The sequence below is a fragment of the Pteropus medius genome, unplaced genomic scaffold (genome assembly GCF_902729225.1).
Source record: "Pteropus medius unplaced genomic scaffold, Ma_sr-lr_union100, whole genome shotgun sequence".
NCBI lineage: Eukaryota > Metazoa > Chordata > Mammalia > Chiroptera > Pteropodidae > Pteropus > Pteropus medius.
Window position 1 is genome coordinate 1,873,786 of NW_024344378.1, and position 71,868 is coordinate 1,945,653.

Genomic DNA, 71,868 nt, shown 5'->3' on the forward strand with positions numbered 1-71,868 from the left:
AAGATTAAACTCTGTCCTTGTAAATCAAATGAGTTATGATTATGTTTGCCAGTGAATACCTTTAACCTTATTCTGCTCTACTATGTTCTAAATTAAAAGGACTACTAATAACACTTTCTAAAAACTTAGCGATTGCTAAGAACAAAATGATTAAGCCCGAAACACTCCAAACACTCATGATTTTTCTTCGTCTCCTCTGACGGCAATTGACATTTAGCCCAATGCCTGGAAGTCAGCTGCCGCTCGACAAATGCTTTTTGAAAGAGCGAGTCCCTGCGAGACTGTGCAGGGGTAAGGGAAGACAGGGGTCGACGGTGTCACCTCACGGTCTTCTCTGATTTTAGTGAGTGACAAGGAAATCGGCCCTTTCATTTAATTCATGAACGATTTTGCTCACTTTCCCCGCCTTCTCTTTCCCCATCTAGAAGGAGAGAGAAAGAATGACTCCGCGTCACCCCAAATGGGTCATCGTTTATTTTACTTTGCATCCTGAGTTGCTTTGTGCTCAGGAACCAACCGTCTGGGTTGTTGTCCTGAGTCGGTGAACGTCTGTGGGATAAATCACAGGTTAACTCAGAAATGTATGAAGAATGACACTTTTGCGTTCGCCAGAGAAACTGAAGGGAGAAAAAACGTCGTGAGCTGTTGGATGGGATGATGACGCCCGAGGTCACAAACGGCCCGACTCGGCGGCGGAACGCGCGGCTGTTCCCGGCCTGCATCACTCTGCGGATGCTGTTTTCCCCTGTTTTCTGCATTTACTCCTTTGTTGTTCTGGAGCACGTCCTTCAGGAACTTCCTGAGAAAAGTGTGGAAGGTCACCTTTCTGAGTCTTCGTCTGGATTTTTTTCCTCTGCTCACACAGTCAGTTAATAATTTCACTGAGTGGGACTCGCTTTCGGAACTTTGAAGACATCGCTCCACGAGTCCCACATGCAGTTATCTCTTTAATCGGCTTTTCTAGATTTTTGGTCTTCTCGTGCGCCAGGTGACACCTGAGTGCTTGTGGTTTTCTAGGACTTTATGTTGCTGGGGGTGTCTCCAGGTAGCTCTCCTGGTGGGAATTCTACTCCAGGCTCCGTAAGGGGAGGGGTATTTAGGATAAGTGGGCTGGGAGCCCCCACAGGCAGCATACTGACCCAACGCCAGACACGGTCTCAGACATTTTCCCCAGCGTCTTTGGGTGAGAGTTGTTCAGTGTTTGCTGCAGCATAAATGCCCAAGCCGTGTGCACATGGGCGGAAAGGGGGCATAGCTTAGCAACCCACAGAGATGATCTCATTACACCGGTGTTCATGGTTATGTTTCTTTCTTACTCTGCCAATGATAAACATCTGTTTTCTTTCCATTTTCGTGTACTGGGTTTCATAAATGCCTGAGAAGCCTAAGATATAAGAAAAACAAAAACAAAAAAAAACACAAAAAACAAAAAACTGGAGAGGGACGGGAGGGGCAAAGAGAAACGTCCATGGAGAAAGGGAACTTTCCCTAGGAAGTTCCCGTTTCTTTCAGGAGGAAGCACAAATGACTTTCTTGTAACCAGGGGACCACGCTGAGAACGTGGCAAATGCACACATCCAGGTTTTTGTGACATTTTTCTCTGAAAAGAGGAGTGTCCTGAGTACAGGTGACCTCAGGCAGCTCAGTCCAGAGGGCCACGTGCCCTCCACGCAGCTTCTCATCTCCGCGAAGCACTGGCGTTTTCAGGTGAGCCGGAGGTCCGTGCCATCCACCTGGGAGTCCCGTCCCCCTGGCACAGGAATGTCTCCCGTGTCACAGAGGAGCTGCTTGTGTCCGGGTGCCTGCTCTGCTGAACAGTGTCCCGTGTCTTCAGGAAGCAGCAGGACCAAAGGTGCTGGTCCCATACACCTCGCGTTTTAGCGGAGGGACAAGCAGGTGTCAAAGAATGCCACAGGGGACGACAGGTGCCGTGCAGGGTGCGGGCTGCAGGGAATGGGCAGGGGGCTGTCGGGGGCTGTCTCATAGGGGGTGGCGTGCCTTTGTGCAGTGGGAGGCGCGGGAGGGTGCAGCCCAGGCACAGTGACACCTGGGGGAAGTGCACGCAGACCACAGTTGTCGAGTGACTCCGTAATTTAAAAAGATGTTTTAGGGTTTCTTATCCCTTTAGGAAATTCTTTATGTATAAATTGCATTTTTTAAATTAGATAACGTTTGTTCTGAGGTGACCTCAAATGTTGAACTTCTAGGAGATTGTGAGGACCTAACTTCTTGGGGCACATGAGTAGTTTAGGACTTCTGGGGCATGGAAGGGCCTCCTGTCTGCACACGTGGTAAGAGCGTTTGAATCCTGTGTCGCTCACCTGGCCGGCTGCCGCCCAGGGAGGACCAGGCATTTCACATCCCGTGTTTCATGATCCCACTCCGGTTTACGGTTTTGTTGCTCTGACACAGAGCCTGCGACCCGCCTTGCGCACGGGGCTCTTCAGTTTTGATTTCTTGTGGGGCCAACGCTGAGAGTTGAGGGGCGAGCACGTACTACCCCAGGTGACGATACGCTGAGTGGTAAAGTCACGGACGCACGAGCTGGCTCGAGGGCCAGTGTTCGCCCGGGCCGACCGCGCCATCGGGCACCTGGTGGGCCTTCCCCCGAGTTCCGTGAGCGACTTCTTGGTGTCGCCGACGTGAGCAGGAAACCGCTCCGGGCCGTGCCACGCGCGAGTCCCGGCCCCAGTCCACAGGTGACATGTGGGCCCCAAGCACGACCCTGGGCAGGAAGCGCTCATCCACGCCATGCTTCGGGGACATCACACAAGAGAGAGGCTCTGCGAAGGGTCACCGGAGACGGGAGAGTTCGGTCCGAACCCAGAGGTGGAATTTTGACAGCGAAGGGCACGGTGACTTCTGCCGGTCCCCACTGACTATTAAAGAGCTCAGAAGGCAGACTGGGTGACCCCGGGGGTCGAACGCGGTAACAAGGTGTCCTTCTGTCCTCGGAGTTTAAACCCGGGGCCTGTGAGCACGTCATCGGCCAGCCTCTCCCGGAGCTGTAGAAGCGGGTCCCCTCTCGAGACAAGGCTGGATTCGAACCTCACCGCTGATGTCCAGCCAGCGGCCTGACTGCAGACACATTTCTCAGCTCCCCTGAATTTTAGTTAAAAACACGCTTTCTTAACAGGAGCGGTTGGGATTAGATGCTTAGCACAAAAAAGAAGCTCTGCTGATTATAAATACGACTCTGTTGAAGACACTGACAAATCCAGCCTTACTCCTGGCGAGATGCCCCAGATCCAGATGGCGGGGTGCAGCCAGCCAGTGACTGCAGAGGCGCGTCCCCCGCCGCTGGAGCCCGGGGTGTGGACAGCCTGGGGATCTTGGAGGAAGAGTGCAGCTTCATTTTCTCTTTCTGCGTGTCTGTCTCTTCTTGGTCACACAGCCCTCTGGTCACAGACTGCCCTTTCAACAGCCTCAGAGGCCAGGAATGTCCCTGTAAAGTCACCGTGGTCCTCGGTGGCCGGCGGGTAGCAGGGCGATGCTGGCGGCAGCTCCACGCAGCTCGTCTTTGTGACCCCGGTCCAGATGCCCACCGTCTTGGTTTCTTGGTTTGCTTGGCTTTTAGTCCCCCAGGGAAAGGCCTGGTGGGAAGCGGGCACACACTCAGACACACACAGACACGCACTCGTATACACACACTTGCAGAGACACACAGACACACATGCACACAAGGGTCTCCTGCCATGTCATGGCTAATCCCTGTACCTGGCTTTGGGCAAGGTACAGCCTGAATGAGTATCTTAAGACTTACTTTAGAATAAAGTGCATATTGTCATGACAAACGGATTCATAAGCACTCGACAGCTTTTAGGAGTGTTTCGGTGGTTCATTTCAGGGCCCGGGTAGGTAGTGAATATTTGGCTAGGATCCCCTATCCTCAGACACCTGCAGTTGAGAGAAAGCCCTCTGGCCGATGGGCTGTTTGCGACACTATTTTCAAAGGCTGCCTTGTGGAAACGCAACATCCCGTTGGGAGTTAAACCCTGGAACCGCCTGGCAAACAACGCAGCACTTTAAAATACCGTATTGTCAGGGCAGTGTGAGCATGCCACGCGGGCCCGTCCATGCGTGACCTGAGTGGCCGACCCCAGGAGCTCGATGGCTGTGCGGGAACCGCGCCCCGCCACTCGGAGCCCCACGGAGGGCAGGGCAACACCACTCAGCTTCGTCTCTAAGGTGAAACGCCGCAGGACAGCGCCAGACACACTGACAGAGCCTGTCGCTTTCCAGACCTAAAATTATCAAGGACTTTTCGTACCTCGAGGAAGATAATGGAGACGTGTTGGGCACTGTGGGTCCTTGAGCGGGTTTTAGCTCAAACGCAGCACCAGTCATTTTCGGGAGAAAGTTGATTTTTTCACACATTTACAGAAATAATTTGCTTTTGATTTGTAATGAAGGCTTGAAACCATGTATGTTTTCGAAACTGTCAATCTAGGATAATGTCTGGGGTATCTTTAAAAAAAAAAAAACTTAAATGAGATCTAGGCAGAGGCAGATAACTTGGCCCTACAGAGCCAGTAAAAAAAAAAAAAAAAAAGGCGACTTTCTTTAAGAATCTCCCTCCCTCCAGACAAAGCGATATACCGCTACTGTGCGTTATCAACACAGTTGCGTGCAGCAAATGTGTGAATCACTTCAGAGACGAGACAGGAACTTTTTTCGGCCAGCAGCAGAGGCATTGTTCTCGGCAGCCCACGGACTGTAAACACATGCTCCATATTCAATGAGCAGAGATCTTCAGTGGTGTGTGTGGAAGTGTGTTTAGATGTTGTGAGCAATTGTCCTGAAATTCACTTTTTTTTATATTATCGGTTTGTACTGTGTACATGCAAAGATTTAATGGACAACGATAAACTTCATCCCAGCTCTGGTCCCAATGAACAAAAATTCTGAAATTAAAATTCTGGTCTAAAAATTCAGTACCTTTTAATGTCTTTAAAAGTTCCCCTCATCAAATGCAAGGTTTTACAACTGTACACCAAATACTAGAATCCTTGCCCTTAAAAATATTTAAACATGCATTTTCTTTCATTAAAAAATAATTATCCGATTCTATCATAATACTTGTGAAACCTATTTTGCAGTATTTTAATTGTTATTCATTAACTGAGGGTGTCTCCCCTAATTTCCTAGAAAACACTAAAATTTCAAAGCATTGATCTCTATGTTACATTTTTCTCCAAAGAAACTGTATTATTTAAAAAACAAAGGCTGTTGCCTTGTGTTAGGTTATTTTTTTTCAAATGAGTCAACACAACGGAATAAAATATATGCTCTGTCGTGGCTGAGTCACTTCCTGTTTCAATAACAAGAATGTCATCAGCTAAACGCTAACCAGCACAGTTTGTCACAGTGTGTATGGCTTTATTTGTACACGTTTCCAGAGCATTCTTAGGGAAAATACACTCATCGTTCTAATGCCCAAAAAGAAACTTTCGATGGGCAGTTTGGGCTGGGGCTGTGGCCTTGTTTGTTATTGATGCTGTAACCAAAGCTCCTCTAATGGGGGTGGGGAAGTGGGGTGCTGGCCTGGCCGCAGAAAACGGGGCTGTGAGTCTGCCCAGGGAAGTCGTAATTTACTCCTCTCACCAAGCTCTAACGCAAACGTCCAGTGGTTCCCCAAAGATGGACAGGTGTGCTCCAGAGATGCGAAAGAGAGAGAAGTCAGAAGCCTGCACGCTAGCCTGGCCTGGCCGCTAAGTGGCCGTTTGATCTTGGACTCCTGCGTCCACGGCTAGAAAATGCCGGCCTCTGATCTTTCTTCCAGGGACGAATGCTGTGGCCCTCCTCCTGCAACCCTGACCCTGGACTGGCAGTCTCCGCAGGGTCCGTGCTTGCTGCTCCCTGAATTTCGAACCTGCCCCTCCCCCCCCACCCGGGTCCCATGGGGCAGATTTTAAATGACTCATCCTTGGTGATTTACTGCCACACTGCCTTCCAGGCAAGATAGCTATTGCCCGGGTACTATCGTTTTTTTGCAAATCGCTGGAACTCAGTAGCCGAAGGACCCCAGACAGAGCCCCTGGTCTGCTCGGCTGCGGGACATCGCCCGGACCTCTGAGGACATGATGCAGATGGGGGTGGGGAGAATTCTGGCCTCTCGCCTGACCACTTCTGAAGTCGTCTCCGAGGTTGGCATGATGGGGCTCCCGTGGTCAGTGCACCGAGACGCACCGCGAGGCTTTACCTGCAGGAAGCCACCTGGGTGACGGGCTGGCGCGACGTTCCCCTCAGAGTCAGAATGAGACATCGTCGTTTCGGAGGGGAGGGGGACTTCCTGGGTTGAAAAGGAATCTTGGACAACACCCAAGTCATGGTTTGGCCAGATTTTAAAATCTGTTCCTTTTGTGGAAGCACCAGACACGAACCATTCCTAAGAGCCCACTGAGAGTTACATCAGAGCCCGATTCTGTCTCGAGTGTACCATAAACATCCATCCCGCTCTCCCTGGAAAGGCCCGGAGAGGCTGTAATCATTAACATCAGACCTGCGCCCAGCAGAATCGTACACAAGTGTCTGATCTAGCAACAGGCGCCTGTAATTGCTAAGTAAATATTTGCTCGCAGGTATAAAGAATGAATGAAATGGGCACGACCCTGCCTTCCTGTCACTGATAGCCCAGGGTGGCCTTGGGCGTGTGGTGTATGAGTCCAGCTGAGTCAGGTCGGACTGGACCGTCAGCCTGGTGCCTGACACACTGCCCTGCGAGTCTGCGACTGGTGTCCGATCCCCTCACTGTTTCTGCTGTCCACCTGACCGTCACATAGACGCCATCAAAGATGCCGAATGGGTGTCGGTGCTGTTTTCTGCTGAAACCTGGGATTCCTGGGGGAAGGGCTATAGATATTGGAAATGCGTCATCCCAGGAAGGGGGCCCGTAATCACGGAATGGGCTGCAGGCACAGGTTTGAGTCCCCAAGTCCCCCACAGTCTCCACAGCGACAAGGCAGAATAAAGCAGCGGCGGCCGGCCCTGCTGCCGCCATCACAGACCTCGTGCTCCCTCTGGGCTGGGGCGCGTCAGGCGGGCTCCGTCCCCTCCGCCACCCGTCTCGGCCCTGCAGCACTCGGAAAGGGCGGGCTGTGCCACGGCCGGGGCCCTCGTCACCTCTGTCCAGGCTCGCGCGGCGAGATGGTGTCCACGGAAGCAATGTGGGGTGGGAGGACTTAAAAGACAGTCTTCCCTCCAGCATTGTTCGTGAACAGAAGCGATGTCTTAGACCATTTCTGAATTTGTTTTTATGAGTAAAGTTAAAGGAAACCGGGTTGAGCCTGTGATGTGGACTTCGGTGGAAGGGAGGCCTCGTGGAGGAGCGTCTACAGTGCTCCGTGTGCACAGCCGTGTGTGCGTGTGCGTGTGCGTGTGTGTGCAGGGGCGTCCTCGTCTGCACGTCCGTTTTCTGGACGGGGCAGTTCTAGACGTTAGCGTGTGACGATGTTAGCGCAGGGACCGGCGTAGGGGCTTCGGTGGCGGGCGTCATACACACTTGACAGCCCACACCGAGACTACACCACTCGCACCACGCTCACGAGTGTCACAGCATTTTCCTTTGTTCATTCAGCATCATTCTGGTGGCCGGGGGACTGGGTAGCCGAGGGAGGACGGTGGCAGGCTGGTGACCGTGGCCGTTCTTCCTGGAATTGGCCAGAGTCTAGAGGTGACTGAGGAATTGGTCTCGGCAATGAAGCAGTGAGAGCCGGAGAGGCCTGCTTCGCGGGTGACTCTGTCAGCTCCCAGGCAGAGGGAACCGGAGGACGGGAAATGCTCTCACAGGTGACACAACCCTTGGCACCGCTCCTGGCTTTCGGTTCAGAGAACGCGGAGTTCCCGGCACAGGGAGTGGAAGCTGATGTCATCGGGAAAGTATCAACTTGCTTTGAAATCAGCAAGTGTGTTCAAAGTTCTCCAACCAAAACAAAAAACAAATAAACAAAACAACCAAAAAACAGAGTAAACAAAAACACTTATGTGGTCACTGCTGGAAAGCACCCCACAGACTACCCGGCTGTCACAGTCCTGCTCTCGCTTGTCACTCTCCTGGCAGATATTAGGAGCGAACATCCAGAATTAGCTCCAGGCCAGAAGTGAAAACTTCTGACAGCCACTCTGAAACCGTTTATAGGTTTGGAGCCATATATGGGTGAAAGAAACAATTTCAACAGGAAGCAAAAAAAAAAAAAACCTTAACACACCAGAAAAATACTTAAACTTTTATCCGTGAAAGAGTTCACATTGCCAAGCTTTGCTGAATGAAACTCCAAGTAGCTTATGCATTTGCTTTCGTAAAACGTATTTGAAATGTTTCACCGACTTCCAGAGCCACGCCAGGCCAGACGGCTCCCACTGGCTACTGTTTAACCGTTGGCTGGCATGTCACGTCTGTGTGTGTTCTCTTTTCCATAACTAAAAACCAGTGAACATTTAATTGAATTTTGATGATAATCTTAATAGCATCATTGTACATTTACTCGTTAAATCGATTCCGTGTTTGCGAATTGCTTTTGCATTCCTTTTAGCCAGTTACACAACATAACTTTGCTCGGAGAGTAAAATTAAATCGTTAGCGAGATAACGTGTTCCTGCCTTTCTGGTGTAAACACAAACATGTCAAGAAGTGCTGAGAAAATGACCTCGCTTGTCGGTGCTGAGTGACTCGTCGGTGCTGAGTCCCCAGAGCACTTCCGTGGGACCGCGCACGGCCCCCTCATAGCTGGGGTGGGGGGGTGGCACTGAAATGCGCTTTAAAAGGCAGCGTTTCCTAGCGTGCCGTCAGGGGACTTCATTACCCAAACTCTCGTGGGCGGAGACCCTTGGCGGCCCGTCCGGCACTGGCCAGAATCCAGAACGTGTTCCAAATTTGGTGTTTTGAGGGAGCTTGCAGGCGTCTCGAGCGAGTAATGATCACCCCGAAGGTCTCGTCGACATAGAAAGAGCGTCCCACCGAGGAGAGCAGCCAGGAGAAGCAACCTCCAGCGTCTTTTTGGGAAATCGAGGCCCCGGCAGGACTATCCCGCGCATACTGCGAACCGAGCGGGCTCCAAACGCAAACCCGTGCAGGGGGCGACGCGGAGCGGGTCGTAGTCTTCGTTAAGAAACAAGGCACAGTCTCCCTGAAGCTCTGACACAGACAGGCTCAGCCCCCCAGGGGGGCGAGTGCGGGGCTGGGCGGGGAGTCCAGGGTCTGGGAGGCCCAGAGGCAGCCCGAGCGCGGGGTAGACCCACGGTTCGGGGGCAGAGGGATTACAGTGAGGTGCAGAGTTGTGGGGTGCAGCTCTTGTCTCTCTGGCCATCAATTTGTCAAAATTTTCAGACATCCTCTATGTGGAGAGATCCATGCGGAAGAGAGGTGGGCCTGGGTGGCTGGGCGCACGCTGCCACCGCGCCTGCGTGCCCTTGGGGGAGGCCTCGGCGCCGCGCGGGGCTTAAGCTCGAACTGGGCCCATCCCAGTCTCCACCTCGGTCCGCCGAGGCGTCTGAGGCCGTCTTCCCTGCAGCTGCCCCCGCTGCCCAGTGGTTCTCCATGCGGGGACCGTGACTTGTCTCTGCTGACATTTCCCCCGCATCGTGGTGACTGGGCCAGCCAGGAAGGCAGCGCCTCTAACGTCCATGCTCCCTCCTGAGTCCGCCACACGGTCCCTGCACCAAGCCATGTCTTCCGCTGGGCTATCGGACACGGTGGCATAGCAAGTGGCCGGTGGAGCCCAAGTCCCGAACAACTTACAGCACACAAACTTCCTCGTGAAAAAAATAAAAGAAATTCCCCTTGGAGTCTTTGAATTTTATGACGAGACAGAACTTAAAAAAAATAAAAAATTCCTGGGAATTTAGTCTTTCTCTTTCCCCCTCCTATTTTAAATCGAGATATAACTGACATATAACATTATATCATATATTAATTTCAGGTGTTCCACATGATTCGATATATGTGTATATTGCAAACTAAGCACTACTATAAGTCAGCTTCCCTTCCCATATATAGTTACACATTTTTTTTTTATGTGATGAGAACTTTAAGGTCTACTCTCAGCAATTTTCGAATGTGCAATACGGTATTATTAGGTGTAGTCGCGATGCTGTACATTACCTGAGTGATGCATTAAGGAGTTTTTCTGTTTAATGTACAAATAATGAGTTTTGAAATGTGCATCACACAGGCGATTACTTTGGACCTTCTCTGTAGACCCGTATTATATACACTTTCAAAAGCAGGCTCCGCTTGTTTGAGACCGTGGTAATGTCAGAAGGCGGGAGAAGCCAGTTTCTCCCACCTGGAGAGGAAAGGAAACTCCATCCCACGGACTCATCAGCAAATTCGTCCTGGGCATTTAGAGTCAGTGAACACTGTAGACCCCCAAGGGTCCCAGAGGACACATGACCTCGGCTGGCTCGCGGTTCTGCCGATAAACACCCCCATCGTCTTGTGTTGGTCACTTGGCCGGTTTGCCAATGATCACCAAGAGACCTCAAGTACGGCCTTCCTCTACATCGTGGTCTTGTATCCGTCTTATTCACGTGTGCCCCGTGTCGCCACAGGGGCACTTGTCATCCCTGCAGTAACTCTCCTCCAAGGTGGGGGGCACTTCAGGCAGGCTGGACAGAGTCGCCTGGGCGCCAGGGCTGTGCCGGGAGAGAGCAGCCCCTCCCCAAGCTGTCATGGCCGAGACAACTGTGAGGCTTGTGTTTTGTCTCCCCCAGCCACAGCGTCCTGTGACACTCATGAGAAACATATTTGTGGACATGAATTTAAAAAAAAAAAAACAAAAAAAACCCGTCCCCATAAATCTAAACCTTACAGGTGTAGGAACTGGCATTCCTTCCCATTTCAAAAAGGTCTGAAGACGCGAGGCCTTCATTGGCAGAAGGGCCGAGGATGACTCGTGAGCCAGGGTGGGGTCCCCGGCCTTGCGGAGAGGGGCGGACACACTACCCGCCGTCGGGGTCGGCACCTACGTTGTCCGGGCGACAGTTTCTTAATCCGCCGTGCTGGGTTGCTCTCCTCGCCAGCTGCACTCAGCATCCTTCTGGGATTGGAATGCGTTGCCAACGCGCGCCCACGACGCCGCCGACTGTCCCCCGCCGCCTGCTGTCATTCACTGAGCGCACCGCCGTGTCGCGTGCAGGTGGCTACGGACGACAGTGGCGTCACAGAGCCCTCCACGGGCCGAGGGCGACTTTCCGGTGTGCGCTTCTGACTTCTCCTCTCTCAGGGGGCCTGCTGCTCCTGGACGCCACAGGCCATCGACTGCGTTTAGGCGCGCGCCGCTTTAAGACAGCGGAGAGGGAGGAAACCATTGGGAGCCGAGCCACCCACCCCTCCCGGCCCTCGCGTACCCGCCCTTCCGACCCGGTACAGAACTAACTGTCCAGCGCGGGGACTCGACTGTCCTAGATAACCGACCGCGGGAGCAGCAGACTCAGCCACGGCCGAGGTTCGGATCTATGACCCAACTTGACTGGTTTTGCGTTTTCTAGACAGCGATGAAAATTTACTCGCCTCCTAGAAAGGTCTGAGGTTTAGACAGTTTAAGCTGATGTGCTTAAATTGTTTAGGTGTCTGGGAAAAATCTGCACTCTGTTGAATTAAGTCAGAAAATAATATGTCGTGATGTGATTCTAAGTCAGAAATAAGGGATCCGTGTTCTGGCTTTGGCGAGGTCCAGGGGCGCTTCGGAACACAGCCACAAGTCCCTCAGTAGGCCTGCCCTTGAAGAGTCGGCCTCTCTCCCCAAATCGGGTGGGGCTGGACTCGGTGACTCGCCCGTGGTGGAGACAGTGTGGCACAGGTGGCCATGCGGGACGCCCACACCAGGTCTTAGAAGCGCCATAGTTTCTTCCGTTCGCACGGAGAGGCCAGCCGCCATGTGCTGAGGATGCTCGAGCCGCCCTAGGGAGAGGCCGTGCCCTGAGGAGCTGAGGCCTTTGGCCAAGAACCACGTGACACATGATCTTGGCAGCGGGGTCCCCAGCCCCAGGCAAGCCCGGCCCCGGGACACGGCGGAACCGCGTGGGGATCGCTCTGCTCTGCCAGCCGGGGTCAGCCGGGGTCGTGGCGCAGCGTCCCGCGCTCAGGGCCGTCTCCCCTTCCCTGCAGGGCAGGTGCACACGGAGCGAGTGGGCGGGGCCATCTGCTTTCTTTTCCTTCCTGGCTATGCAGATGCGCGCAGGGAAAAAGAGACTAAAAGAGACTATTTTATTTTATTATTATTTTTATTATTAAGTTTATTGGGGTAACATTGGTTCATGCAATTATATAATTTTCAGGTGTACATTATAATTTGATATCTGTATATTCTATTGTGTGATTACCACCCAAAGTCCAGTTTCCTTTAGCTACCATATATTTGATCCCCTTTGCCCACTTTGCCCTCCCCCTACACCCCTATATTTGACCCCCTTTATCCCGCCTACCTCTCCACTCCTCCCCCACCCACTACCCTCTGGTGACCACTAGTCCATTGTCCATGTCCCTGAGTCTCTGTTTGTCCTGTTCATTTGTTACTTTTAGGTTTATATCCCAATATAAGTGATATCGTGCGATTTTCTACTTTTTCAGTCTGGCTTATTTCGCTTAGCATGATTATCTCGAGGTCCATCCATGTTGTAAAAAAAAAAAGACACTATTTTAAAAGAACCAAGGATCTGGTTTTTAATGCATGCAATGCCAGTCACATGGTGAAAAGGCACATCTGTGTCAGTTTCATGAACACTTGCCGGGGAAGGCGCTTGGCCGATTTGAATGACCTCGTGTGATTACACCTCCGGACGGACTCAGCTCCAGACTGTGCCCATGGGAACAAAAGGGAGAACCCCGCCCTGCACGGACCCCTTTGACACTGACGCCGCCCGGCATGCGGCTGTAGATTAAAGCCGGGGTAAAGTGACACTTTCTAGGAACAGCGACTCATCTGCTCCTTGATTGTTCCACCCCCCCCCAGATTCCCAAGTGTCTTTAACAGAGATCCGGGGGGTGGGACGCCCCTCTGGAGTCACCTCCGTGAAGGGGCCTTGCTTGCTGCACTCCCGTGTCCTCCTCTGTGTTTGTACATTGGGCCTGCAGTCACTGTGGCTATGTGACAAGTTACTCCCACGTTTAGCAACTCGAAAAAACAGGGTTGTTTTTCGTTGTTGTTTGTTTGTTTGTTTTGCGTGTGCCTTTGTGGGCCAGGGGTTTGGGAAATCTTCGCGGGTGCCGTTCCACTGGGGGTCCCCCACGCAGACCTGTGACAGTTATTTCCTCTCTCTGAGTTTGATGCCGATCATTCCACATAAACGGATTTCTAAAAAGCATATGTTTTAATTTTAGGTTTTCTTTGAACTTAATAACAAATGTACTCCAGCTGTGTATGATTGGAAACTTATGTTTTTCAGTAAATATTATAGGTGATAACAGACATGGTGATTTTTGACACTGAGGCTACACACTCATCATAATTGCTGGTTGATTGCCCAGTGACAGCTTTTAGTTAAACTGAAGTTTTTTGTTTTGTTTTGTTTTTCCTGTTGTCTACTATGATAAATCATTTTGTTTTCTTAGCTCTTGAATGGAATTTTAATTTTAGTAAAGTTTTTAGAATTTGATGGAGCAGAAATATCTGGAGGGGAAATTGTCCCTGACATGGCGTGTAAGTGGAGCGGACCCACCAGTCGGGTTCAGAGCTGGGGAAAGCACCCGCAGAAGCGGTCTCCGGCACGGTTCCCTTTACGAAGCCCCAGAGCCGGCCACAGGAATCCTTCTGCAGAGGAGGGGGTGGAGGGAGACGCAGCTGCGGGAACAGAAATGTCCTGTGCTGCTTTGGGGATGGTCACGCGGTCACACGCTGCATGCAGTCGTTCAGACTCACCAGACGTGACCCTGAGAGCGGGCGGCGGCGTGTGTGCGGGTTACACTTCCCCGCGACGCCAGCCGCTCACGTCCGTCGTGACGGGGCGCGGCGAGGCGCGCCCAGTGGCGGCGGAGGGCAGAGCGCGGACTCGCTGGGCGTCCGTCCGGCAGATGTTCCCATCGGCATCGCTGCCTCTGCTCGTTCACACGACTACATTCGGCAGGGCTTGCTTTGGAGCGAGGCGGATGCCAAGGGCCTGGGGCAGGGCTGTCCAGCGGCGAGGCCATGGGCAGCTGGACGGGACATTCCTTAGCCTTCAGGGGCGCTGGAACCCCCAGGCCCAGCGTCCTTCTTCCTGTACTCCGGTCCTGCGTCCACGTGGAGGGTCAGACGGCTCAAACCCATCTCTTAAAATGCAGGTCCACAAGACTTGTCTGGTACCCTCAGGGTTTGGGGGCATCACTGGAGCTTCCAGCTGGGGAGTGGGACCCCCCAGACCCCAGTTCTAGTTCCATGTCCGCGGGGGGCAGTGTGTAGCCTGCTTGCTGAAGTAATCAATGACTGAGCACAAACTTCACCTATTTAAAACCTTCCTAGTTCATGCCTCCGCAGGGTGGTGAAGGGTCCTCCACCCCCGCCCCCGGCTAAGCACATGCGCTCTCACGGCATTTTATCCTGGGACACTGCATCTCCAGCATAGGCCGTTCAGATTTTTTTCTAGCTTTGTTGAGCTGTAATTGACAAAAAGAGATTGTGTGTGTTTATGGTGCACCCTGTGCCTTTCTGATGTTCATTGTGACAGCGGCACCTCCGTCGAAGTAACCAGCACGTCTGTCACCTCACGGTTACCATCCTTTGTGTGTGGGTGGTGAGAACTCTCCCGTTTTCTCCCAAAGCCACCCCCAAGCCAGCGGTCTGGTTTGATGACACTAGTCACCGTGCTGCTCACGGGGCCCAGAACTCATGCGCGTTGTCACGGAAAGTTTGTGACAGACCCTTTGACAGATGGGTCCCCTCTCTGCTTCTGTGAGTTTGACCTTTTTCGGTCCCGCATGTAAGTGGGACCGTGCAGTCTTCGTCTTTCTGTGTCCGGTTTTTCGGTGAGCATACTGTCCTCCAGGTCCATCCACGTTGTTGCAAAAGGCAGGATTTCCTTCTTTTCTGTGGCTGAGCAATGTTTCATTGTATATGCCATTTTGATTCGTATTACTCATAGATGTGGGCGCTTAGTATTTCCAGGTAAATAACCGTTAATCCTTAAGCCATGCCTACGAACTTAACTCATGGCAGCAAAGTTTTCTTTTTAAGAGAAGGATCACTGGAAAGAACTGGATTCCAGCCTAAGGCGCTGATCATTCTACTTCGATCCCTCCCCCGACCCCCGCAGAGGGGAGTCCAGTGGGGGCTGGTTTGGGGTCACGCTCTGTAGATCCTGGGTCAACCCCAAAATCCACTTCCCATGAACTGCTCTGGTGAGTCCTTCTGGAACAGATTATCTTAAATGCCACTGTGGGGAATCTGTTAAACAAAGACTTCACAATATACATTCCATAAATAAAACGAAGATGTTTTTCTCATGACTGATCTTTGGACACTCCCCAGCGACACATTCACATAGTAGAAAGCACGGATGCTGACATGATGTTTTTGTAAACCGACTTCCTTTTTGAAGGCTCCCCACAAAACGCGTTTGAATCCTTGGCGTCGGGAAGCACGCAGAGGTGCATTAGTCACAGGACAGAGGAGCTAACACTCACAGCGATAGCACTGCAGTGCTATTTATTCTAAAGCATGATATTACTTTATAATCTTTAGAAAGTTGGCCAGTTCTGCAATTAGCTGGTATCCTCAGCATTTTTCGTACTTTGCAAAAAGTATGCATTTATTTTACGAATTCCACTAAAGGTATCTAGTGACGATGACCCTTCCAGAAGAACTCACATTTGTCATCCAGTTGTTAGCCGCGGGGGACAGCTTTTCTGTTTCTAGGACTTGCAGTCAGATGGTAGAAATGAAACTATTAAAATTAACTGAAAATAATGTGGGTTCCCCCCACTCAGGAAAAAAAATCAAACAACAAAAAAACAGCATTATGTTTCTCTAAACACATCAGATATTCTCTGCCAATGATGTGACATTATCTGTGTGCATCATGCTTCTGGAGTGATGTTTTCTGAATTTTTTGTTTCTCTCTCTCTCTCTCTCTCTCTCTCTCTCTCTCTCAAGTAGCAGCACAGTTCCTTGATCTTCATTTGGCCAATTAAAATAGACACAGTGTTCAGTGCGAACTAGAAACTACAAGACCCTTCATTATGGCATTGTCAAGACACCATCGAAAAATTCACATTTCAATCAAGAGTGACGCTGAGCACCCTGGGAAGCACACTGGGCACGTGACTCCTTTTCCCTGTAGCCCGGTGCAGTGGATGGCACTGCTCTTCCTGACACTCTTCTTCCACGGGGTCCTCCGTTCGGAGGGGAGGAACGCTGAGCGCATTTATGCTAATCAGACTCCGCTTCTGTGGGTTTCATCTCTTCTTCCCTTCTGTTTATCAGGGCAATGATGTAAGCACTATCAGCTACACTGATTAGATAGTTGCTCAGACGTGCTCGAGATCAAGGAGAGCTACTCTCTCTGATCTTCAAAGAGAAAGACAGTCTCGATGAAAAGCAAGGTGGCCTGTTGATAGAAGACCGTCACGGAACTGAGGGAGAATCTGGGTCGCAGCGGAGAGTCCTAGCAGATGCTGAGAGCTACTTTTGTCTGTAACCCGTTCGATGTCCATCGATACTAACTTAGGTTAGAAAAGTCTTGACATCTCAATGGGAATGACTGCGGTTCATCTTTTCAATACCGATTTCCTTTTTCTAGGTGTGACGTGAAGATTTTTAGGAAGGAGTGTGAAATGTTAGACTACAATTAATTATCAAAGCGCTTTCGAACTCTGTCTCACTGATGTTCCCAAGAGCAGTGTAGACGTTTAAGAGACGTTGATGCCTCGTACGACAGCAGAGGATGCAGAATTTGGTAAAATTTAGTGACTTTCTTGGGGCCACTTGGCTAAGGAAGTGCAGGATTTGGAGTGAGAGCTGTTCCATCTTCTCTGAGTGGCACGTAGCATGAATATTTTTAAAACTTACATTCTACCGGTTGCTATGCATTATCTGAAGAAAAAGCAATTTCTTTTTCACTTTAGTTATATTAAGAAAGAAACTTTCTGAACTAGATGCTTGATATTATTGTTTCGCGCAGTGGTTTCTGAAGACTTTATAAATCTCCCTGGTAGCCTGGGATCCACGTCACCATTTTGTATGTTTAAATATTCTACATAAGGACAATATCCAAAACAGTCCTCTAGTATACTCAGAGTTTCCGGGGTCAGTTTTACAACAACCTGAACACTATTACAAAGAAAAAGAAAATTATTCAACTAAGGTGACAGTATTTCGAGAAAGTATCTGAAATTCATCTCTGCAATTGCCGGGCCCTTCCCAACAAGCCTGTTTTCACCAGATTAATCTCCCTGAAAACGGTTTTGGCTAAAAGCTCGGATCCTTTTTGTTTATGACTTCTTTTCGTTTTGTTTAGGTACAAATTAAATATTTAGTCTATGTGACAGCAGTCTAGTAGATACGGAGGCCACATCTTCTTTAAAGAAAAAAGCTTTAGTTAAGAAACAATATTAGGTGAACGGCACACGTGTGCCGCATAGATAAACAAGTGAGCTGTAGAATAATTTAAATGCACTGCGACTGTACATCGTCGCCGTGGCCAGATGCTGGTGCCACGGTGGCGTTCCGTCCCCAGCAACAAAAAAACAACCTGGGAAAGGAAGTGTGACTGAGCACACCTCTGTGGAGGCTCGAGGCGAAGGCTGGCAGAGGTGCCACCTGCAGCTGGCACGGTGTGCCCCGAGCCCCGGGGGCAGACAGCACTGGCCAGGAAGCAGTAGGGGTGGCCTCCGCTCTGAAGATGAGGTGTCTGCTGCTTGAGAGAGAGATAAGGCTGCAGAGTGGGCGGCACAGGACTGTGGAAAATCTTGGAATTTAGCCCGAGTGCTTTGAATTCGGGCAGACATCTAGCCTCAGGTTACATGGGGACAGTGCAATTTACCTAAAATGAAGTGTTTGAATAATGGAGAGTGGGTGGTGCAGGCGACGCACACACCCCAGCGGCCGCTGGACAGGAAGGGAGCCACTGCGTCACCTCACTGCTCTTCCAGAGTGGAGAGTGTTTAAGTGCATGTGGGGGGACTTAAAATCTTATAACGTAACATAACAGCATAACATAGGGAAATGCGATGCGTCAACTGCATCCGAAGTATGTAGATTTATACAATGGCCTCGAGATGAACAGGGAGTTTCAGAGAGGGCCGAGGTCCCAGGCTGTCACCAGATGTCAGCCCGGTGCTCGCGACGAGGCGTGTTCCCGCACCGTGCAGACTGTGCGTGTCCTGGGTCACCTTGACTTTTCAGAGCAAGGCGATTCGCACACGGCAGCCTGGCTTCTGTCTCTCTCACAGCCGAACGGTACCCACAGGGACACGTGATGCGTGGAGGGGCCGTGAGACTCGGCCTGGCTGTCACCGTTGCCCCTTCCATGACTTGGTGGTCACTAATGCACCTGAGCTGACCGTCGACCAACGGGACCAGCTCGAGGCCTCAGCTCTGGCTGTGAAGCGCCTCCCACATTCCCAGCAGGTCCCACTGGGCTGCCTGGTGGGCTTTGGCGGCTTCCAGTTTTCAAGTTTAAGCGTGGACAGAGACAGGGCCGGACGGAGGGTGGCACATTTAGATGGCATCCTAGGAGTCAGGCGGTAGGCGGGAATTTAAATGCCTCTCAGTGGTCTCAGCCTGGGAATCTCTGTGATAGTCAGTGGGACTGAAGAGACGCCTGGTGACCTGGACTATTTTGGTGGGCAGCTGACTTTCTCCAGGGCCCGGGCCCAAGTCCTGTGTGACAGACTCGCTGTCAATGTGTTTCTGAGGATGGTTCCAGCGGCGCCTGGGAGAGTGGCCTCAGCCCCGGTCCCCGCCGGCTGTGGCCGCGGTTAGCATACCCCTGGGGCTCAAAACCTACCGAAAATCAGACAGAACCCGTAGGCCCCATGGCGACAGCTCCCACCTACCAGGACCCTGAAAAGGAAATCTTTCGGTGTCAGCCTTGCGAGCCCTTCAGAAATACAACCAAACGCCAAATACTGTCGTCAGGACACAAAGACACTGCTAAGAAAAACTTATGTTTGCAAAACCTGGCATCAAACACCATTTTTGTTTCCTTTTGTAAAATCCAAAGATCAATTTGTATAGGTCGTTAAAGGGGGAGGGGCTCACATTTACTGCAGGCCTGAAGACGGTGATCGTGTTTGGATAGAAAGCCACAGTGGCTTCCGTGTGACAGACACAGCCCTTCACATGGTCACAGCTCCCAACACATCACACGGAGAAAGTAATTTAATTCCGCAGCACCGGGCTGAGCACCCAAACAAAACAATAGTCTCTCCTCGAAAAACAAAGCAAAAAAAAAAAATTTAGGCAGCCTCCCATGTGGCCCTTTGTCTGAGCAGGCAATGCCCACGTGGAAGTTTCTGGAAGGTCTGTCATCGTGCCTACTGCTCGCAGCACTTGTCATCAGTGCTTGGTCTCCCTGCCCGAGTGCCCCCTGGACTGAGCACTCAGAGGAAGATGGAATTTGGATAAAGCTTTGGCTGGCTTGCTGCCTGTGCTTCTGGCACACACATTTTCCCCCACCTGGTGTTTGGGAACAGGGGCTTTCTCTACCCCCGTCCTCCCTTATGGGGGCCGTCACCCTCCTGATGCCACCACAGAACACCCACTCTAACACAGGACTTGCCACGTCAGGCTGACAGCCTCCTCTCCTAGCTCTGGTCCCCAGTGCCTACGACAGGGCTTGCCTCCATGGATGCCCTCGAGGGCTATAATTAATCAGCGCTGCTGGGATTAATCGAGCCACCGGAGTTAGGCCGCGGGGTCTCTGTGACAGGGTGGACGTGCTCAGGGCTTCTCGGGCATTGTGCTTCTACAGAGACCGTCCGCCCGAGGGCATCTTGGAGTCAGCCCCTCGGCAGGAAGATGATTGGGAAGCCCCGTCTGTGCTGCACCCTCTGGGAAACCCACGGAGCACTAGCACGTTCAGGCCTCCTAGGGCTTTCGCCGTTGACAAAGTCCGCAAAACATTGTTTGAGTTCGTGTTTCCCAGGCTTGGTTGACCAAGGATGTTTAAAAAAAAATTAAAAAATAACGTCCCTCAACATCCCCTGGCATTGGCTCCATGGAAATGACAGGAAGCGATGACACGCTTGCATCTCTGAAGGCGTCGCACCGAGACCTGGTCTGAGCCCAGGTCTGAGCCCCTCGTGTGCCGGGGGCCCTTTGTCATGCCTCAGCACGTCTCCAAGCCCGTTTCCTTTGAATAACGTGTGGGTAAAATCCAAAGGTAGACACAACACAGGGGAAATGGCAGCACGAGGCCTAAACGCAGACGCCATCCGTGCAGTGATTGACGGCGCAGAAAGGGGCTGCGGAAAAGGCTGTATTTTATGGGATATAAAAGGCAAATAGCTCGCTCTGTAAGTTATAGAAATATCTAATCACTAAGCTATTCACTTGAAACTAATGTAATATGTTATGTCCACTGCAATTGAAAAATAAAAAGTTATTTTTAAAATGGCAAGTAGCTTTTTTTTTTTAACCAATTATATTAATGCCTTCAGACCGGCTGCCCAAACAATATCTCTAAATCTCTCTGGCCTTAATTGGAATTCTAATATCAGCTATTTTGAAAATTTTTAATATGTCAATTATTGAGTTTTCTCTTATCGATTCAAATGGCCGTCTGAGCCAGGTAACAGAAGGTTCCAGAAAACAGGTCCTGACATACTTGTAAAGCCAACAGCATATTTGTTCGAAACTCTATACTTTGGACAGAACTCAGAAGATACCGACAGCAGAATTCAAAAAAAGAAACTGACTGACAATAATAGTCTATGAGCCAAACAAAGATGGCGAGATGTGCCAGTCAAGTCACCGGCTTCTCCTCGAGGGAGATCAGACTTCAGTCTGTTTTCAAGACGACTGAAGAACGCTTGAACTTGTACCATGCAAATAACTCTCTCCCCACAAAAGCAAAGCTTCTTTCCCCGAACATCACACTTATAAGCAATTCCTATTTGAAATCGTGTCTGTAGAGACTTTATTTGCATCTTACGTAAGGATGTGAAGATGGCCATCGATACGATTCTGCCCGTGGGACTCCAGCTGATGTCCACGCCACACTTGGGCTTTCATGACGGGACACGAAGGGGTAAAAACAACCTTTAGGGGAAAAAATGTACAGCTTTATGTTCCCCCTTCATTTGGGATGATCAGCTCTAGAATGCGAAACTGATCATTCTGCTTGCGATGGCTTTCCTTTGGGAAGTTAAATCAAATTTACCTCTGTCATATTTGCAGCCGCATGATTTAGAATATGGCATCAGACTTGGATGACAGAGGGAAGATAATGTCCCATTTTCTAACGAAACATCCCCATCGACGTTATCTGAATAGCACTAAATCAACAAAGAACCTTCAACTTATTGTTTTTATGTGGAGAAATGACACTGGCTATAAAAAAGCCATTTCTTTGGATTCATAAAATAATAGGGACATGGGCAATTCTGTCGTTTTTACAGCTTAGAGCTGCACCTTTCCATTTCAGAATGCGTAATTTGACACCTTGTTTTGGTGGCCTCGTGGTACTGCCACGGATTTATGTAACCGCGGAAAGAATTCTGAGTATGAAAAGTCATGTCTCGTATTTGCTCTTATATTCTCTTTAACCCAATTGACCGTATGCTTTGGGAAGCATTGCGGTTGGCATAGCCAGACTTCCTGTGTGCGTTTGAAAAATCATGGTATGCCATGGAAACGAAGCAGCTTATGTTCTGTTGGGCAAATGCATGCTGAATACACACTTAATAAATGTCGAAGGCCATGGGAAAATGAGAATGAATCTTTAATTATAGCAAAATGACCACATAGCCATTTCCTCAAAAACGAGGGGAGGAACCTTTATTTGTGACAGTTTGGTGATAGAGCTTACATTTTCATAACTTTTATATAAACTAATCATTCTCCAGACAATTGCTGTGTGAGGATGTATCTGTGTTATGATTTCTTTCATGGACGAAGAGATATAAACTCTTAGATTTTAAAGGTTCCTATGTTTAGACAAAGTCTTCAGGTTGAAACAAGAACCAAAGTATCGTGTCTTCCCATTCAAGCCTTTCACTTGATTAAATGTTGGTTATCTCATGAAATGAAAAAGATAATTGTTTTACTGGTCTCCACGTGGGCTGACCACCACTGAAATATAAAACTCTCTCCCGGCTTCTTTCCTCCCAAAGCAGATATTGTAAAGCCTGGAGGCTAGTTTACATCTTTTATAGGTACAGTCTCTAAAGCCAGGTCTGGTCGTCCCTTGACCACGGCCAAAAAACGTAAGCTTGGAACTAACGGCACACTTCGGCACAGAATGACATCCTGTAGAGCTTGCCGTAAAATGGACTTCACATCGAGGCCACCCATCTCTGCAAGACCAGCTCATAATCTCTTGGAGGGAAGTGGCCGGGTCTATCTACCAGTCTCATCAAATGTGCATGTGACACACAGCGCTTGTCCACGTGGGCCCTCAAACATTCTTCCTGTTATCAGATTTAATTTAATCCATTGAAAAGAATCAGAAGTGATGGCCTTTGACAAGAAATGAAGAAGACCAGAAATTCAAGAGGGCCTGACTGAGGTGCAGAATGACAAAATAAATGGTCTATTTAGTCAAAAGCAACATGTGAACAAAACAGTAAACATTTCTTTAATTCTGCGTGGAGTTTGTTGAATAAATCATGGCATTAAGCATTAAATGCGCTATTTTTTCAAATTCTAATGAATGAAACTTTAATGAGCTAAACCTTTCGTAAATATCTATATGTAGCCGAAAATTACCCATGATATGAATATAACACTTCCTGTCTCTTTTTCTCTCGTGACTATTTTATATATTTAATAAAATTTTATGGTATAAAATTTCCATAACCGAATCTCTATAAGTTATTCTAAGTTATACATCTGTAAAAGTGAATTTAAAAATTTGTTCGAATTAAAAATTAAGAAGTCTCCGATTATTTATTAAATCTCTTAATAAATGTACTAATTCATTAACTCTGTTAATAAGTATTAATAGCTCTCTAAACACACTGACCTGATGAGTAATGTTAAACCATTTGTCAGGTTTTTTTCTCTATGAGGAATTTGAAAAGTACATCGACTCAACTGTGACTGTTTAAATTCCGAGAATCAAATTTAAGTAAGTAATTTCCTCTTCTTTCCTCCAGTACATAAAATATAGAGTTATTTTTTAAACCAAACCGATTTCTGATTTTTCAAGTCATTGTTTAAGATCGTTTGGTTATTGAATCATAGCTTTTAACTAACATGAAACCGTGGTGGACCCCCCTCATCTGCCAGCTCGTGTTCTGTGGTTTCAGTCACCTGCAGACAACTGCAGTCTGCAAACATTAAATGGAAGATTCCATAAGTAAATGACGCGTAAGTTTTCATCGTGTGCCATTCTGAGTTGTGTGATCTGTCATTGTCTCGCTCTGCCCCCCACCAGGGACATGCATCACCCCTTTGCCCAACGTCTCTGTGTTGCATACACAGTACGGTAAGATGTTTTGAGAGAGACTGAGTCCACATTTGCATAACTCTTATTACAGTCTAGTGTTATAATTGTTCTCTTGCATTATTAGTTATTATTAATCTCTTACAGCGCCTAATAACCGTCCGTGGTTTCAAGCATCCACTGGAGGTCTTGGAATGTGTCCCCCGCGGGTCAGGGGGGGATGCTGTGATCATTTAGCTGCTCATAAAAGGCAGGCAGGAGTTGTATCTACCGTTGGAAGCAAGAAATGATTTTATAGACAACTACAGTTAGCAAACGCCAGCTGGCAAGTTTTTGACCCAAGACCTTGGGGCAGAGACCAGCTGCGGTGTTACCAATCTCTGTTTTCTTCACAGGACCTTCCAGCAGGAAGCTGCTGAGGCCTGGTTCAGTTTTACTGAGTTCCCGCTTTGTATTCTAGTGTGCTTTAACGAGTCGGTGATGTTGGTTAGAACGGAAGAGGGCCTGAGTGGCCGTTGGGGCCAGACAGCATCCCAGTGGGTTTAGTGAACATGGCAGACCTCGCTAGGTCCCCAAAAGGACATCACCTACAGACTTTTACATACCTCTGCGTCACAGACTTCCAGCATACCAGCTATGAGCCTCATCAATTTATGTAGGTTATAACTGGTACTCGTTCTTATCAATTATGTAGGCTATAGTGTGCCATTCATTTTTGCTCTTGTATTTCTTCTATCCCTAAATACCTTCTAGAAAATTCATCTATTTCTTAAGGCATCTATGTGTATATTTATCTATTTGTATCTATATCTATATTTTATTGCAAAGCATTCACAACTAGGGATAGATTAAAATGGAAATTAGCCCACATTTTTAGTGTGTTTTAATTGTGTATATAGAAATATCTTCAAACTCAGCTCCTTGTAAAAGAGCATTTCCACATTTTCTGGATTTGATCCAAGTCTATGAAACTGAAAATCAAAGCTGCCCACGCCGTCGAGTTTTCTGAGCCCTTACAGTGGGGTGACAGTTTAGGAATTACAGAATGCGACGCTCACAGGGCCCCTCAGTCTTACTGGGCCCGAGTCAGGCCTTCGCGACGGCCCAGTTCCATAATACGTACGCAGACGTGGAAATTAAACTCCCGTTTGACTGTGATCTTACCCGCATACTCAGACAGGTCCATTTGTCTCTGGAACGAAATCCAGCTGTAAATAGCTAAGGCTGTTTCCCCGAAGCCCGTGGAGATTTCGGTCCAGTTCTATCAACGTGAAAGGGCTGCTGTGAGCTGCTTGTTATCGCTGGTATTTTTTAATGGTCGACCTAAATAATTTGATATTCTCTTCTTCTCCCGACAAGGTAACCCACGTACAGACACGTCATCACAAATCTACCGTGGGACTGAACATTTCGACCAGATTTTCTTTGATCGGATTCACCGTATGGTTGACAGGTCACTAGTCCCGCTTCAGCCAGGTGGGGTTAAATGAGCAAACTTCCGGACCCAACGATTTCTCCCATTTGCCGAGAGCCACCCTTCCCCAGAGCAGGAAAGGACTCTCGGGCCAGGAAGTTTGCTTCTGATTCCTACTTAGTCTCTCCGTGCCTCAGTTTACTCATCCAAGATACAGTGTCTACCTCACAGGGTTCGTGCAAGGATAAAGTGAGTTAATATATTTAAAATGATTAGAACAGTGCCTCTCGTACAGTGATTCTTGTATTTGTGGTGGCCATGCATCCTCCAAATAATATTAATAATAATCAACTCACCATGTCAAAACTATCCAGGAGGGTTTAAAAATTAACTGTAAATCCTATCGCTTGAACGAGTTTTATAGTTCTGGGGTGCCTTCTCTCCTGGAAGGGCTCCTTTGTCCTCTTGGGTCAGAGGCATTCCTGCATTTTGCCCTGCTTTAGAAATGATTCCTTCTGAATCCAATGCGTCACACATTCCCCACGCTGACGATCAGGTCCCTCAGAAAAGCGAGAGGCCACACAGCATGCAGTGGTGACATGGGGCCCTAGTGTATTCAAAATGCTCAGACCTTAAAATGCATCATGGCAGCTTCGTCAGCATTTACCCTCACGGAGAGAATGAAAATGCTGCCGACATACCTTTCAGTGGAGTCTTCGTTCACGCGGCTGTGCGAGCCGATTAAGGCCTGAGTGTTTGAAGTACGAAAAAGAAGATCAGTCGGGGCAGGCGGGACCGAAATCATCAGCGTTAGCATGTGTTCAGAGGGCTGGCTGACGCTGGGGTCAGCCGAGCAGCGGGTCACCGCCTCTGCTGGGTGGGGGCACCAGGGTGCGGCGTTCCGTGATGCTGAGGCCACTGAGGATGGGGGGGACCGTGTGAGGAGCTGGTGAGCAGCAGATGGTCGGGTCATGCGGCTGCCGATAGTGGTGGTCCCCAGGCAGGTGGACGGGAGGCGGCCCAGGATGGGACTGGAGGGGGACAGGGGGCCGATCCACTGAGAAAGGTCTGTCTGTACCTCAGAGGTGATGGGGCGGGAGGATCGTAAACAGAGGGCGGCCTAACCAGACTGGCAGTTTATAACGGGGCGTGTGTGGATGGTGTGTGTGTGTGTGTGTGTGTGTGTGTGTGCGTCGCGTGTAATTTCTACCTGATATTACAAAGGCAACACTAGCGAAGAATCTCCCATGCCTAAAAAGTGAGACGCTTCTTGGAAGGTGCAGCCGCCCACCGCCCGCCCTCTCGCGATGCATGCGTTTACGTTAGCATGCGTTTGCTTGCTTTAACTGCGTCGTTACCTTGGCGCATTATACACTTTTGTAAGGTTTCAAACGTCACCTGAATGGAATCGTGTGCTTGGGCCCTTCCGGCCTCCGCTTCGTCTGCTCCGCGTTGCGCTCGGTCCTCAGCCGCGTGGCGGGTGCTGTTGCAGCCGGTGCCGTATTTCACTGCATTAACGGGCCACGTTTTGCTTCCATTGTCCCGTCCATCACCAGTAGGTTCTATCCATGTAGACGAAGAAATGATATCGAGTAATGCAGTGAAAGCTTAAAAATGATATTGCCCAAATGCATGGTTTTCTAATCGTCTTTATCCTGACTATAATTTAGAATATGTAGGGATTAAAATGACCCCGTATCCTTCTGGACTTCCCCGTACCTTTTGATAACGACCAACGGAAAACTAGCAATTGTGTGATCTGGTAATAATCCGCGTGCACAAACTCTCTTTTGCACATTGGAACTCTTTTTACTTTTCTATTAATCAAAATGTGGGGCGAGGATGATGTTTTTGTTTGACAATTAAGATACCAAGTAGGACGTATATGCCTGAATAGAAGGCCTTCGATTGCTTGAATGGAGCAAGAAATAAACAGTAATTGCTGACCAGGACACTTCCGGATCCACTGCAGACAGAAGAGAAAAAACAAGTGGTTGAGACGTCGGGACCACAGAGAGACGCGCCCCGTTCCTGCTGGACAGGAGACGACAGATGTCAGTCCTTCACAGTGACCCCCACACTCCCAGCCAGCTTGGAGGTGGTTGGGGTGCACACAGGAATATCTTTGACTCAGTTTTGGGGAAGACTCAGAAATCTGCTTTTTTAACAAGCACCCTAGATGATTTTGTTGAAGGCGCTGCAGAACCCACATTTTAAATTCTGTTTGCAGATATTGTCTTGATTACAGTGATTTTGGATGCAGAATCGCCCGGATGTTTTCATCTAAAATGGTCACTGGATGAGGGTGCATGACATCCAAGGATGTAGGGAAATATTTTTAAGTCATTTTAAAATATCTATTTTCTTATTGCTTAGTATTTAAAAGTGTTTTTTTTTTTAAAGCGGACTTATTCAATACATTAGGTAGATTTATTAAGTTTGCAATAATGTAATTGTTTTACACAGAAATTTCTACCCACGTTATTGTCTAATCAGTGCTTGAGCTACTTAGTTTTAGAGGTTTTTTTCTTCTTTCTCTTCCATTTCTGGAGACACATCTGGGTTAATAAACTCATTAGAATGATCGGCTCTCTAAATTATCCATTCGTTTGGCTGTCGAGCTGGCCAATTGCTGGGATTTTCGTGATATTAGATATGCAAAATAACCAGTGGCAGAGATGGCTGGTTTAGAGAAGTTGGATTATCAGATAAATGAATAAATTTATTTATTTATTTTTCAGATGTTATTTTTATTAGAAATTACTAGAAACTCCCAAGTCCTGAAACAGAGATGTATTTGACATACACCATACACGATTGTTAAGCACATTTTTCTCCCTGCGATAGAGATCCACGTTACCCTTAAACAGTAATCTGAACATTTTTAAATAATATTTTCATCATTATGAAAATTTCTTCCTCCCCAGAGGCTCCGATTGCTCGTCTGGTGCTGTGATCCCGCGTTAATGAGTGTGGCTTTCGAATCCAGCGAGTGCTTCCACTGGCATTTACTCCCCAGTTCCCCTTCTCATAAAGAAACGCTTACGAGCTAGATTGCTTTATCTATCATCCAACTTTTCATATCACAGAAAGATTTTAACTTAATTCGGATCAAACAAATGTGGCCCAAGCTGGAAGGAACTAAATATTTCATTCTGTAAATTTGTGTGGAGGAGAATTAACCTTCTCTGTGTGATATTTGATTTTCCATGAAATTTGAACACACGGTCTGAGTACACAAAATCAGATTCTTCAATCACTCCTTTGAACGGAGGACTTGTATATTAAGTTTGGGGAGTTATAAGCCATCTCGAGATGTTTTTCTCAAACTCAGTGAGTTAAAGCTTTGCTCACGCTCGTGACTTCAGCATCTGCATCGTCACTCTCTGCCTTCCTGCTGCCGTCTGCCGTCGATTTGCACCGTAGGATTACGGTCACGGCACAAACAGACCGCCATTCTATCTCCCTTCTGAAGAGCGAGTGCCTCACATAACGAAGCATCCTAAGTTCAGAGCTATACCTCAATGAGGGAACATCATATTGTGATAAGACGTGCGAAGGTACCAAAATTCTGCAGCCACGCGATGGTGTGCCAACCAGATTTAGTCGTCAGAAGTGACCAAATATCAAATACGATTTTCTTTTCTTTTTTAATTAGAAACGAGACACAGTGAGTGTGCTGTTTCCGATGGGAGCTAATCATTTTAAAGGCAGCCATGCTCTGGGAAGTGCTGTGTTTCTCTCACAAATGTCATGGGTGCTGTATTTATTGATATCAACATGTATCAATCCTGGTGAGAAAATGTGATTTCACGAGCAGGTGAAAAAGTTTGATCACAGAAAGTGTAACCCCAGTGATTCGTGAATTCCGATCATCTGCTCCCGCGAATGACATTGCACACACACAGTGACTGGAAGGAGTCACCCGAGCCGTTCATCGTTCCCTCCCTTGGTTTTTCCTCCAGCCGGTGTTCTAATTTACATAAAACTCAGAGTGTGTTGTTATCTGGTGTCCATGTGCTTCGAAAGCCGAAAACTCACAGTTTCGTCTGGGGTCAGCCGTTGTCATTTTGTATAGAAGTGTCCAGATAGGAGTCACCCTTACATGAGACTCTGAAATAGGACGATCATCTCTCATAGATTTGTTTGACCTCGATGTTGAGATGTTTGGAAGGAAGTCAATAGTCATCAAATGTGTCAAATCTACTGAGAAAATAATTACACAAGATTTAACTGGTGTCATAACATCAGAGAGTGTTCTTTTTTGAAATAAGGGATGATAGTCATACTACTATCTTTGACTCAAGAGAGAGAAAAGAGCTGACAGTTCTTTCTCTCTCTCTCTTTCTCTCTCTCTCTCTCACACACACACACACACACACACACTGAAATAATGACAAGAAGGCAGCCTGGGTCTGGAAAAGGCGTCATGGGCATTCTAGGTAATTTCACTTCAAATGTTCTAGTTCAAACTATTTCTTAATGAACAGAAATAAACCAAACCATTCAGTAGCTTTTATGAAATACATTGATATTTTAATTTATTTCAGATTTGTTCATCGGCGTTCTCTGAAGTGGTTAACCTCTCTTTTTACTCGTTCGTGGGGGATGAATCCCTTCCCTCCTTCCCATCCTTTCTCATTTTCGCCCACTCATTCATATAATTGCTAGGCCAGTGCTTTGAGACTGTGACCCAAAAGGTCAACTAAAAGCATATATAAAAATATATACATAGAGAGATTTTCAACATCTTTTATTTATTCAATAAATAAAATATGGGTTGAAATATTCAATAGCTCACGTATAATTTTATTCAACAACTGCAAATATTAGCACTTATCCAAGAAAAGGCCGCGTGGGTGGTGGTCACGGTGGAGAGAGGAATCTTCTGTGACACGGAGAGAACGTGTCAGTGGAGGCGCCTGACGTGTCATCGGGTGGAGGGACAGGGAGGCCGGAGGAGGTGGCCGAACTCGGCAAGGGTCGCGTGCCCTTTTGGGGGCGTCCTCATGCCAGAAAACAGTGAGATCACTCTATCTTTGTCATTTTCACCACTTAAAACTCTAAGCTCAGTTTATATAAAAGTGCGATGGCATTACTTTTCTAGTTTTTTTCAGAGTGATCTAAAATATGTCCTTATCGAAAAATACATTGATCCAGTCGTTATTAAATATCAGGAGCCATCTAGAAGTACATCCATGGAAACAAGTGTTATATTTAATCATTACTATTTGGGGTCCACATATCATTTTTTAATACTGTCTGTGACATGGTGCCGGCCTCTGCCGATGCCAGCCTTTGGCTGGGATGATCTACCTTCTAGTAATTGCCCAAGGTTGAAGTGGTCAAGTTTACTCTACAGACGGGGGCAGGACAGGTGGAAATTAAGAATAGACCTCATGTCTGCACACAAAGCAAGGCGGGCCGTCTCAAGGAGCACACCGGAGGCGACTGCAGACAGCGGGTGCTGCGGAGTCCAGCCCCTCAGCCACGGAGACGGGCATTAGAGGCGACTCAGGACCCCATCTGACTACGGAGACTCCCGGAGTGCCGAAGCCTTCTCACCGAGGTGATGTTTTAATCGAAGAACAACGCAGTGGCAGAAATTCAGGATTTTCACCCTAGAACTTCCATGGAAAACAAATTGGATGACGGGTACGGAAGCAAGTTTCCTCAAAAGTGAGCTACGTATGTTGGGCGTGAGGGAGCGGGATGTGCCATCTCATGACAATTTCTTGACTCCCCCTTTAGGCTCTGGCGAAAATTCTATGTTTTCTTATGACCTCCCAGTAGCAAACAGGCCATGCTGGAGGTGGGGGGAGGGGAGGGGAAGGTAGTTAAACAATGATTTGCTAAATTGAAAAGAAACATGATTTTTTCAGGTGACACCAGACCTTTCCGAGGAAACGGTATCATCAGCTTAATTAAAAAATGCTTTCTTCGCCTTGGCTGCACCGTGACTGTGCGCTTCCTCATCCTGGCTGGGTTTTAGCAAATTGAGTGATTCGGTTTCCCAAAAACAGGACTGTGGAAACCCGTTTCACACCTGCTCCTCGGGGCCCGTACCGTAGCTGGGTAAACGTGATCTCATTTTGGGACATGCAGTTTTACGACATTATAATGAAAGACATCAGCACAGATTCGAGGTAGCCGTCCATGGACTTACTCAGTTTGTTTCGGCTTTTGTGTTTTTCATCTTTTAGAGCTAATTGTGAAGAAAGCTGACACACTTTCCCCCCCTTAAGTTTTTCACCATCAAAGCGATGCCTACTCATTAAATACTTGCAAAAGAATGGAAAGAAGATGCGGAGTCGCCGAGACGCCCCGCCGCCTATGTACAAACCCTGTGTATATTTGCCTTGATTTTGAAAAAATTGTTGGGACCCTTTGCCCATATTTTCATAAGTTTCAAAAGACTGTAGCTGTGAACACGCCTCAATCTGTTCCAAAAACTGCACACCCTTAATGGTTATTTAAGCCCCGAATATTTCAGCTGAGTTACACTTTGACCCACCCAGGTGACGAGTTTCTGGTCTGGAAACCGTGTGGGATACTTTGTATCAGCAAAGACCACACACCCTGAATTCCTGGAGCACGGCCCGTTTGCATTCGAACATAACCCCGCAATGCTTTCTCTTCCCGAGTATTCCAGACACATTCTTCTCACTGGAAAGCCTGGTGTCTTACTCAACAACCTCTGTATCTAAGCTGTGCTGAAGATACACAGAGAAGAGGTGACGTCAGGGAGCCGATCCGGTTCTGTTCGCCTGTGTTTGGCTGAAGGTGAGCGGTCGCGGTGAGTCACGCTGCCTTGTGACCGGCTGGGCACGCTTCCAATCAGAGCTGCTGTTAGGCTCCCCGACTACAGAACGGGAGATGCTGACGGTGCCCTGTGCTCAGTCACCCAGGCTTCTCATTCCTAGTCCCTGAGTAACGAAAAACACCAGAGAGGAGATGACAGTGAGCACAGCTGACTCATTTCCTCATTTACAGATGAAAGGATTGTCCAAAAATGGCCGTTTCACAGGTAAACAGCCTTTCCTTCAGGCCATGGGCGGTGAGTCTCTTGAAAGCAAGTCCTGACTGTCATATTGTCTGGTCAGTTACCAGCACCATTAAAAAGCTAATTTCATTATGAAACAGTGCCAGACGTTAAAAGCCAGGTCCATTTTTTCCCCCTTGAACTATGCAAGAACTGCTGATTTCAGGTGCTTTTCAGACGGAGCTGGTGCCGCATAATCAGGTAGAAAGATGATCGAAAATATCCGATTAATTGAAAGTTAGGATCGACCCGTTTTTCCCCCAGCAGGTGCGTCTTGCTGGTGATGCTGCAGCTGTCACCTCCACATCCGTGTCAGCCAGGTGCGGGGGAGTGCCCGCTACCCATCCATGTCTGTGGCCGTCCCAGTGGTGGGGGTGCTGTGGGGTTCCCAGCCGTGTCTTGTTGATTCTGATGGACTCAGCAGGCGCTGCCTTCGTGGGAACCAGGAAATCTGCGCCTCCCCGACCACAATAATCTCCTGGGCTTCACCTCAGGCTGCCCTTACAAACGCAGTCCTCACAGCCAGTTTGGAGCTCGTTCTTTTTGAAAGTACAGGAAGCCTGTTGGGAGAAAAATATTAGAGGGATGCGTGCCCCCGAACGTCAGCGGACTAGATTCTGCTCGATTTCCCCTCTCCTCGGATTAGATTCCACCAGGACTCTGAAGAAATAGAAGTGGTTTCCTCTAAGGAGGATGTCACTGTTTTCATTCGCTCGTACGTCCAGCGTGCATCGCCTCCCTGCCCCCCCCGCCCCCGAGTTCCCCTGCAGTGTTAACAGTTGTACAGTTCTTTTTGTTTTTGGGAAATCAAATTGTGACAGATGTGAAACCGAGCACGTTTAAAAATAACCCGGCCCTTTCTACTGTTTGGGTAAGGCCGTTGGCTCGCTCGCTCGGGTTGTAATGGGGCCAAGTGGCCCTGTGTAGCACCCCTGGACCAGCTTGTCCGCTCAGGGGAAGAGCTCGCTGAGCTGCCACGGACGGCGTTCCAGAACGTCAGCCAACCGCTTGGCCAAAGTGCGCCATGGGGTCACGGTGCGCCACCCCGCCTGGAAAACCCATCCCAGAAGCCCTGCCGCAGAACAGCAGTGCCAGGGGGCGGGGTGAGTCTCCGGAAACCCACGGGACTCTGCGTTTGTTAGAAGCTACGTTCCGCGCTCTGTGGTGAATTCTCCCAGTGAGCTTTGCGGGGCAGTGGCAGTGGCGCCGTGACTCCAGACGCCCGGGGCCCCGAATAGGCTCGCCGCGTGGGACGCTCTCCTTCCGAGCTGACGCGTCACGATGGTAGGGTCCCGTATCTGGAATGGGAGAATCTGCAGAGGCATCGCGGGGGTCCCCGGGGAGATGTCAACAGGCAGGGGGACGCTGCACCTCCCGCTTTCCCCACCCGTCCTTTATCTGTTTTACGAATCCAAGCGACTCTCCTTTGATCTGCTTTCATGGGCCTTCATCTGAACACAAAGAGATAAATAAATGAGGTTTGAACGTGAAAGCAGAGCCCAGAGGGGGCTGACGCAGCCCCACCCGGCCACTCAGAAGGAGCAGGGAGGGGCTGAACTGTGCAGAACCAGCCTGGGGTGCTGCCCCCGCCCCCCGCCCCTCCCGCCGGTCCCTCCAAGTGTTCTGGGGCCTTAGCAAGCTGGGGAGCTCTCCAGGAATCCGATTTTTGTGAGACAATGATGCCATTACTTCCTTCTTCAGAGCATCCTTTGACTTTTTAAAAGATAATGCTGATAAGGGCTCCACTGCCCGGAAGGTATTATTTTAAAAACAGAACCAACAAAACATCCACTTTACAGGAACAACTCACAAGGGAACCTCCCTGGGCGGGGTCTGTCCCAAATTTTGAACTCGTCTTTCTAACCATGTAGAAGCGTTTTCTACCTCGATGTGTGGCTAGACTCGGTGTGTCTCAATCAGACTCAGTTATTTTCGTTAATTTGGGCCCCAGTGAGCTAGGAGCCAGGCACAGCCGTGGCCTCCGAGGATGAGATGGTGAATAACAAACGCGGTCTTTGTTTCTGGCTGAGGAAGGTCAGTACGAAAGCTGCCACGTACCAGCAACGAGCTTCGCAGTTGATACAACGCCATCCCTGCCTGCCCTCTGCTCGGTGGCGCCTGGTCTCTCTCGCGCCCCGTGAGTTCGTAGCTGCTCGCTTTGTTGTGGGGACCCCAGCAACAGGCGGTAGAATCATTCGTACACCTCACGTACCAGCACAATACATTTCACACGCCATAGCGAGTAAGAGTCGTTCGTGATCGATTCGTCTGAGAGATGATTACAGCATCTACCCGAAACGCTGAGTGGTTCGTTTTGACTTTGGTTTCGGGATTGGCGAAGAAATACTGAGATACTCTGCACAAAACCCTGGCTATTTGTAGACAAGAGAGTGTCGCGTATGTTCTGGAAAGACCCGGACGGTTCCCGCGGCTCTGCTCTCCAGCCTGCGCGTGAACCCGGAATGGGGCCCGGGACCCCACGGTCTACAGAAGGCTCCCCTGAGTGTTCTTTGAACGGGGGGTGTCTCATCAGTGCAATTAAAATGTCATTAAATTCCCCGACACCTGCTCAGCAGGCAGCATACTGTCCTCTTCCTTTATAACGGCTCGATCTCTTCTCGGTGAAAAACGGGAGATACCCATCGAACCAGAAACGGCTCCTTCCTCCTGTAACCATGTTCCTTTCTTCATTCCATGTGACATGAATTTCAAAGAAAGCGGCCGAACCGTCCACGCCGGGCCGCGTGATCGCCGCCCCTCCAGGGGCTCAGGCGGGGGCCCCGGACTCGATGGGACACGAAGCCCCGTGGACCGAAGCCGCCAGAGAGCTCACTTCCGACTCGTCCTCGGGGACGGGGCGCGTGTGGCCTCGAATAGCCCAGAAGGGTTCTGTTTCCATTTCCGACCTACGGGGTTCCCGGGCTTGATTTAAGGTGCTTGGCGTGGGTCGCCGGACCCTAAGTTATCTTTCTATTAAATCGTAAACATCATTTTTAGTTCACATGGTGCATTTGGGACATTTTGCTTGTTTGACACTGATGCTCCGAAGTTTATTGCCCATTATGTTAAGTCTCTATCTGAACCGTGCACAGACATTTTCCGAAGTGTTCTGCCAGCCTGTCATTAAATCGCCACATCCGAGCAGAGCCCTCTCAGGCTAGTCGGGCCGGGGAACGTGCCCCCGCCACCAATGCCGTGGGCTCCGCCTCGGAATCAAAGGGGCAGACGCAGGGGTTTCACCGTCTCGGGGATGCGGGCGCCCATCTCCCTCAGCGAGGCGAAGCCATGAGGGTCGCCGGCGTCACAGACATTCCACCCGGACTGTGGGCTGGACGTTTAGTCGGTTGCTTGAGAAGCTCCCACCATGCCACCTTCATCCTTCAAAATGACCCTCGGTACCTGAATGCAGTCAGGGTCCCATTTGGCGGCAAGGTACAGGGAGGGCCGTTAATAGCGGAATTCGGTTGAGCTTACTGAGGAGGGGCTCGGGGCCGACGCGGCTTCTCAGGAGCGTCTTCAAGGGTGCGGTTTCCTCTTTGATTTCTGGTCCATCATCCCGCTTTACGGTCTTCATTCTCACGGCTCAAAGACGCCTCTTGCCCCTCCAGGCAGCTCCGGGTTCAGGTTCTGATGAAGGCAGAGACTGCTTGCTGTTTGACGGGTATAAAGTTTCAGTCATGAGAGGTGAATGAGCTCTAGAGACCTGCACACGTGGACATTGTTGAGAAGGTGGATCGCGTGTTAGGTGTTCTTATCACATGGCGGGGGGCAGGGAGGCGGACAGAGCGGGGGACGGAGCGGGGAGGGAGAGGAGGAAGGAAAGAGGGAAAGGCGGACGAGGATTTCGGGGGTGATGGAGCCGTCTGCTGCCTTCGTTTCGGTGACAGCTCCATCGGTGTTTGCACGTGTCCAAAGTCGTCAAACCGCACATTCAACGCGGCAGCTCTGCCTATCGTTCTGAGGAATCTTTTTTCTTTTTGTTTTGTTTTGCCTGTTTGGGGAGTAGGGCCCAGGCCTGTTTGGGGAGTAGGGCCCAGGACGATCGGCCGCCTCTCCCAGCCCAGCTGCAGGGGGGCCTGGCGGCAGAGGAGGGAGCTCATGCGGGGGGCCGAGTGGCGCCGAGGGGCACACCCCCGCCTCGGCCACGCGGCCTTGCACGTGCGTGGCGTGGGAGATGTGACGGGCAGCCGAGGCGAGGGCTGTCGTGCTGTTCTGTTGACTTGATGCCAGCCCCGCAGCCCGCCCCCCCATCCGACCCACGGTTCCAGTTCCCCCTGGCCGGCTCTGGTCAGAAAATACTAAATGGAAAATTCCGGAACTGAACAATTCATACGTTTTACATTGCGCACCGTCCCGAGCGATGTGATGAAACCTCTCCCAGTCCCACTTCGTTCTGCCCGGGACGCGACCGTCACTGTGTCCAGCGTCTCCGCCCCATACGCACTTCCCCTCCGCCAGCCACTCAGGAGCCTTCGCGGTGGCTCCCTGCTCGTGTTCAAGTCACCCCGAGATTGCTTGACGATGGCCCCAAAGCCTGCATCTAACTTCTATTGCCGTGTGCTGCCACGCGGTCATTGTCGAGCTCTCTCACTGTGCCTGGTTTGTCATCGGCACCGTGTGGGCAAGGCTCGGTGCTCTCCAAGGTCCAGGCCTCCACTGGGGGTCGTGGAGAGGGCCCCCTCAGATAAGGAGGGCTGCTGCAGAAAACAAAATCCTAGTTGATCTTAGCGGTTTACTAGAACTGAGACAAATGAAATGAGCCGCGTGGATTCGAATTCTGCTGCTGTCGCCCGCAGCCGTGTGATGTGGGCGGGACGCTAAACCCCGCTGAGCCTCGGTTTCCTCGTTCGCAGAGACGAGACCCCACCCGTGGCTCCCTCCACATCGAATCGAGGCCTCGCCCAGACCGTCCTTGGCCGACGGGACGTGAGAGCACGTGAAACAGGCGAACAGAACACAGCGAGTGCGGGTGCCGGTGTGCCGTTTGCCACTGTGCAACACGGATCCGCGAACGATCTCGTTGATTAGAATAAAGACATGCACAGCCACTTCCCTTGCACCTCCGGTGTGTAGTGTCGCGTGCGGTGGGGTTCTTCTTTAAGGGGATCGCATCCCGGCTGGCGCGTTTAAGATAAAGAAACGCTGCATTTGGGACCGCAGGCTGTAAATGAATAAGAAGAGACCCAACGCCATGAAACGTATCAAGGAAGTGAGTATTCAAAGAATCAGGAATCCACGTAGGTTCTTGGGAAAGCTTCACGTAGATGGGGCCCTTGATCGAGGCCTTGAATGGGCGGGCATATTTCAACAAGAAGAATGACGCTACTACTATTATTGGATATTCGTCGGGTACTTGCTGTGTGCCAGGTGTGACGCCAAGCACGGTATAGGCACTTTCAGACTTGACCCTTAAAGGTGGCTTGTCCCCACCTCCTCCTATGAACAAGGAAACCGTGGGAGAGGAATTGAGTTAGGAAGCTCCTGCTGGGTCCCCTGCTACCACCGCCGCCCCGGTCAGCTCGTTCCAGAACTGGTGCTCTCATTGGCACAGGGGCTGGTGGAAACGTTAAACGTATTTATCTTCCAGGAAAAGTCGTCATGAAGTCGAGGGGAGACTCAATCGTCCCCTCTGTCAGACCCCGGATTCTGAAGGGTTCCAAGTACCCGTGTTAACGGGTAGGTGTTCGGTGATTCAAAGACGCCCCTCCTGCTCTAGGCTGGCGGTCCCCAGCCTCTGTGGCCCCAGGGACAGAGCTCCTGTGAGAATCTAACGCCTGAGGATCTGAGGCGGAGCTGAGGTGGCCCCACATACAGAGGAGACGAAGCTTCGCTCGCTCGCCCGCGGCTCCCTTCCTGCTGTGCGGCCTGGTTCCTGACAGGACACGGCCCGGTACCGGTCCACGGCCTGGGTTTGGGGACCCCACTCTAGAGCAAAGACGAAACAGCAGCTCTGTGCGGTGCACCTAGGTGCCAGGCACTGACCGCAGTGCTTTACGAGTTTGGTGCTGACTTCCTTCCCCCCAAACCATGAGAGGGAGGGCCCGCTTACTGTCCCCACTTTGCAGATTATGTGACCAGATACAGAGAGGCTAAGCTGAGCTTCAGGGTCACACGGAGGAGCAGTGGCGGGTCAGGCTCCAGGGGCCATGCGCGGTCTGCCCTCCGAGCTCCCCACGGGAGCTCAGCGGAGCACAGGGACAGGTCGTCTGTCCTGCACGTTCCATTATGTGCCACGCGACGTGGCATCCCTCTGACCCTCACATGACCCACGAGCCCGACTTCCCCTGGAGTCCATGCCGCCGTGGTCGGAGGTGGCGAGCGTGGCCCTACCAGAGAGAACGCCGGGCTTGCGGGGGGGCCCCCGCCCGGTGCGAGGCTCCCACTGTCACGGTTACCGTCCCCCTCGGTCTTTTTAAGCACGGATCGTATTTAATGAGAGTTCTGCATGCATGCAGTTCGGAGAAAGAAATCATTCTCTATTAGGAAAACGACAGTTCCCAGCCTCTCCCTGATAGTTCCTCTGTAACTGGCTCCCTTGGGATTTATTTCTAGCAGAGCTCTCAGACCAGACCGATGTTGCCATGTCTTGATTTTCCAGTTCTAGGGATTACCCGTGGAACCCCCATTCTTTATTACCCACCATCCTTGCTTCCATGACTACAGTTTCAGTATGATTTTCCTTTTCTGCTCAGCTTCTTGTTTTCTCTGCAGTTAATAATCATATATTTATTCTACTCAGCTTTTTGTGTGTGTTTATCACTCACTAACCCCCAACAGCCATTTTCCAAAGTAGCAGTTGTTGTCACCTTCATTTAATCCCATCATCCCATGTAACCCTATCCACTCACTTAACCCAGTCTTCACCCTAAGGAAGGTGCTGGTCTCATTTTCCTGATGAATGAGATGAAGCTGGGAGAAGATCAGATGCTTTCCTGACACACCCTCAAGACAGCCGAGCCTGGATGTCTGAGGCTGAAGGACCTGGAGTGTGAAGTTGTCGCCAGCAGGTAGCATTGAAAGTCACTCACAGTCGACTTATTCTGTGAGAAGTTTGAAAACAGAACGTGGTTCAAAGAGCGGGAAAAAAATTCCTTCTGCAAAATTCTCCCTATTTTTTTCCAAGAATTCATAGCAGAAATAAAGTCAACTTTATTAAAAATGATGGTTTCTGAGTGTGTGTAACAAAGAGCCTTTCTGTAAGGCTTTAAAAACTTATACTTTGTATTTAGTGTTTCTACAAGCTACTGAAGAGCATACCTGATTTTGTGTTTAGAAATATATATATTTGTTTTGTTGTTTGTTTATTTCCTGGTTCTCTTGCTCTTAGATTAAAATACATTTCAAAATGATCCTTAGGAGTTTTTTTTTCCCCATCTTAGGATTCTATTGAACACAAAGACGAGGAGAGACAGACTGAGTAAATTACTAAGGGAATCACCAGATATCTGTCACATTACATACAGAGAAGAGCAAAGTTTCACGAATTCATTTAAGTAGATATTTTCCATAATTTTCCACTGTTGTAAGCCAAGGTAAAGCAAACGATTCAGGTTAAAATCCTATTTCGATATGAACTCTCTGAATAACTGCCTTGGCAGTTTGCTTCCCTGAGCATATACAAGCCACAGAGCGTCCGCTTTTATTCCAGCCATCAAAGCGGTCATTTAAAAAAATCGGTAATTCAGTGAATGATACACTCCCAATTACAGTTAAGTGAATTAATGGCCTTATCGATTTTGCCGAAGGTTAAATTTATCAGTCTTATGACAGCTTTTGCCTGAATCTTCAAACTGGTTGAGAAAATTCCAGAAAATGTGGATCCTGGACCAAGGATGCGCTGCCTGTTCCAACGGCTTGAGACGCTCCCCGCATGCCCTTTGAAGCCCTTCGCACCCTCAGGGCTGCGTGGGGAGCCCCTGGTGTGTGGGGGATGCTAAGAGGTAGCCGGCGATTGAGCTGGGGGACCCCGACTCTGACAAATGGCAAAGCAAAGACTGAAGAGCGATTCTGACGTCGCCTGCCCAACCGTCCCGTCCGGGTAAGGACCTCGATCTGGGAGCACTTCCGAAAAGGGAGCGTCCTCATCCCTCGCCACCCCGTCTTTTGAATTTCAAGCTGTGTGACTGTGACTTATGCGACGCAAAGGTAAGGTAAACATGAAATGAGTGTATTTTGGGGTTATGTGGGACTTTTTCATCCGATCGCAGGAGGAAACAACACACTTTTGAATGCAAAGAGTCACGCTTATTTTATTCTTTTTAATTTAATTTTTTTATTAGTTTCACGTATTTATTTTGTTTTATTTTATTTCTTTTTGTTTCGTTTTATTTTGTTTTGTTCTATTTTGTTTTGTTTTATTTTATTTTTTAAATTTTATTTTATTAGTTTCACATATTTATTTTGTTTTGTTTTGTTTTGTATTTTATTTTATTATTTTATTTTAGTATTATTTTTTATTTCTATGCCACCCTCGGCACCTTTCTGTCAAGGCACGCCCATGTGCCCAGCACTCCCCACACCTGCGGCAGGTGTGAGCGGTCCCTTGATGGAGACCCCCCATGGCGTGCGGAGGGAGCACTTCCGGGCACAGCGTGGGTCAGACGCTTTTCCTATTTATTCCTTCACCTTGGTCCTGTCACTGGAGCCAGCTGGGGCAAACGACAGTGTCCCAGGACTTAGTCCAGAAGCTTCATCCCTCTGCCGAATCTGCTCACGCTCGGACATCCGCATCCCGACCGGGCCTGTCGCTGCCGGTCCCCAGAGCCACAGACTGCACCAAGCACGCGTGTCCCCTCAGCGCCGGCCAGTGGCTTCGCCACCTTCTGCTCCTGTTCCCACTGTGCCTACCGGAGGATCTGCAGCCCCTCCCTGTCCCCTCGTTTCTCACGGACCACGGCTGATCATCAGGGCTCTGCATGAGGGGAGGGCCGGCCTCGTCCCGCCGTGAGGACAGCCCCGCGGTGAGGACACAGCGCTCTGGCACTTGTTAGGAATGTCAGCAAATGGCCCTCGGCGACCCTCACGCCAAGGCCGAGCTCCACTCCGCCTGACAGCTCCTGGGAACAGCGCGCTGCCCTCAATACCGCTGGCTGTCAGCTCGTCCTCAACAGAATCTTTTAAAAAAATGTTTTGGAAATCCAATATTAATGCAATCTGTCAGTATTCTCTAAGGAGCACTTATTATGCTGGGATTTGAGCATGTTTAACCAATTTGGCTGTTCTAATGGCCGGCAAGTGCCTCGATTTGAAAACCTTATTTCCCAGGTCTTTGGAGAGCCGGCTATAACCCAAGATTATTTTCATAATGGACTGCGTAGAAAATGGACTCTTAAAAGCCAAACGGTACTTACCACCTCATTTTGCGTATTGAGTGACATTTTTAGCTTGGTAGTAACAATCTAACACTATAATAAAAATAATAATAGTAAAGATCTGAAAATCCATTATAAATCTCCTGAAACCCAGGTGAACTCATCAACTCTTAGATAAAAGACACTGGACTTCTTTTTTTTTCTCTTTTCAAGCATGGCTTTATTCTTCCTGACGCGATGGCTAAGGAAGAACTAGAACCAGAGGCGAATTCTCCTGACTTCGGGTCAGCGTTGGGGGTGCGAGCCTGGCCCCATTAGACAGCCTGATTCACAGGCCGAACTGCGAGGTCGAAAACGGGGGCCGAGAGTCACGGAGACGAGTGTGAGGCAAAGGCCCCGATTTCTGCTTCTGTCGTCCTGAGCAGGTGGATTGTGGAGAAACGGGAAAGAGGCTCGTTAACCCCTAGACCTTTTACCCACGAAACGCAGGACAAGCGAGGACCCCCGGCCGTCTGAGCTCGTAGGAACGGGCTTCCTCTTCTCTCCCTTGGGCAGTCTGCGGTCGGCATGCTGAGTGTGGGTCCACCCCTGGGAGCGTGGGTTCGGTCGTTTGCGGGAATCGGGGATATCTGGATACAGACCGTACTGGGCGTGCTGGGTCGAGCCGTGTCTAATTCACAGGTGGGTGTCCCACTCCTAGGACCTGGGAATGTGACCTTCTCCCCCGCCCCCCCACCCACTGCCCCGGAGCTGGGTCTTTATCCTGGGAATCAAGTTAAAATGAGGTCACCAGGGTGGGCCCTTCAGCACTGGGAGAGATTTCCTGATAAGAAAAGGAGATTAAGACCAGGACACACCCAGAGGGAGGAAGAGGCCACAGGGAGGGGAAGTCAGAGACTGGGGCGAGGCACCCACAAGCCAAGGAATGCGAAGACAGCCAGGAAACCACCGAAGCAAGAGGCGGGCTGGGGGTACACTGTCCCCAGAACCTTCCGAAGGAGTCAGCCCAGCTGACACCCTACCTGCCACAACTGTGCGACAGTAAGTCTGCGGCTCAGGTCGCCCGGGTTCTGTGTTCTGGCAGACCCAGGAAACCAATGTGGCCAGGCGTGACATGTCAGATGCCACCTGGTCCCATCAAGAGCTCAGAGTGAACAATCCCATGAGACGCTTAGCAATAACAGGGGCAAGTCATTGATGGGGCCCGGGAGTCATGCTAACGTGAATGCTCTTAGAACTCAGACAACGGGAGAGAAACAGAGACCGAGGTCTCTGAAGAGCGTGAATGAATGAAGGAAGGACATGTGCGCCAGGGAAGAACGCAAAGCCCACGGTTTCAGAGACGCGCGCTGGGGACAAAGGCGAGTGTTCCTCTGTGCTGGCAAAGCACGTCTTGTGTTCTCAGAGAACGTGGAAAGAGACTTAAACTGGGCAGAAATACGCTCCCCCCCAGCCCCCAAGGTGAAGTGCTTATGGTGTTGTGAAGGATGCCATTTATCATGCTCAAAGCTTCCTGAGTGCGTATTACAAGTTGTATACTAATTTAAACAATAGAAATGCGAATACGCAACGTTGTATCTGTTACTCCCTTAAACCTGTACAGTCAGTGCAACAATGTAAAAGTAACATGCACCAGAGACCCATAAAAACGTCTGTATCATTTAAAATCATTAAAGAAAATTGAGTTTTATTCTTAAAGATGGAAACGTTTTTGCCTTTTGTGGAGCTTATCTAAACTCATATATGTTTTTTAATATTCAATCACAAGTAATGAGAAAAAAAAAACTTTTTAATAATCAACTTAGATTTTCTTTAAATATGGCTTTGAGCTGTTTTCGAGAGCTTTTTCTATTAACATATGTTCTATTATGGGCAAGGCCATTTGCTCGCCTTCGCTACGACATATTGTGTGTGGTCGATGTCACCCCTTCGACAGCTCGTGCAGGTCCACTTTTACTGTGCAGAATACAATATCGTCAAAAGTTTCCTCTGAGGAAATTTCCGAGATGTAAGTCTAAGTGAGACGGAGGGACGAGGCAATAGTGTAAAACCACAGTGTCGAGATCTGACTCACACCGAAACTTCAAAAGTAGCGATGCGCCACTAAAATAATTAGTCATCTCTAAAGCTTGGCAGAACTTCTTGGATGTCCTGTAATTGTGAAACGTACTGAACAAGCCACCATTTTTTAAGCTCCTCGGTGTGCTATGGCCAGTTGACACCTGAGCTGGCAGTCTGTGATTGGGGTACTAATTTGCTGTGGTATCTTATATCTCTCTCTGCACCAATAAAAAATGGAGGCGTTTATCTAGGCCATGTGTGCTCATTAAGGCTATCTGTTTCATACTTTCACTAATTGAGTTAAAAATTAAAAGCGAGTGATCCTTTTACAACATCGTAGCCATTAAAGTATAGATGGCAAGGTTGATGTCACATTTATAAATGGCACCAGGGGAACTGGATAGAGATCTGATAAAATAAGAAACAGTCTGCTTACTTGGCATGTAGATTTTCAAATTAATAAAGCCAACACATGTCTGTAAGAGACATCCTTTTTTTGCTTTGAAGACTGACAGCAGAGTATCGTTGCTTTTCCCCCAATATGTAGTTCACTGTTCTGGTGATATACACGCAGATCGATCGATATCTGTCTGCAACTCAGTAGAAATGGGTGTCTTGACACAGATTAAAAGAGGACACCATTTTTCACGGTAAATACCAAGCTACCGCTCACCATTTGTCTCAGAAATACGTGACACATTTTATTGTATTTTTTATATGCAAATAAAAATTGTATGTATTTAAGATGTACAACAGGCTGTTCGATATACGTACACATTGTGAAATAATCGCCACATCGAGCTAATCAACACACCCATCACCTTACACAGTTGTCATTTTGTGTGGTGTGTTTTAAGAACACTTAGGATCTCCTCGTTTACAAATTTCAAGGACATGATACAGTACCTGTAACTACAGTCACCATGCTGTGCATTTGATCCCCAAGACATGCTCATCGTATAACTGGAAGTTTGTCCCTGTTGAACATTACCTCCCTGTCCTTCCCCCTCCCCAGCCTCCAGCCGCCGGTAACCACCACCTTACTCTGCTTTCCTGATTGGACTATTTTAGATCACGTGTGAGGAGTGAGGGCATCCAGTACCTGTCTTCCTGCGTTGGGCTTATTTCACTCAGCACGATGTCCTCCAGGTTTACCCACATTTTCTCAGGTGACACCGTACTGTGCGTACGTCCCTGTCTGACGTGAGCACTCGGGCTGCTCCCGTGCCTTGGCTGTTGTGAGTGACGCCGCAGTGAATAAGGGGTGCCGACTGAGAGAGTGATGTTGGTTCCTTCAGAGACATGCCCAGCAGTGGCGGGGCTGGAGCACACGGTGGTTCTGCCTTTGATTCTCTGAGGAAGCTCCAGGCTGTTTCCGCAGTGGCTGAGCCGGTTTGCGAGCCCAGCAGCCGGAGGTCTCCGAGTGTTCCCTTTTTTCTGCATCTTCATCAGCACTTGCGTTTTCTTGTGTTCTGATGATGGCCGTTCTGACAGGTGCGAGGCGACATCTCATGCAGCCTCTGGGTGTGCGCACCCCGCACGGGAGGCCCCAGAGCCGGTGCGGGGCCCGAGGGCTTTGGTGTGGTCATTGGCAGTGCTGTGCATCTTTTCATTGGCCATTTTTACGTCTTCTCTGGAAAAAATGTGTATTCAGATCCTTTGCCCGTTTATATAGTTTCGATATTAACACCTTATGCGACACACAATGTGCAAATATTTTCCCCCATTCCGTAGTTTGCCTTTTCGTTCTGTTAGTGGTTTCCTCTGCTGCGCGGAAGCGTTTTGGTTTGATGGAGTCTCTCTTATTTATTTTTGCTTTTGTCGCCTGTGCTTTTGCTGTAAAACCATGATGTGTTTTAAAGACGGAGGACTGTGACCCTTGGCTATCGCCAAGCTCTGTCGGAGAATCAAAGATCTCTTCCCAATACACGGCGAAAATAGAAAACGTTTCAAAAACAGTGCAAATCGTGTTCTGAGGCTTTGTCTTTGCTTCCAGGCCAATTTTCACCCTGTCACCCCTCCGTGCCCTTCACACCTCATGATCATCCACAGAGAAATATCTTACCTGAAAGGAAGCAAGCACTGGCCTCACCTGTAGTTATGAAACAGTCTTGAAGTCCAGGCATTTTCCGATGGGTATTTTTGTGAAACGAGTTTGTTTTCCATCGGGTGGCATAATTAGTCTCAGTTTGCATAATTGCTAAGGGTCCATTGCGACTCTAATTTTAACGACAATCTAACGACAAAGCAGAGGTCTCTAAACATTTGGGGGGAGGTGCGCCCCATCGGTATAAAGTGTTCGATCGGAAATAGCCAAAGACGTCGACGTCGACATTCGTTGGTTTGTAAGTTGTAAGCTGTAGATGTGGAAGTCTTCCATTCTATTTTGAGCATCGTGAAAGGTGAGTCGGACGAGGGTACGCAGAAGTAGAAGGTCTAACAGTCATTCCCGTGTTCCAGCGTTTTAATCCACGCCAGCCTCTGGGTATGCGCACCCCACCCGGGAGGCCCCAGAGCCAGTACGGGGCCCGAGGGCTTCGGCGTGGTGCTCGGGACGGAGTGGAAAGGCCTCGCCCCCCTACTCAACCACGGCTCAGGCAGGGCGTCTCCTCTGTCACCGGAGCGAAGCCACGCTGGGTAACAGTGACTTTTAAGTATTCGTCAGTACAGTTCATTTCAATGTTTATTACTTTGTAATCACAAAGAATGAACCGTTTTCTTCCAGGCAGAGCACAGAGATAAGATGTTTGCCGTGATCACGGGGAGGGGAGGTAATGGATTTTATATCAGGGCACAGACACTGAGATCATGGACCCCGGTCATGCGTGAGCCTGCTATGTTGGGGGAAGATAGGGACTAAAGTTTATTGATTACTCACCACGAGCCAGGCATAGTTCTCGGTGGCTTAAATACGTCAACGGAGGTTATGGAGCCAAAGCCTTACCTGACGTTTGGAACCTGGCAGATGTTATTATTATTACTTCTCATGCGATCATCGAATTCGCCCAGACGACTAGGAATCAACATTCTCACTGTTTACAAATAAATCACCTAGGAATCAAAACGGTTTTACATCTCAGCCTTGGTCATACCCAGTAAAAGGCGGAAGAGACCTTCCTGCCTCCTTACCTGCATTTTTAGGGTTTTGAAAAAGATGTTTTCAACTTCCATCGCTGTGTAAGTTGTCCTGTAAGAGGCCAGAGCAGTGGCTGGTTACATCTCCTAGACCACGATGGCAGCTGTTTATTTGGTCATGGCCACAGAATGGCTCGTCCTGTCCTATGTCATTCTGGCGGTGAGGCCACAACGTGGGTGTTACTGTGATGTGCCAAGTGCCCACGACACGCTTTAAGACGACTTACCGTATTCCCGTGTTTTAAGCTCCCTATTTGTTGCTTTGGGGTGGGTGATGATGATGGGGTGGTGGCGATGGCGTTTCTGGGACCCTGGAGGAGAACAGGTGCACGCCGCGGCGTGCTGTGGGCGATGCGCATCGGTTACCCGCCACCGCGGCATGCCATCCCCCCGAAACGCGGTGGCTCAGAACAACCGTGAACGTCCACGATCTCGCGGGCGCTGTGGTCTGGGGTGTGGGTGCAGCTCAAACGCGCGGCGGGGGCGGGGCGCCCCTCAGGCTGCCCGGAGCTGGACGCTTCCTTCCCGAGTCGTCTCGCCGGTGACTAAAGGTCCTCGCCACGTGGCCGCCAGCTTCCCCCGGAGTCGAGAGGGAGAAAGGAGCAGATGACACGCGTCCCTTCTGCCATGAGACATTTGTTCCGAGGGGTCAGCAAGGGCAGCCGCGCTCGGGGTCGGCGACTCCCCCTTGAGAGGAGGGGGTCACAGGGCCACAGGTGTGTTTTCAGACCACCTCTTGAGGTTTGGGGGAGGATCGTGACCGCTGAATCTTGGACACGTTTTGTGTAAACTGCATCAGCCCTGAGGAGCGTCCGATGCTTTACTGTTTGCAAGCTGCCGAGTTGGCCGCCGCTCTCACGGGAGCTGAGAAGGGCCGGCGTCGTCCTCCAGGTCGGAGCACAGGTGTCCTCCTCATGAGGGCTCTGGGGCGCAGCCGGAATGTCCCCTGACCCTCGGCCTCGGAGAGGGTCAGGGGACATTCCCACAGGCGGTGCCCTGCGGCGCGGGGCTGGGCCTGGCTGAAGGCAGGCTTGCTACCCGGCCCTTCCCTCCCAGGGCCTTGCTGACACCATCTGTCCTGTGAGGCTGCCCGCCCTTGAGACACGTCTGCGAAGACGGTCGCCAGACCAGCACGTGGCCAGTCGGGCCTCTACCCATGGGGAAATTTCCCTCCACCTCACCTGTTCTCTCTTAGAAAATGTTATCGAAAAGGTGCTTGTAGGAGTCAGGGCTCCCCAGAGAGACACAGAGGGTGTGGGTCAGAGGGTGTGGGTGCAGCTGCAGATGACGTATTATACAGGACTCTATGTTAGGTTATATGTCGTGTTGCAGGTCGTAGCTTATACATCACACGCTATGTATTATACATGATATGTCAGGTACTATAGATTACATAGTATTATATATATTGTCGTATATCATGTTGCAGGTTGCATATCCTACATTCTACATGACATATTACATGTTATCGTGTATTACGTTATGTATTATGTTGCGGGGTTCGGTGTGTGGGGAGATGTAAGCGACTCGGCTCTTCGCCAGCAAAGTTCTGAGGCTCGTCTGCTTAAAGAGCCGTTCTCGGCCACCATTTATGACCCCGTGCTCATTGACAAGTTACCAGAGCATGGCAGACACAGGAAACGGGGAGGAATTCCTTGTCCAGTGGCGGTCGGGGTCGTGTGGGGTGCTAGCTCCAGCAAGCGCTGGAGCCAGTCTCGCCAGGAAAACCTTTGGTCTGGTGCGGCTCTGATGGGTGGGTGGGCCCGCTGACTGCCGGAGCCTCCTGGCCCTCCCCTCCCAGAAACATAGTTTGAACACCGCTTCTCCGCCCCAAACTCTTCCTTTGAAATACTTACTTACGTATTGCCCTCTTAAGGGATCTTCAAAAATGACAGACTTACACATTTTAAAAAATGTAGCATTAGGTCAGAGTTTAAAAAAAAAAAAAAATACCAGGATGCACAGAATGTTTTCTCAGGGATTCTTCCCTTGCAGCATCCCCTGGGAACGGGGACTCAGAAGGTCGGGGACGCAGGCCGCTGGGCCCCGAAGGGCCCGTGTCCCTCTGTCTCCGTGATGCTCCAGTCTCGCTGGGTGGAAACAAGCCCTGAACCTCTCACCTAATTGTCATGGCCAAGCCCCGACTTCCTTCCTTTTCTCGAGCTTGTTTTGCCCATTTCACAGCGTTCGTGTTATCACGGTCACTCGCCTTTTCAGCTGGGAACAAGGTCAGCGTTCTCACAGTGACCCCGGGCGAGCTCGCGTAATCGTGGCCACTCGGCTGTGCTGACTGTGCTATGTTGTTTTGCTATGTCCTGCTGCTTGTATAACTGTATGTGTCCCTTCCCTCCGTGAGTACTTCCTGGGCGGGTAGCAGTCACCTGGACACCAAGGGAATGTCAGAGGCAAAGAAGACGTGGCCACTGCCTTCCAGGACAGCGACCCTTAGCCGGGGAGTCAGAGTTACGAGTCACTGAGAAGATAATGTGAGTTCCAGTTACGGTTCCCGGTGGCCATGGCATTAAGTAAACAGAGCTCATCTTCCTGTGCTAGCCCAATTTAAAGTTGCATCTGGCGTCATGCACAGGGCTTTAAAAAGCATGACTTTAAAAACTCAGAGAATGTCAGAAGTTAAACATATGTTTTCTGCAATTGTTTTCCTCATGTTAACCGTTTTAGGAAGCGAAACAAGTTGGCCTATAATATGCTATCAAAATAAATTTAAGTCAAAAGCAATTTGTAATGAATCTTTTCATTAAGTAGGTTATCAAAAAAAATAGGCTATGATTTGGAGAGTTAATGAGAAGAGACAAATTAGGAGATTATGGAAGACACAATCAAGGTTTCTAAAACTTAGCTTTCAAAACCCTACGAGGAGACAGAAAAACATATAACTACATTTTTTTTACAAAATTTTTTTTACCAAAAAAAAAAATGTAATTCTCTCTCCCTCTCCCTCCTTATTCTCTCTTCCTTTTCTTAGAATTCGTATGTTAAGTTTGCATGGTTCCCCTTTCAGTATCCTTATTTACAACACTGTCATCGGTTTCCATAGCTACGCAGTACTCCTGTTTCCATAGCAACACTCTTGGTTTCCTAAACAAACAGTATCGCAGGGTTAATCTTGTTTCAGTGTTATTGTGCTATGTTATTAGATACAAAATTCAAAAAATAATTTAAGCAGGGCTTGAAACGAGGTGGGTTGGTTTTATTGCTTAGTGCCTGGCGATATTAAATTTCAATTTCATATTAAAATACACATCCATTTGAAAAGTAGTGGGGATTTTGCATAGTAAACATGATTCCAATTTTATTCACTACTTATAAAACACTATAATTTAATAAGAGGGTGTTCTAGTACATAGCAATATACAGGGAGAGGTTTGCCGTCTTCAGATTAAAATGACTGTTTTTCAGTTGGCCTGGATGATTTAGCGTCCCCAAATCTCTAAAGTCATTTATAGCTTACCCACAACAATATTTCCCTTTGCCATTTTTGCATCTTAAGTAATTTCTACCCATTTTGCCTTTTATTTTACAGCCCCGCAGGTACGGACTTCAAGGGGAACTTTACCGCGTCCGATTTCTCGAAAATTAAAACTAATCTGTGTCTTTCGATTTGCTTCTCATTACCCTGAATTTCCTCTCTTAAGAGCACCGTTTGCGGACTTTTTCAGAAGGGGGACTTTACCTCGGCCCCAGCTCCCCGGGGGGTGAGCACATTGACCTCTGCAGGGCAGCTGGCTGGCGTGGGGAGAAGGTGGCCAGTGCTGGGGTGAGGGGGTGGCTGTTCCCTTTATTCGGGAAGTGAGAGGAGCTCTGCCCCCTGTGGGCCGGCAGGTGAGCTCCCTGCCCGCCCCCCGGGCACTTCTGAGCCACCTGGCCGCTTTCTTTTCAAGTGTGCCTTCCTTTGAGAATGCTTTTAAACGGGTGTCCTCTTCCAATTTCAGCAGGAAAGGGGTCAATAGGGAGCCTAACAGAAGGACCTGTCAGCGTGAACGCTTTGGGAACAGGAATCGACAATGAAAGAGAGGAGATGTCAGGTTTGGACCCACCACGCCTAGACGGCGGCTCGGGGAGGTCAGGCGGCCCAGCCGCTGGCTCTCGGCTCAGGTGTTTCTCTCTGCCTTACTGGACGCCCGAGCCTCCGTTTCTGGGGAAAGCCGCCTGGCCTGCAGTGTCCTTGCAGACAGAGGCGCACAGGACGTGAAGGGGGACACGTGCCAAGCCAAGCGGAAGCCCTCGCTTGGTTTCTGCACTTCCCCGCCCCAACTTCCTCCTAACTCGAGGTTCGGGGTCCACAGGAGCCTGATTCCCCTGTGGGCCTGTGACTGAGTTTGGAGGCTGACTGAATCATGAAGATCGCGATCCGATCGATACTTCGGAATTCTCTAGAAGAGCGAGCTCTCTTTCCATCCTTTAGGCAGCAAAGTCAGTGACGTTTTCGTAGGCTGCGTGGTGCTGGGTTTGTTTCTCGTCCTTCAGAATCCTGTTGCCATTTTCATTGTTGTACCTTCCTAGCAATGCTTCTTTCCCTTTCTGTGGCAAATCGTTCTTTTCTGAGGTCATATTTTAAAAGGAAATTATATTTGAAATGTCTAAAAAAAAAAAAATCCAGGGCTTCCTAGGGGATTTAGTCATTTGGGTTTTCCTTATTTGTGAAATCATGCTCAAAGATTGTATACGCTTCTAAGAATCAAAAGGACCGTGGTTTCTAATTATTTCCACTTTTATTCATGGGCTAAATATATACATTCACTCAATCGGCATCGACCTCATGATGAATCACGATGAGTCTCTCTGCCCTTCCCAAAAAAACCCGACAAAGCTGCAACAAAACCAACTCCCTTTGGAAAAAGAGGCAGCAGATTCTCAACAGTGGCTCGTCTGCCGCGGAGACACCCCAACCGCCAGTGCCAAGTGCACACGTGTGACAAGTGCACACGTGTGACAAGTGTGGGCGGGGGCAGGGTCAGCCTCACACGGTGAAAAGCACATGAACTTATGAAAATCAAGCACTTAGCACAGTACCAGCACGTACCAAGTATTCGATGAATGTCCTAGATTGCTGTTACTTTGGACTCATCTCATTGTTCATAAACTCATCTCGTTATTTATAACAAGCAAGACATCAGTGGCGTGATCTCTCGCCTGCTCTACTCATGTGTTACGAGATAGATATAGATATAGATAGATATAGATATAGATAGATATAGATATAGATATAGATATAGATATAGATATAGATATAGATAGATATAGATATAGATACATATTTTTTTTTTGAGGGAATCCTCTCATAGATGATGGTTTCAGATAGTTGTGGGAAAATCTGACCTGGCAGAAGGAAATACGCACATAATTTCTGAAAGCTTATGGTCGCTGTGGTGAGAATGCCCGATTCAGACGACCATTCTCAAGATTCTCCATTCGTAAAATGTCACACGGAGGATCACGACTTATCAAGAAAGCGTCTCGATCGGGAAGCAAAGACCGCCATTGACACCGCACATTCAGATGTGCGTGCGCGGTTCCACCAGACACCCATGTGTCATTTCCTCCCGGCTGAGACGACTGGAAATCAGCCTTAGCCAGGCGGCCCGTGGGCTGCACGCTACGGCACCCACACGAAGGAACACTTTCGCGGGACAAATGGAAAGGAAACCTCAGCAAGCAGTAGGTTTGGCGAGGCCGATCCCCCACGGTGAGCCGCCAAGCCAAGCCAAGCGTTCGGTCAGCGGGCCGTGTCCCTTGTTGAGATAATGAGGCCATTCCCTCGTGTTTGTTCCCCGCAAACATGACGGGGACACACGTGACTTTGAGGGGCTTTTCCAGGCGAAGCTCACACTATTTCCCTTACATAAAAATACATCACGATAGATAGCAGGTGTGCCAAAAACACACAGTCTCAGCGGAAGAATGACCTAGGGTGACTCGTAGTACGGCAGCTGCCGGAGGCATCCAGGAAAAGGATGGCGGATGCAACCCAACTGTCAGATGCCAAGTTCAAGTCCGGGCTCAACCCTCTGTGAACTGTCTGACTTTGAGGAAGTTCCCTAACTTCTCTGTGCCTCAGACAATTTACTCACCTTTGCTACAAGGAAGTGATCGCACCTAACTAATGCCGAAAGGCTATTATAAGAATAAACATAACTACATACACAGAGTGATTAGAGCTCTGCCTTATACACGTGGTGATCAGTGCATGTTAGTGGTTATTAGGAAATGAATAACGTTTCCTGTAACTGCCATTAATATTACTGGTCATATGTTACGGCTCTGTGAGTAGCTTGCAATTTTGCCAAAGCTAATTACGAGTTTATTACGGTCGATTCGGTAATCCTGCAAACGCTTAGCCACCCTCCCGCTTCTAGGTCCTGCAGAGATCTCAGATCTAGAGAGAACTTAGCAATCGGTCACTAATGATCCTTAAACTTCGGGTTTGACTACGTCGATGGAATTCGTGCAGGAAGCGTTTAACCAGTGGTTTTAGTCAGTGCTAGTTGCTGTAACAAAGCACCGCAGGCCAGGGCTTGACGACGCATGTGCTTTCTCACGGTTGGAGGCTGGAAGTCCACCATCAAGGTGTCTGGTGAGGCTCCGCTTCCTGGCTTGTAGGTGGCTGTCCTCTCGCTGGGTCCTCATGTGGGCTTTTTATCTGCATATTCTTAGGAAGAATGAGAACCAGAGAGAGAGAGAGAGGGAGAGAGAGAGACAGACAGACAGACAGAGACAAGGCGGAGGCAGAGGCAGAGAGAGCTGGCCCATTTCCTCTTCCCCTACGGACACTGACTGTCCCGGATCAGGGGCCCACCTGACTCAGCTTTAATGATTTCCATAAAGACCCCATTCTCTAAATACCATCATATTGGGCATATTGACGATATGATGGTTTGCGTCTTCTATAGGCGCCCTATAATCCAGAATAACACTAATACATCTCTGTCCTCATGCCGCTAGCCAGGTCCCAGCCTCTGTCACTCCGTGTCTGGGGTCCTGCCCTATGGCAGGGGGAGCCTCTGGAAAGGCTGTCGGTGACTCGTGTCTGTTCTTCTATCTGATAACTTTCGGCGTCAAACACCTACATTTTGGTTCGATTTCCTTCCGGCCGGCTGCGGATGGTTTGCTGCCAAGCCGCGTTTTGCTCCTGCAGGTCTTTGCGACGGTCCGTAGCGGGGGTTCTGTCGGGCCCGTTCTGCTTGTCGCTTCCTCTCTCGGTGTTGGTGACCGCGCTCATTCTGCATCGCAGAGTGTTCCCGGTTTACAAGATCCCACGGTGGCTCCGTCTGGTCCCCACTCCCCTCCCCACCCCCACACGCGCATTCGCCAGTGTCAAGGTAAACGCGGACCAGTTCTGTGCTACCCAGAGGGCCTGGCTCCTTTCTGGGGAGCAGTTTCCGTGGGGGACGGCTCAGGACTGTCACCCCACCTCACCAAGGACAGAGCCCGATATCCCCCGTGGGTGGCTTCGAGCCTTACTCATCCAGCACTCATTTTTCCTTAGAGGAGGGGGTGTGAGCTCTGCTGTGACTACAAGGCGAAGGAAGCCGAGGTGACTTTCCTGCCGCAGCGGAGGGGACCCGGCTTCCAGGCCACCTGGGAGCGGAGATGGACGTTCAATCGTCTTCATCCTTTTAAACAGCAGCTCTGAGGGAAAGTCTTCTTAGACTTTCTCATTTTTTCCTGAAATACTTATTGATTTTTTTTCTTCCCTATTTCTCTCCATAAACCTCAGAACTGGCATTTTTCTAAAATTATGGTTCCTCTCACTTTTCAGACATTTCAGTGAATTCCTGAGATTCCTTTCTCTGCTGATCAGGACAATGATGCCTGGAGCTGCCTGCACTCGGGAGCGGGGGAGGGGGTGTCACATTTGTAATCGCTTTGACATCCAGGAGCTTCTGGAGACCAAGAGGAGGGGTCTGACCTCGCTGAGAATGGGGGTGCCTTGCAGACGAGGAAGTGGCTTGGCTGGCTGGCCAGTGGGTGGAAGCTGGGGGCCTTGGGTTAACCAGCGGGGGAGGGATCGTGTGGCAAGTCCCTCCGGCTCAGGGCTCAGAGAACGTTTCCTGGCGAGGGGCAGAGAGCCTGTTCTGGTCTTTGAGAAGGCGTTTCTAACTTTCCTAGGGGTTTCTCCCCATGCCCGGGCTCCGCAGAGGGCTGGCTCCCCGTCTCTCTCCCCCTCTGGGGCTTTCCTGTTACTAATTGTGGGCACACTGAGGCAGTGACTTCTCCGTCCTTCCTCCCAAACCCCCATTTTCAGCTCAGCAGCTGAGGGCGTAGATAAATAGGTCAGTGACTCCTGGCGTCACGGGGAGCTCCCGGCCACAGGCAAGCTGGGCACGGTTCGAAATGCAGGAGAGAGCCGTCTAATCACACGTGTCAGTGGGGTTAACTCGCTGTAGTGACAAGTTCCAGGAACAGATGAGGGATACGAATAGACTGTGACAGCTCTTCCCAGAGCCACCGAATCAGGGAGCAAAGTGACTCATTTTTACTAGTTAATGCATAAAGATTTGCATGGAGGTGGGAGGACTCAGGCCCTCTGCCTGGCCTCACCACGGGCTGTTCTCCTCCTCAGAGCTGCCTGGCCTGGCCAGACAGGTGTGAAACACCTCCATCCCTTGCCGATGGCCGTTATAGGAGCAGATTATCACATTGTGTATTACGAGCAGATTATCGCATTGTCAAAGAGCTCTGCTGGGTTTCCCATTTTATTTTACTCATTGTCTCAAACTTCCAGGCATTTCCTCACACTCCTGTGAATTCAAGGCAAGTGGGGCGAGTCGTAAATCAGAACAAGTCCATCTCCTCCACGGAGGAGACTTTCCTGGCTAAACAGCCTCGCGGGTCAGCGTCTGGGGTCAGTCATTACTACGGCAGTTTGGGGATTCGGTTGGGCAAACCCCGTGACGCAAACGTGTCTCCCCAAAGTCTTCCAAGTGTGTCCAGCCCCTCTCTGTCCTGTCCCTGGTGCTATCGGTTCATTTAGTCATCAAATACACATGGCAAACACAGGCATCTGCCCGTCCGTCCCTGGGGAGGCGGCCATAAAAATCGTCAGCCTTGACTTCGGGGCCAGTCCTCAAGGAGCTGGCAAAACAAGCAGCTCCTTACAGCTGTGGGCACAGCTTTCTGCGGGCAAGGTCACGGACGCCCAGCCTCGCAGGTTCTGTGCTTACCACCGCCCCTGGCACATTGACCCTTCTGTAAATATGTGACTGAAATAGATGAACGAATTGCACCAACGAGATAAGGAGCTGTATTCCAGGGCACTTACCTCCTGTTTCCCCCACCCCGGTAGTAGACCGAAGAAAGGTATGAAGACCCACTCACCTGCACTGTGGCGTCTGAAACCGACAGCCCCACGGTTGTGAGTTTGCGGTCGGGCAAAGAGGTGAAGTCTAGGGAAATGCCGGTGGAAAAATATACACATAGGCGTTTATATATTTTTCCTTAAAAATCATATCTTTAGATTAGGGTTTCAACTGTAAACATATGTTGGCAGTCTGGGGCACGAGGCTTCTTCTGACATCAGGGGCAAATAGTCAAATGACCTTTTACTGCTGCGTCCACAGCCGATCTCACCGAAGCCGAGTAAGAAAAGCCACCACCTCACCCAGGGTCTCCACTGAATCAGGTGTTTTGAACTAGTCAAAATGTCCACTTTTATCCTGATATGAAAAAATACCACTAATTGTGAACTTAATAAGAAGTTGGGGATACCAGTTTCTAATTGATCGTTAGTACCATCTCACTCTGTGCATGTGCACACACACCACACGCACACACACACACACACACACACACACACACACACACACCGCTGCTTTTACACACACACACACACACACACACGCACGCACACCAGGTCCTATGTACAATTTTAAATCCAAACAGGTTGGTAAATTAAATTTTCTGCCATTTTATTCTGCTCTAGATTCCTGGGTCGTTTGGGAGCTACCGGCTTAAGGAATAAAATTCTCAACGAAAGAACAGACTAAGGAGAATTTCTCTCTAACTTCGCAGCCAGTCTGTGCTTCTGGGAGGCGGCCTCTTGTTTTAAGGCTGGTGTCGATTGTTTTCGTACACACTGTTCTTCTTGTGTGTTATCTAAGAAACCATAAAAACAGTGCTGGGACAACCACGGCGCTGCGTTGACTCCCCAGTTCCCCCGGAAGTCTCTGTTCTGATGGCAGAGCCGTTTCCTGGGCTCTGCTGAGCCAGCTGGGATAAGCCGCCACCGCCGGCCCACCGGGTCCCCTGGGCCGTGCTCAGACCCCTTTAGTGGTCGTCAAGGGCTCTTTAGCCATGGGGAAGGGTTTGGCTTCATCTCCAAGTGTATTGGCTTCAGGAATGTTTAGCTTGAGGGAAAAAGGAAAGGCCAGTTTCACACGAGGCCAGATGAGCTGGCCGTGACTTCAGCGCTCGCTTTTCTCATGACTGCCTGGCCAGCGGCTGGCGAGTGTCCGGCCCCTCCTCGGGCTCCCGGGTGTCCGTGGCCTCCAGCACACCCTGCTCTTGCTCCCTACAGAGGCCTAGTGTCTCTTACCAACACGATGGTGCTCGGCCCCGGAAGCGTTTGAGTTTGTGACCTCCGCTCCAGGGAGCGTTTTATTCATAGAGTCTTAGTTTTAGGAGTTTCGGTAGAGATGATCCAGCTAAAGGGCTCATGGCATCTTATCAATAGCGCTGACTTCCCTCAGCTCCTGTCCCGTTCGATGTGATTCCTTCCCGCCTTTCCCTGGGAGCGAGCTGGTGTCGTTGGGCATAGCCTCTCACGGTGACAGAGGGCCAGGTCGTAGAGGTCATTCCGTCTTGATATTACTGAAATCTCTGGACAACTCCGGAAGGGTGATTTTGTCATCGCTGGTTTACAGGTGGGAAGCTCGTGGGGCTAGTGACTTGGCCGAGGCCACGCGGCTGGTAGGCCATGGGGCCTGAGGGCACCAGGTGCTTCCATGCCTGGCCCCTCTGCACGGCAGGATGTCACCTCCTCAGTGAAGTCTGGGCTTTACAGTTCAATTCCCATCATGCTGTTGGCAGGTCAAATAAACAAACAGGTCACCGGACCTGCCCACTAGAATTTCTTGACTGGGTATCTTTAAAGATAAAGACTGTGAGCAGTATTTAAAAACAAGGCAAATGGAACCAGTACTATCGTGAGCGGTTTCTGGGTTTGGAGACGGCTGAGTTTTCAGAGACGTGGCTGGATGTCCACGAAGCCACGCTGCCACCACCGCGTCCCGTGCCTTTTCATGGGCAGGCCCTTCTCCGACGGCGTGACACAGAGGCTCCCTTCCTGTCTCCGGGTTTGGAATGGGCCATAGACCTTGTCATTGAAGCATCTTTTTCTGGTTAGTTCTACACTTGGCTGCTAACAGGTGGCGAAAATAAGCGGATTTCATGGTCTCTGCCTTTCCTCAGCCCGGTCGAAGTGTCTGTCGAGGAAGAACCAGCTGTCAGGCGCTGGCTCCGGCCACGGGGTCTGAGACCCGTTTGGTCTCCACCCACTTCAGTCCGCGTGACGGTCACGGAGTCGCCTGCGTGCGGCGAAGCCCTTGTCCTTCCTTCGGTCGCCCGTCGATGAGCTGAGCGACGCTGTCGTTGACGCCGAAGCGTGTGCAGGCGGCGTGCACGTCCGCGGGGGACGCCGTCGCTTGGGGCATGGACACGCCGTCTGTGACGCTTCGGACAAGGCCGCGGTCTCGAGGTCCGAGAGGGTTTCTTTAGAAAGCGACATCTGCGTATCTCGATGAGTTTCACATATTTAAAATACGTGTGCTGCAAAATTTATTTAAAAGAAGCGGGAAAAGTGGTTCATGTGATTCCTTCCCACGTTTGTGACCTAATTCATTTCTGGACAATGATTTTGGGTAGAATCATAAAAATGGGTTCGCTTAATCGATGCTCGCATATTTTTTCCTGAAAACTAACTTTATACCCGCCAATTATCCTACAGAAGAGAATAAGTCATCCATTTGAACTTTCTTTTTGATTTCTATCTCGATACTTCAAAGAAAAGTCACACTCTTGAAAGAATCCTGGAAAACACTGGGCTTGATCACCCAGTCTGATCATGCATTCCTGCAATAGACCAGGATTCCGCCTCAGGAATCAACTTGTCACATGTACTGGTCCCTCTCCTTTGCCCAGGACAAGTGCCATCCTCCAGTCCCCACCCACTGGCTTTCCACCGGGACACTGTTCTCCCTGAAAATTCAGTTGTTTGAGGAAGAACTGTGAGACTCTCTGGGAAGACTTGACTGTACGTCATCTGGGCAGATACTCAGCTCCGGACTTAATGAGAAGCGATTCACCGACTGGGATTTTTCACCATTGCAGTGAACTAGACCCAAAAAAGCGTTTTCATTAAAAGGGTAGTTTGTTGACTTTGGTTCACCACTGAAACTACATCTACCACTACCAAGCAGAACAAAAAAATCCTAAAAGGGAAATATTTAAGTTACGTCATTTGTCGTTGTAACTCGACCTTTTAAAGACAAAGGAAAGTGAAAACGAATGACCTGGAGGTGGCGTCCACTGGGGAAAAGTTGTCAGCTGCCGTTGGACCTTCTCAGAGCAGATCCCTGCATCTGGACCCATCTCCGCATTCCCGCTTCTCCCCCTCGTTCGATCTCATTTCTTACCTTCCTGTCATCCGCTCCCTCTTGTTCTCTCTCTCAGCCTCTTCTTGAATACATCGATATTGAGGTCGGATTGAGGGGACTGCCATAGCTGGCACTCGAGGAGGGAAATGACCTGGAGGAGTGGGGGACGCAAGCAGACAGGGGCCAGCTCCCCACTCTTGTTGGATCTGGGAGAGTTAATGTCTCATTCGTAACCCATAAAAGATGGCAGGTCTGAAGTGAGGACAGAAAGGATGAGGCAGTTTTCACCTGGCTCCCTGGGATGCTTGTGCTAGAACTCTGGGCGGCTGTGACAACGGGCCGCTGCCCCCGATGCTGCCATCTGTGAGGAAGCCCAAGCTAGTGCATGCTGGGAGACCGCATGGGGGGCTCTGGAGGGGCATGGCAAATGAGGAGAAGGCAGGAGGAGAGAAGAGAAGGACAGAAGGGGAGAGGAGGAAATAGAGAGAGAGAGAAGGAGAGACTGAGTGTGGGAGTTCGGCCAGCCGCCCGCTCCACAGCTGTCTCAACTCCATCCCCCATTTGAAGGCAGCCACATGAAAGACCTTACGTTAGAAATGCCCGAACAAGCCCTTTCCAAGTTCCCGATCCCCCAGATAAGTGAGCAAAGTAAAATGGTTACTTTCATGGCCCGAGAATTGGGGTAATTCGCAACACAGAGATGGACCACCAGGGCGATGGGCTTGATGAATCGACTCAGACCCAGGAGAGGCGGGGCCCTGAGTGGAGGTCCTCGTGTGACTCGGCACCGGGTACTTTCCCCCCGTGTTTTATTTCTTATTTATAAACATTTAATTTCTTTTCTTTCTTTCTTTTTTTCACACTCTTTTGAAATCTTAATTCCATTATAGTTCTTAGTCACAAGACTTTTAAAGTATTTCTTATTTATAAGATCGAAAAATCCATTGCTATATCTTCTTACAAGATTGCCACAATTTACCTGAAATGAGATAAGGTAACTCTGAGAAAAGTAAATATCGTCAGGAAATACAACAGTATTTTTAAACGTCTGGAGTTGAGCGGAGGGATGTCAGTAGATGATTCTAGAAGACAAGGGAATGAAAGTAAATGTGGGACACACATCACCGAGCTAACACCCTGTTTTCATTGATCTTCATTTATCTACAGTTATATTATTATTATTCCCACTATCATTATTGTTACCATTATTTTTGAGAGGCAGTAAAATGACTCTCCAGCCAGCCAGCCTGGCTTTTATCCTGGATGTACAGCTTACCCATGTGTGATCATGGGCAAATTACCCAATAAATCTGTGGTTTAATAAACGCTGCCTGTTCATGCTGCTACGGCTCCTGTGAGGTTTGCAGCCGTGTGGTCTGTGCCCCCGCCTGCCACCCCGCAATCTGCTCCCTCAGCCTAACCGTCCGCCCGCACGTGGCTCAGGCTCACACACCTCACTGCCGAGTGACCGTCCCCACTTCGACGTGACCTATGCTTCGCTCACTTCTCTAAGCACTAATTCTGATGTGGTGGTGTCCGCGGTGACTCTCCTGTCGCCAGGGCTAGAGTGTGACCCCTCGGGGAAGACAGCATGTCCTGTGTTTGTTTCCATCTGCCGGGATCTAGTGCCTGATATACAGCACAAGGAATGGAGAATAAAAAAAAAGGAAATGGGTGAATCGGTGAACGAGTGAATTATGCATTTGCTTTAAACCACAAATAATGCAAATTTGAAAAGTGTCGGAGACAAGATGTTTCTAAAACTGCTTGTATGCCATGTAAATGATGCTTTTCTGATGAATAATGTGGCAGCCTGCTTGATTTGCCACGGGTTTAAAAAGGAAGCTGCAAGGGTCCGGAATTTTAATGGAAAGTTTCGTGGCGTTTTTTTCTAACCTTTTCATCTCTGGGTAGCAGAATCTGATAATGATGATTTAAATGTTCTTGTGTTTTGTGACAAAGGCGTCCTATGCGGAGGTGGGTTTTCCATGAAGCTGGGGAAGCTTCGGGCTTCACCACGCGTCCCTGTGGTCATGTGTCTGAATATTTTTCAGAAGGGACACGACCACAGTGGTTGAGATGTGTGTCAGCTCTGCAGTGTCGGCTGGGGTGGGACACTCCAGGAATTTTCGAGACCTGGCTAAGGGGAAGTTAAGTTGGGAATATGCCATTTTAATAGCAATGTGGAAAGCCATGTTAGAATATTTCAACTGAGTAAGAAATTCCAGACTTCTGATTTTGTGAATTTAAAGGGTTCCATTTCTAGTCATCTTTAAACTTATTTGCAAAAGAGCTGGGAGGGAAATTTCAGATAAAAATCAATAGAATATGAAACAAAAAATGATAGAAGATAAGCGGACATCAATAGAAATTATTCTCACATTGAGAAGTTAGTTGTCTAAAAAAAAATTTTTTTTTTTATCATATTGAAACAACAATTTACCAAAAGGAAGAAGTAAGTTTCTCAGAGAAGCATCGAATGGTAATTTATAATTAGTTACTCTATAAGAAAACGTAAGATGCCCTGAAATCTTTAGTTTATAGATGAAAGAAGTTGATAGAGGATTCTCAAACGCGACAAGAAATCTAGACGACGTACTGATATTATTAACGAGGACTTGTGAGCCTGGGAGTCAGCCTCCAACCCATGACTCATAAAAAAAACACCTGTCGTGCCAGGCAGGAGACTGAATTACCTTCGTGCCATCTCTAGAAGGTTAGGATGCAGAGTCACTGCCATAAAGAGGCAGTTGAAGAATAGGTAAATGGAAAACGTGACAAAATGGTGTTAGATACATCGGACAGTTAATTTACCAAATGCTATGGATTCTTCTGGAATTTGCAATGTCGGTATTTGTCAGATTGATAACATATGTCACTTATTTTGATGTGCGTTCTCAATAAACCATGACTTTTACGTGTATATTTTGTATTTTTGTTCATAAAGTGTAACCCATAAATTATGTGACCATCAGGCCCCCAAAAATCCTTGCGCCCCGTTTCAGACCTCTGACGTCTGTGCTCCCAGCGCCTCCTCTGACACCCACAAATGGGCGAGACTCCCCGTCACGACACGGTCTCCGCTTAATTGATTCTTAACTTTCACGGGAACCTGTGCGAAAAGCCTTTCATCTCTCTTCTGAGAGAGATTTCCATTTTCATGAGTGTTGACGAATTTTCTTTTAGAACACTGCAGTAATCAAGGAAGAAAGAAGTGTGTGTAACCCATGGAAACTGGGTTGACGTGTGTCCAAAACGATGCGTCTATTATGGAAACTTGAATATCGACTCAAGTTTCCAATAGCACTAACGAAGAATTCAAGTCACAAAATACGCTATTCGCTCCGGCTTCCTGCTCGCTTAGCAGCCCGTCCGCCGGGTACCCTGGAGCCGTGCGCCCCAGACTTTAGGAGCCCAGATTTCTGTAAAGAGCAATTTCCCTCAGCAAGGAATTTAAACTTTGGTAAAAAAGAAGTGACGAGATTTGAAGTTATTTAGTAGACGAGCATCTATTTTCGTAGGGTCAGGGGACAAATTCCTAAATCAGACGGTGACGATTCTGTGGAAGCTGAGCTCTCGTTTTGGATGGAAACTGACCAATACGTCTCCGTATGATCAGCAGTGATTTAACGGTGACACTGCTTTGCCTTAAAACACTCGAACTGTTTTCAGCCGTTTGCTCAAGTACATTGTGGAGAAAGGAGGCTTAGCCATCGTTAAGGAATATGGGTATTTTCCTATTCAGAGGACAACCTGAGCTGGATTATCGCACAGCGTTTTCTCCGTCGTCCCAGATCCTGCTGACCTGCTGTAACGGGGACACGGACTGCATCCTCCTCCCCTTGAATGTCCGTCTTCGCTTATCTTCCAGGACATCCTTCCCATGTCCCTCCCATTCTGTCTTTTCTCTTCCAGGCCCCAAAGGCCAGATAATCTTGATAATCCCTCCGTTTGCATCACGATTCAAGGCTCCCCTGAACGCCAGAGTCACACGCCCAGCCTCCTGCTAGGCACTCCCACCGCAGGGGCGGAAATAAACTCCCACGTCGGAAATAAACTCCTGGTTTCGCCTGGCCCACCTGAGCCGGTCGCCTCCTTCGTTCCAGACACTCAGGTGAGCATCGTGGACTCATTCTCAGCCCCCGATGTTCTTTTCATCCAGGATCCACCTCATGAGCAAAACCAGCTGACTTTGCATTCGGAACACACCCCCAACCCCTCCGTCCCAGCCACCCCCGCCCACGCCCTGAGCACCTGGGCCCGTTTGCCGCCAGCCGTCCTAAGTCCTGTGTTAGTTCTTCTCCGCTGTGTGACAAATCGCCCCAACCTTAGACCCACCAGGACGTATTATCTCGCGGCTTCTGTGAGACAGGAATCTAAATCCGTGTTACCTGATGGTCTCCTGAGGTCACGTGAGGGTGTCACCAGGCGACGGCCTCGTCTCCCCGCTCGACTGGGAGAATTTGCTCCCCAGCTCACCCGCACGGCTGCTGGCAGCATTCGGATGCTCACGGCCGGCGGACGGAGGGCCTGCTCCTCGCTGGCTTTGGCCAGGGGCCAGCCCCTGTTCCATGGGAGCTGTTTTCCCTCAGAGAGAGGAGTAAGAGAGTGAGGTAGCCCGGGGCGGAGAGAGAGAGCCTGGTCTTCCTGTAACCTCATCTCAGGAGCGGCCTTCCAAACCTCCAATTTGTTGAGAGCAGGCCAATATGCCCAGCCCACACTCAAGGAGAGGGTGTCACACAGGACATAACACCAGAGATGGAGTCTTTAGTCAATCAACAAACACGTACTGAGGTCTCAGTATCTCTCAGCAATGTGTTAGCTGCTGTGTTGAGAACCCAAGAAATAGATATCACAGTTTCCTCCCCTGAGAAAGCTAACAGTCAACTACACGTTCAAAGGAATTTAAATAATTAAAAATTATATGAGAGGGTGCCTGTTTTTCCTTTGATATATTAATTCGGTCTACATTTAATGCATGCCTGTTGCAGTCAATCTAGATTTCTAAAACAGGGTGGTCAGCTCCCCTGCGTACTTTTAGATTTGCAAGCCGACCCCTACAGTTGTAATATACTGTGCTGCTGGGGACACCGAATTCAGGGACGCAGCCACCAAGTGACACCTTGATTTGGACTTTGTGGCTTATTGGTTACTCTTGAGTTGGATGGACATCAAAATCTTGAATGAAATGGTCATACGCAATCTACACTGTTTTGGCATAGTGGTTTTGTTTTCATGGTTTTGTTGTTGTTTCTTCATTTGAAAATATATTGGGACAGTCCAAGGCTATGATGAGTATTGTGGAACCTTTTCTCTGGGTTTAAGGATCTTGTATATTATAAGTCTATTCAACAAGCCACGAAGGCCTTCCACACACTTTCTGGTCTGCGTTGGCAAAAGCCAGGGGCTATTAGGAGTTGTTAGGCAGGGAGGTGAGGGCTGCCTGAGCCTTTCCTAAAAGCCATCTCTGTGGAAAGTCCCCTCTCTGCTTATTTCCCTTGATTGTTCTTTGGCCTTTCTTTTTCATAGTAAAACAGAAGTAGCAAGAAATATTTAAAGGACAACGATGTCATGCTGCTTCGTAGACCTTTTGTAATGACAGTTTCGGAGTCACCAGTTAAGTTCTGAGTATTTAAAAGGTAGGGCATGGATTTCTGCTAATTTCATGACCCTTCACAGAAAATCTTTTCCTCCTGGAATTCTTAGCAGTGGAACCAGCCTCTGATTCAGCTTTAGCTGACGACTCAAGCTCAGTAGAAAATAACTTTGAAAGGACATGATTCATGAACAGAATTAAAGGGATTTTAATGAAAGGGGTAGATGTGGAGAAGGAGGCACCGCTGTGACGGGCGTCGTCAGGGCGGGCTCCCCGTGGAAGCGAGCCGGCGTCGTGTCTGGGCGGGCGGGGGAGAAGCCGGGCTTCTGGCGAGGAGCGGAGGGTCCTGTCACGCGAAGGAGCGTGTGCGTGCACGCCGCACAGACAGCGTGAGCCGCGGCGTCCGCGGGCAGCGTCCGCGGGCAGTGTTGGGTTTGCGTTGGTGCTGAGAGGGGCCGAGGTTGGCGGGTCGCGGAGCCGAACCCAGGTTAGAGGGAGTGACAGCCATTTATTAGTTCAATAAACGTTTATTAATTGAAGACTGTGCGGATAGGGGAGCGGTGAGCACGTCCGCTTTCCACGCAGAAGGCCCTGGGTTCGCGCCCCAGTGGAGGAGCCACGGTCCCTGGTCTGCGGCCACGCCACCCTGGACAAGCCCCATGTCTGATCTCGGAAGCTAAGCAGGGTCGGGCCTGGTTCGTCCTTGGATGGGAGACCACCTAGGAAGACCAGGTGCTGTAGGCGTAAATAATAACGATAAATAATAAAAAAGAAGAAGAAGAAGACTGTGATAGCTCCTGGGACTCGGTGGTGAGCACGTCAGGGGAAGTCCCCACTGTCACGCTGAAAACGCACAAAGCGCCAGCGCCGCACCACGGGGCAGAGGGCAGAGCGCGCGCGCGGGTGGGCTGCTCCGTCGACTGGGAGGGTCTGAGCGGCCGCTCCGTGGTGACGTGGCTGTCAGGCTAGATGGGGAGCAGGACTCTCGGTCAGGGGCCGCTGTCACGGCTCACCGGAGAGGAGATGACGGAGGCTTGTCCCGGCGGCGACAGAGGGTGCTGACAAGCGGTCAGATGCGGGGTCCATCCCGAAGGCAGCGTCGACCGTTCCCGCTCACGAATATGGAGTTGAGAGGACAGTCGAAGTGGCTCGCTGTCCTCCCCGAGCAACTGGGGGCCGGCGTGCTGCCCACTGGGACGGGGGGACCGCGGACGTGGCCTTTCTGCAGGCGTCGGGGGCTCAGTGACGGCACGGAGCGTGTCGACTCCCGCTCGCTCCCCACGCGAAGAGGGCACGCGGGCACTCGGACACGCGTGACCAAGCGCAGGGAATGCTGGGTGGACGTGAGCCACACGCCACAGACGGACCGGAACTCGGACCGAACGCTGGGTCGGGCCTCCTACGTTTCGTCATCGGATCTACGCTTCTCGTTTCCTGCCACGTCCAGAACGTCGTCTTGGGCACCACGGGCGTCATCGGGCAGCGCCGGCACCGCAGCCCGGGGAGGCGCGTGCGAAGGTGCGTCTGGTGCAGCCCGATGCCGGCGTCCGTGGCCTAACAGTAGGTTCTGTGAGCGTGGGGAGGAGAGAGGGGCATTGGATTGGAAAGGCCTCCTGAGGCAGGATCAGGAGAAGACTGGGGAGCGTTTTCACAGGTGTTTTAAAGGCTTTTTCAAAATGAGCACATCGCTCTATCCAGAAGGGCAGGAGATTCTGCTAATAATGCAGGACGCAGAGACTCCCAGGGGTGCAGAAGGCAGCAGAGGGACGTGGGGACGCACCTCTGAGAGCCCTGAGGAGTGTAATGAGGAGCCAGCATGCTTTATGGCTCGAGGAGTCCTGCGTCCACATGGTTACAGAGCGTGGGAAAGAAAACATGAGTCCCCGTGAGGGACACGTATGAACGAGGGCCTGTCAGCGGATGATGGGGTTCAGCACTGAGGGGCTCCGCATCTCTACGGAGCTCTTGGTGGCCCAGAAGGAGGGAGGGCAGGAGAAAGCCATGTGCCATTTGGGGTGTGGGGAGAAAACCCGGGGAGACGAGGAAGCCCTGGCCCTCTGGGGAGGCGGGCCGAGCAAGGTGAATACAAACTGATGCTGTTGCCGTCTGTTCTCCTGCGATGCGCTCACGCCATGAGATCAAGAAAATTGTGGTGAGACCGCAGGGCGACTGCCCCCCAGAGATTCTCCGAAATGAACCGTTCCCCGGAGAACCGTAAACGAAGGGGAACGTAATTTTCTTAATTTTTTTCAAGCTCGTTGACAGAATTTTTATTACACATGACGCTCGCCTTCATGGCCACCCTCACAGCTTTTCATTTCTTGTCTTTTCTCTTCTTTGCGCTTAAGCGTCGAATGCACAGTCTCTTTAAGACAAAAGTAGGTTCAATTTTACCCTGACAGGGGTGTCTTCAAATTTCCATCCAGTCCATGGTTCTCCTCACTTTGTAAAATTAGCAAAATAGCGATCTCCCTGTAAGGGTTGACGTGATTTCACGACCACTCTCCTGAAACACAGAAATCGTTCGGAGCACTTTAGAGCCTTATAGATGGCCTTTCAGCTCTGGCCCAAATGGCCACAGTAGAATAATTTCCTTTTAAATCTTCTTTAACGAATGTAATGGCCTCAGGCGAGAGCAGGCCGCAGGCCGCAGGCCGCGCGATTCCCCTCCCGGTTCCGTGTTTACGAAACTCCTCGAGGTACAGACACCCTGCAGGACTTAGCGAGGGGAGCCCCCCTCGGAGGTGGGACACGTCCAGGCACACAGGTCGGTGACGGGAAGGACGTCCGAGCCCATTTCAGATAAGAGTCGAGCAGCCATCTCCGCCCGGACACGCTGGGACCGAGGCCGGCCTCGCATCGACTGCTTCTTCCCTCGGGTCGCCCTGCGGAACGCAGCCTTCGTGTGAGACTCTCCCCCGTGTGCGAAGAACGCTATTTCCTAACGTGGGGACCTGTCGCAGGTTGTCACGCGGCGAGGCCCGTGGTGGCTCAGGACCCCAGAGCGGGGGGCAGATTGTTCGCCCGGGTCCAGGCCGCCTTCTCTCCGCCTGTCTCGAAATCCGTGTGGCTCTGGAGAACGAACTCCTGGGAATGTGTGAGCCACGGCCTGGGAGGGCGCTGTCACCGCGCCCGGGGAAGGAAAGGACGGGGCCGGCCCTGCGGGCAGCGGCCGGGGTTTGAGGAACAGGGAAAGCACTTCCCAGGTCAAGCCACGAGGCCGCGATCACGCCCGCCACCGTCCATGGCCAGAGAGTGGATTCTGTTTCTTCGCGACTTGCGTGTGTTCAGATCTGACGATTTTAATTTGGAAAGAAAGGGAGCACCACTACGGGGGGGATTCTCGCGGGTTTCCTGAGCGCGTCTCCGGGGGCGTCTGCACTCGCACGTGTAAGGATGCCCGACGCTGTCCCCTGAGCAGCCGACTTCCCGGGCACCGTGTGCGGCCGCCGTGGGGGACGCAGTCTCTCTGCAAATCTGTCTCTCTTTCGCGTTTTCCAAACTCTTTTTAAACACAAAAATGTTCAAACTCTATATATTGTTGAGATCGATCAGGGTCCTCGAAGGAGACAAAATTCAGGCTGGATGATTCAAGCGCAGAGACCTTAGCTGAAGAAGCAATTCGCAGAGGCGCAGGCAGCGTTAACCCTTCACACGCCTGGAAAAATCGTCATCACCACCTGGCTATCTGGGGCCAATGGATCCTTCGTATTTGTTTATTTTTTAAATTTAAATTTTTTTTTTAGAAGTAACTTACAGGAGTACATAAAGGCATAGTGACAAGTAACTTTATCAGAAGTCATAAGACAAAATGTAACAGAAAGCCTCCGGCGTAAATACCGTAAAAAACGAAAGAATTCGGTCACACGCCTTTTCGCTCTCCTTCCTGTTTGTCTTCGGAAGTCGTTAAGGGAGTAGATCTTAAGCATCGTCACCACGACGAAAGAAAAGAAGTTAATTAGGTGAGGGGGTGGCGGCGGTGACAAATGTCCTGTGACCGGTCATCACGTTGCCATGCAGACGAGTTATCTAGACCTCACGTTTCCATCTGGAACTTACAGCTGGTGTACATAAGTAACACCTCAGCAGAGCTGGGGGTGCATCTGTGGAAGGTGGGCTTCTGAACAGCCATAGGCACCTGCGTCCCCACTCCAGGATCCACACACATGCAGAGCCCAGTCCCTGCCGGGCAGGCTGCCCTCAGCGACAGCTGCCAGGCTGGAGGACACGGCGTAGGGGCTGGGGTCTCGTCCAGGCCCGGGTCACACGTCTTGCTGGCATGCTCTCTTGGCTTCTTGTTGACACTGTGAAGGGGCCAGCTCCACCGTGGAGAGGCCCCCTGGCAAGGAGCTGGGGGCGGCCTTTGGCCACAGCCTCGAAGGAACCGAATTTCACCACCGGCCCCTGGGAAGCGGCTGCTTCCTGGGCTGAGCCTGCTGGTGACCACAGCCCGGCTACCACTGAGCTGCCGACTGGACAGACACCGTGGTGGAGGGTCCCGCCGGACCATCTGTCCCAAAGAAACTGTGAGATAAGAACTGTGTTCTAAGCCACTAAGTCTGGGACCGATTTGTAACACAGTGACAGATAGATAATTTAAGCTTCCTTGGGGCACACTTCGCCTCCGATACAACTCGCCCGTTACATGTGTGTGAGTTTTTTTCAAAGGTACATGTAGTGCGAACATATTCACGATCAGCTTACGGAACACTTACGTCGCCCCCCCAAAGTTTCCTCCTGCCCGGTGCCTCTGCCCTTGGCCACTGTCACACGGGGGTCCTCTTGGGGGACCGTACGCTCCTCGGGCAGAGCAGTGAGAAGACAGGGGGTGGCGATGTGTCTGTCACATGCGTGCTCGTTGTCTAGGGCCCCCAGCGTTCCTCCACGTCTCACCGCATTCCATGTTTTTAGCATTGTTGGGAATGATTGGTGACTAAGGATAAGTGATGATGATGTCATCTCCAGGATTATGAAATAGCCAAACATTTTAAGAGGGAGGAAAAATGAGATCGCTAAGATCCCGGAATGAATCTTGTTTTCTATAAGAATCCAATGGACCTGTATAGCAACTAAATAGTTAAATACGTTTTATGCTACTCTTAAAAAATAAATATATTTTATCTTTGGTTTTTGGAAGATGTCTAAGGAAGGATAAAAGTCACGAGATATCATTAAAACTATTTTTAAAACCCCCAAAAGCTGAAACTGGATCCAGTGACTCCTGGTGGTTGAATGCGGCCCGTGAGACCCCCAGGGACCCGCAGTGGCCTGGAGGCCGTTCCACCCCTGACAGAATGGACAAGATGATGCAATCGGTCGAGTGTAGGAGCCAGTGAGAGGCGAGACCTGGAGAAAAGGCCACTGGAACCGAGTAGCTCGACAGGAAGCCAGCCCTCGCCCTGGGCGTGAATCAGAGCACAGAAGAAACGCCTGCGGTCTCCCCTGCCCCTCCGCCATCTCTCGTGTCTTCCTTGGCCAAACCGAATCATCCAGCACCTTCCGGGGCCAGCTCTCCAAAGATCTTAGCTTTTATCAGGGAAGCATCACTCTCTGAGAGCCGGCACAGAACAGGCACTCGATGCCTACTACTATTAAATCTAATTAAACTCGTTGAGAAAGAATTAATCAACCAAATCTGCATGCGTTTTGTTTCCTTAGATATTTATTTAGGTGTCCATTTAAGAGATCAGAGGCAATTATCTAGATAATTTTGGGTCAGATAACCTGCTATTTAGGAAACAGTCTTTTGGGTCTAGATGGGCTATGTCGAGTAGATTCAGTCAAGTAATGGTTCGAGTCCACTGGCCTCGCAGACAAAGGGTAAAGTCATACTATGCCATGTGGCATATGCTATCTTCCCAATCAAAATGGGCATTCGTTTGTCTTTGAAAGATCAGCTTGATTTTTCATGTGGATTTCTTCATGGGGAAGTGTTAATATGATTTTTCACACTCACAGAAATGATTTCCACAGCATCATGTCGATAGTTCTGTAATTATGCGTTTCTTTAGATAATTATCTGGTGATTTCCTCTTTCGTCTTTGACCTTATTCATATTAAGAGTAAAGAGAGAATTGCACTGGGGGTGGGGGGGGCGGGACTTCCGCTTTGGGAAGAAATTCTCCTGCTTTTTTCGTCAACTACATATAAAACTGTAGAAGAAAAATTATGCTTCAATATACAGTTTTCATTATGCATTAGATGCCTCTAACGTCCCTTACGAATGTCATAATTCCGCACATGCAGGCTGTCACTTGGCGTATGTAAACATGGAATTATTTGGTCATTATTGCTTAGTTATATCAAAATGCCCAGGAGGGAAAAAATGACATCCAATATTCACCCAGAGTTTAGACAAGAAATTTGTGCTTGATGTGAACGCATTCATAATTTGATCACAGAGGAGCGTTTTTCAGGGGTGCTCACAGCTTGCTGGCGAGAGATAATTCTTCCTCGGTGGGCGTGCTCTGTATCACATGCCCTCCCCTGGATGATGGAATCTCGCTGAGACGGGCAGGGCGGGCATTTATCTGGGGATGGAGGGGCACCGTCCTGCGGTCCTGAGCCTGCGTGTGTCTGTCTGTCAATCAGGATCTGAAACAAGTTGATTCAAAGCTCGGACGATGGAAGTTCGCGTCGACGAGCCCACGAGACCGGGCGACTGCCACGTCCGCCGCCCGCCCTCAGCACTTTCTCTCCTGGCTCAGGCTTTCGATCAGGCATGGAAATCGTTTCGTGCGGCGTGAGGGCTCACACCTACGTGCCTACACACAAAAGGAGCTCTTGACCGCCAAGGTCTAATTCTTTGTCTTTGGGGAATACTAGCTCCCTGCTTGTCCCCCAGTTCTTCAAAACCGCACGGCTGCCCGCTGCCTTCGGCTCTGCTTATTCTTGGGGGGTCAGTCGAAGAAGAGTGGCAGAAGCGGGAGGAGGGAGCAGGTTTGACGCCCGCAGTGCCGGCTGCCGGTTCCTGTCTCAGGCAATGTGAGAACGCTGTGAAGTGTTGGGAGATAAGACAGAGCAAGTCCTTGCACATTCCCGTCCCCGACAATCCCGCTTTCCGGACACAGGACAAACACGGGCGGGGCCTTTATCGCCGTCTCTGTGTCTCTGTCTTCCGCCCGACCCGCCTGCCTCCCGACTACTTAGCTGAAGATGGCAATCGGAGCAGGACCTCG

The 71,868-nt window shown here is 49.8% G+C and overlaps 1 long non-coding RNA gene across 1 annotated transcript; it reads right to left on the reverse strand.

The window, feature by feature from the left end:
* Positions 1–51,194: 51,194 nt before the first annotated feature.
* LOC120608987 (uncharacterized) lies at positions 51,195–55,774 on the reverse strand. Its single transcript, XR_005654583.1, has 2 exons — positions 54,701–55,774; positions 51,195–53,721 (listed from the first exon to the last, which is right to left on the reverse strand). It is a non-coding gene; the product is annotated as an uncharacterized LOC120608987 (long non-coding RNA).
* Between the last annotated feature and the right edge of the window lie 16,094 nt (positions 55,775–71,868).